Source organism: Neomonachus schauinslandi, chromosome 4 (genome assembly GCF_002201575.2).
Source record: "Neomonachus schauinslandi chromosome 4, ASM220157v2, whole genome shotgun sequence".
NCBI classification, from domain to species: domain Eukaryota; kingdom Metazoa; phylum Chordata; class Mammalia; order Carnivora; family Phocidae; genus Neomonachus; species Neomonachus schauinslandi.
In genome coordinates, this window is record NC_058406.1 from 120,106,650 (window position 1) to 120,178,738 (window position 72,089).

At 39.7% G+C, this 72,089-nt stretch overlaps 2 protein-coding genes across 3 annotated transcripts; both read right to left on the reverse strand.

Annotated features, from left to right (window-relative positions):
- Nucleotides 1-7,282: 7,282 nt before the first annotated feature.
- On the reverse strand, nucleotides 7,283-28,645 carry GGH (gamma-glutamyl hydrolase). The gene is made up of 9 exons (XM_021688192.1): nucleotides 28,449-28,645; nucleotides 25,166-25,280; nucleotides 20,952-21,002; nucleotides 17,487-17,571; nucleotides 14,830-14,971; nucleotides 12,685-12,791; nucleotides 12,513-12,603; nucleotides 9,421-9,558; nucleotides 7,283-7,694 (listed from the first exon to the last, which is right to left on the reverse strand). The coding sequence occupies exons 1-9, from the start codon at nucleotides 28,555-28,557 to the stop codon at nucleotides 7,573-7,575; spliced, it is 960 nt and encodes a 319-aa protein (XP_021543867.1). The 5' UTR covers nucleotides 28,558-28,645; the 3' UTR covers nucleotides 7,283-7,572.
- Nucleotides 28,646-44,842: 16,197 nt separating this feature from the next.
- TTPA (alpha tocopherol transfer protein) lies at nucleotides 44,843-63,149 on the reverse strand. Of its 2 annotated transcripts, none has more exons than XM_021688180.1 (5): nucleotides 62,829-63,149; nucleotides 56,215-56,368; nucleotides 50,909-51,102; nucleotides 49,211-49,321; nucleotides 44,843-46,994 (listed from the first exon to the last, which is right to left on the reverse strand). In XM_021688180.1, exons 1-5 carry the CDS (start codon nucleotides 63,030-63,032, stop codon nucleotides 46,821-46,823), a joined length of 837 nt encoding a protein of 278 aa, XP_021543855.1. In that variant the 5' UTR covers nucleotides 63,033-63,149; the 3' UTR covers nucleotides 44,843-46,820. The 2 variants fall into 2 exon arrangements, with proteins under 2 accessions (XP_021543855.1, XP_021543856.1); XM_021688181.1 differs by lacking the exon at nucleotides 44,843-46,994 and adding an exon at nucleotides 48,755-48,911.
- Nucleotides 63,150-72,089: the final 8,940 nt, after the last annotated feature.

A 72,089-nucleotide genomic window follows, 5' to 3' on the forward strand; every position in this document is an offset into this window, starting at 1 on the left:
TGCTCAGGACACTGCTCCCCACCCTCAATATCCCAGGGCCAGCCATTACATACCTAGCGTTAACCCCTACACCCTGAGTCTGCTGAAATTATGCAAACTAGCCAGTGCTAAACTGGCTTAGCCTTCTTACCCTGCCTTGCACTTTGTTCCTTCCCACAAAAGCTGCAATAAAGTTTCTTGCCCCTAGTTCCCTTGCTCTCTCTGCCTGTGACCAACGTGGGTCCTTCCCTGTGTGACCCTGCATGGCATGACATCCCCCTTCCTCTTAGAAACTGCAAGTAATAAAACTATCTTTTCAATGGCAACTGTCTTCTGATCTGTTGACCTCATTGTACCTGAACAAAAAATGAAATCTACATTTTAAAACAGTAGCTGATGGGCCGATTGTCAGCCTTGAAGCTAACAAATTTTAATGGTTATATTTCAATGTTTTGAAAAGTGTCTAATTGGCCCGACACTTGGACAAAGACAAGTTCACAAATGCAGAATTGGATGAATCCCCTCCTAGTACACCCAGTGCCTCATGGGCTGGCTCTGGAAGGATCTGTGTCTTGGACAGGGCACATAGGTACTAACCCATTACCTGGCCAGACCAGAGGACTGCCAGCCACACATGGAATCATAAGTTAAATACAATGGTTATTTTAAGTCACTACAATGGGGAAGGAGGAGTCATTATACAATAAAAGCTAACTGAGGCACTCCCTGGCATCCCTGAGGTTAGCACTCCCTCAACCCGGAGGTGGTGAGTTCCACCCAGACCTGCACCCCTTTCTTGCCCCAGAGAACTGGGTAAGCATCATGGAGACCACAGTTGTGTGCAAACAGGGCCACTGTCAGCTGGGAGTGCATCTGAAGGTGCGCTTGGGCAGCCTCAGGGAAGCAGGGGTGTCCAGCCCTAGGAAGTTGCTGCATCATCAGGCCACTGCAGTGCACCTCGGACTAGGAAGCCTAGTCCTTCGACTTTCTTTCTCTAGGCACACAAGGAAGGACTAAATTACAGTCATCGCGGCATTGCTGTTTAAAGCTTCACTGGGGGCGCCTGGGTGGCTCAGTGGGTTAGGCATCTGACTCTTGATTTCTGCCCAGATCCTGATCCCTGTCGGGCTCCGTGCTCAGCTCAGCAGAGAGTCTGTTTGAGATTCCCTCCCTCTCCCTCTGCCCCTCCCTTGGCTTGTGCATGTGCTCTCTCTCTCCCAAGTAAATAAATACATCTAAAAATAAATAAATAAATAAATAAAGCTTCATTGGCGATCATAGCCTATACACAGGACCAAAATGAGGCCTCTTACCACTTCCCCCCGAATTTAACTTACCCAGTGGATGCTGGCCAGGGCAGTCTTCACTGTGCATGGGGACATTCTGGTTGGGTTCATTGACCACAGGCAGATGACACGCACACAGCTGAGGCCAAGGCTTGGGCTAGAGCCTGAGCTTATACATCACTCAGTGAACCACAAAACCAGGCAGCCCACCACAACGACCCACAAACATAAGGGCACTGGGCAAGGAAAGAAAAACACCCCGAATATCAAACCCTCTCTCTGGGGGAGAGACCAGAGCAAAGGCAGAAGAGATGAAGTAGGAAATGCAGAGTAGCTGGTGTCCCAGAGTAATTCCCACACGGGAGGCCACTAGGGTAGTCTGCAACCTGGGCATTGGGAAAAAAGTGGTTACAGTATCAGCCAGTGCTGGCTTTACAGTAAATATCTTCCACGCCCAACTTGGGCAAATACTGTCAGCTTTCACAGATGGGGTATCTCACAGTCGGTAAAATAAGTTTTGGCACCCGATCTTGCCGATGAGGCATGCCCCAACCGCAACACCATCCAGTAAGTGACAATCTCCCCCTGGAGTTGGGACACTTCTCCAGGACTCTCCTGGCTGGAGGAGCCAGCTCACACTTCAGGCTCTCTTCACTACAGTCCCTGACTCCATGTTCCATTTTCCAGTTACTGCATTGCTCTTAGCCTCTTTGCTTGGTGCTCTCTGACTCCCCCTGTGTACACTGGCTTGCATCTGCCTCCCTGCCCCACTTCGGACCACGTTAAACAGGATTCCTGCCCTGTCTGAACCCTTGACCCACCCACGCTGGCCAATCCTAGCCAGCAGGGCTAGGTCCCTGCTGGGTCATCCAGTCCTCCCAAAGGGCAACGACCCAGCCAACTAGGATGGCCACATACATAGCAATACAGAAACATGTTTTTGACCCAGTTAACAAAAGCAGGACACAAATTGTATTTGCAAATACATGACAATACACTAAGGGGAAAGAACAGAATTTGTAATTCAATTTTTTTCTATTATCATTGTTACATTATCACTGTTCTAAACTCTATTCTTAGTTCAGACTTTGTTTTATGTGGCTTTTACCTCAACATTGGGGCCAATCATTATTGTTAATTATACCAAAAGATTTGCATATATTATTTATTAGCTCCTTTGTCTCTGGATCAAGACTAGTAAAGAGGAACCAAGTCATTTAGATCCTTCCGACTAGAGAATATTCATTTTCACTTCAATTTATTTTATAAAATTGAAAGAGAAAGGACAGTGTTAACTATTGGCAAAGTAAAATTGCCATTCTAACTGCACAAGTTGAAAACTTTATTGTCTTATTTAACTTTATAAAAAATGGATGAAATTGAGCTTTTTTTAGATTATCAAAGAAAAAGGAAAGCATCCACTCTGGGCTGAAAAACCTGAAGGACAATTTTACGGGATATGAAGTGCTCAGAATATGAGCAGAAATTTTCATGCTAAGGGAGTGTATGATTTGCCCCAGATTACAGGAATGACAGATGGGACCGGGCCCTTGGCCTCTGATGCCGGCACTCTTGCCACTCTCATCCCGCTGTGAAACTGGCTGGAAGACATGACAGATAAGCCAGAGAAGAAGAAATTGTGACTTTTAATTTGCCAACAGTTCAGTATAGTCCAGGGATAATGTCGCTGACCTAAAACAAATACTGTTTAAGTCTCATTAATGGAAATATGGTGTCTGCCCATTGCCCACCATGATAATCAAAGTACTCTCCCATTCTGAGAATCTCTAATTCTCTCAAACTTTTGAGCTTCTCCCTGAAAAGTTTCCAGAATGAATTAACCTGAATGCTGAACTACAGCAAAAGATGTTAAAGTGGTATTGTAAGTTTCTAAAGACAATCTATGTGATGAAACAGACTGCCTCTAAGTTAGGCTTATGAGAAATTATAATAAATGTCAGAGAATTGGAAGCCTAAAAATATGCTAAATTCATGCAAAAAGGAACAAGTTCCATAGAAAAACTAATGATCAGGGACTTTTCCTTAAATCCAAAAGGGAAATTAAGACAGGATTTAGAGTACATTATGTTGAGAAACTTTCATCTATAGGGAAAAAATCCAACATCAATGTTTGTTTAAAGTGCTTCTCCTACATGTACCTTGCTTATAGTAGATGTTCAAGGAATCCTTCAGTGTAGGTATCCCCAGAAGCATCTCTGTTATACAAAGCTCTGGTTCTTTACCCACCAGGGGGAAAAAAAAAACAAACCAAAACAAAAAACAAAAAACTCTAGCCTAGAAGTTGCTCAGCTAAGGTAGAAGGGGAATAGGGCTTGGGAATTTTGTATACAGACCACAAATTTATGTAAACTACCTGGCCCTTAAAAGATACTCAAAATTGTTTCCTTTTTATCATGTCTTTCAGGGCCTTCTTATAGATCAGAAAATAAAATATCTAGTATTAGGTATAAATCTATGTTTACCCAACCATTAGTTTTTTTAACTGAGATATAATTGACATATACAACATAATGATTCAATAAGTCATTAGTATTTAAATAAATATAAAAACTGTGCTATGAAACGTTCTTTTGGTTTCTGGCAACTTCCTAAAATCTATTCTAAACGGCTGAATGTAAACACAAGTGGTTCAACCTTAGCGTAGCTGGTTCTCTTCTGACATCTAGTGTTTCTGATTCGTTACTGCAAAATACCTCTGTTCATTTTAAACTATTAGAATGAAAATGCTACACGGAATAAAAGCTTTATTCATTTTAGAAGAAAATTTGTTAAGTGGGATAAAATTACAAACACATAATAACAAAGCTTCTGTTTTAAGGAGCAAAGACTCTTTTCTCTTAGCTCTTCCCACAGGAGGAAATTGCTATATTTTCTTGCTAGCCTGACAGGTAGGACAGACTCAGCCTGGTCTGAGGGCTGTTCATTCCTGCAGAGAAGGCAGGGGAAATGAGAGAGGGGCACCATGTGCCACATACTGGGCTCACATACTTTAGTGGGAGTTATCACTATGCTCTGAGAAGCTACAGGACCATCCTAACCTCAGAAACTCAGCCTGACAAGGTACAAGGATTTGCGTTCTCTGCAGTGTGGAAACAAAGACAGCCAACATCCCTTCAGAGACCATCTTGTGTCAGGCCACAAGTTACAGAAACTTCTGAGCACTCAAAAATACCTACCTGAATAGAAATGAGTGCTGGCCTGTTCCTTTGAGTCCAACATTCCCATTCCAGTTGAGATGTCTCACGTGCGTAAGAGGATGGAAAATGCTGGAGGTAATGACTTTGGTAGTTGTTCCTCCAAAACTGTTAGACGCTGACGTCTGCTGTAGGCTGGAGAAGGATCCTCATTAGCTGTCTCTTAGGCACAGAAAGCAAGCCACATGTACCCACTCCTTCCTCTTTTGTTCTTTCTTCCTCTTTCTTCTCCCCATCCGCACGTTCCCTCACTCACACTTTCTTTCAGCCTCTGCCCCTCTCCTGCTGACACAGAAGTCTTGATACTCAGTGTGGCCCACGGACCAGTGGCATCAGCATCACCTGGGAGCCGGTCAGAAGTGCAGATCCTCAGCCCCAACCGCAGACCTGCTGAATCAGAATCTGCATTTTAACAAGATATCCCGGTGAGCCCCATGCACATAGGCTTGAAAAGCACTGCTCTAAACCAGAAGCAGCAACAAAGAAGGTGCGGCTGACACACCAGCTCTCACAATAGGGCTAGATGACTAGAGCCATGAACTGGCTCAATGCAAGGGTCCTGGGACTGTGAAGGGGGGTCTTCTATGGGCATGGTGTGGAGTGTAGCATCTGTACTTCAGATCCTAATGCTTCTTTGGTGTGCGTTTCTTTGTGCAGCAGTTGTCACTAGGCCCCTTGGGAGCTAGGCAGTGTCACCCTTAGACACAGGCAAGCCGAGCCCCCTACTCCAGACCTTGCCCGGCGGGACTCCCACTTTGAAGTACCTTCCTCAAAGCTGTCCAAGCCCCTTTCTAGTGCCTGGGACTGACTGGTCGGGGTGAGGTGCTGTCTGGGCTGGGTCCCCGCACACCTGGACCTGGTCTCGTGTGGGTCCTGGTCACAGGAAGCTATACCCCAACTTTTCATAAGTGCCTCCACAGTGGTGATGAGCCAGGCATGGCAGAGCCATGGGGTTAGGGCCCTTCCTCCCATTTTTCCCCTTCAAGGTCCTGACACTACTCCATTCGTGGGTCAACAAGATGCCCTGAGCAACTTTTGGAATCATGCCTATGCGATTGTCCCAGGTCCTGTGGCCAGACTCCAGTTCCAGGAGGGTCACCTTGCATGCACAGTATTTCTTTCACAGGATTGCATGAGATTGGGCGGCCAGAATGGCATTGACATACTGCTTTTAAGTGACTCTCATGATGGGCACAGGACAAGTTCGGGGATGTGGGTTCCTGGAGATCCACTGCTGCACCCTTGGGCTGCATGTGTGGGCCTGTGTATTGGCCCTTATGCATCCAGCTTCCAACTACAGCGTCACCTCTGGTTTATAGAACGCAAAGGTGGTGGGGTGGCAACACCCATCTTTTAGCCTTCACACCTCCAGTCACTGGCACCCAAGGTGGTCACTCCACTCTTTCCAGGGGCTGCACATGATGGCCAGGCAGCCCTCCAGGGGCAGCTGCCATCTCCTCCTACGGCTTCCCCATTGCTCAGTAACATCAATAGCCACTTCTAATCCATCCTCTCTGGCCTCCGTTGATGTAGCAACAGCAAGCTGCCCTGGGTCAGCCTGAAGTCAAGTTAGACAAGAAAGGGACATTTGTCGCCTGGATGGGACTACTCTTCTCACTTGCCCTCGGGCCTCTTGGCCAAGGCTTCTGGCAGATGGTGCCATAGAAAAGGGAGTACTGTCAACTATGAAAGTGATTCCATTCTTGGAATAAAGTGAGCCTAGCATAAAGACTTCAAAAAAATACATGGTTGGAAAAATGGAAAACTTAAGTAAAAAAGAAATGATGGCTTACATTGTCTCCTATTTGTGGTCATCATCAATGAAGTACAGTGAGAAACTTGGGAGCAATTAGAAGCTGGTCTTCATGGCAGAAGAATGGATGCTATGGCTTCGTGAGTCATGATAAAGTCAGGATTAAGTGTTATTAGGGAACTTCCTAGACAAGGAGATTCATATTTCAATACAAATGGGTTGGGAAAAGCCCTGGCAGTGTATCACATCGCTACGTTTTCCTAGAGGTGAGAGACACGAACTTAGCTAGCAATGGCACATTGGACAAGACTTCACAGAATCTTTTTGCTCGTGGATAGAAACTAAATCTGCCACACTTCTCTTAAAGTCCTATGAGCTGACTAAACGTGTTAATACCTTTCAATTTCTGTGTTCTGTTTGGACATATTGCTCAAAGCTTATGGTTTACTTCAGTATCTTCAGGTTATTGTTCTCATCTCTCTCTACATAAAATCATTCCTCATCTCCTACAACACCTTGCCCAATCACTCTGTTTCCCGTGTTTCTACTTCTCCAGCAGCAGCTCTGAGGGACTCAGGAGAACAGAGGCATAAACACTGTTAACAATAGCTCAAACCATCCTCTCTTCTGCTTCGTTTCCTCAAAGAATTCCTAAATTTCAGAGTTGGTGAAGAGTACATGGGATGGTGAAGGAAGCAGACTGAGAAATGTATTAAAATGTATGCAAATAAATGTATGGCAGCTTTCAAATTATTTTCCAAGGAAAGAAAGTTTACTCCCCAATGGTCACAAGAACTTACTGAGGGCTTACTGTGTTAGACATTGTGAGATAGAAAGTTCAAGACCCAGGCTCTGCATACAGCAGGTGTGCAGATCAACTGTGGAGCTGAAAAGGCAGAAGGAAATATGTGTGTATACACACACACTCTCTCTCTCTCACACACACACACACACACACACATACCCCAATACTTCCAAGACTCAAAGGACTCACAGTGAACTAGAGGTAGGATTTAAAAAGGGTCTTCAGCAAGGATGGGGTAGATGGCTAGTGGGAGGTATTTACTTCCACAATCAATCAATGAGAAAAAAATATTTGTATTTTCAATCCATTCTTCAGGTAAAAGCTTTTCCATGAAATACACTGCAATTATTTACTTGTCTCACTGATTATCAAATGTGATATAAATAATCAAATACACTAAACAAAGAATCAGAGCCAGTAACACCATAGAAAAGGAATCTCTGTGGCTTTCCATTATTGCCATGAGTAGTGAGTTATTGCAACAGTTTAATCATGGAATGATTCAAAATTTCTCTGTTAACACATTGCAGGCTCTCAATCAAACATATAACTTTGCTGAAATGAAGAAATATTTCCAGTATAAACTGGATGGAACTGATAAATCAGTGCTTCATTCTCTTCAACATCAGATTCAAAATGATGACTGTTTTTCTGAGCTGCAAGAAAAAGACAGTGTTCATTTTTAAAAAGATAGGATAAAATTTCCAAAGGGCTACTTTATAACATTTCTTCCTATTATCAGCAGTATTAAGCGGGGAAAATAGCACCAGAAAAGGAGAAATGCCTTATAAGATTTCCCCCAAATAAAGTAGCACTTGATTTATCGCCTACTGAAAAAGCGTCTACATCTGCCCTGCAGCAGATCCGGTGGGGGGCTCACTCTCCCGCTGATCTTAACACTCACTAAGGGCCTACTGTGTGCAAGACTTGCTGGGGCCCGGGGATGGAAATATAACCAGGGCAAGGACCTAGCACTCAAGAAGCCTCGTCTAGTAACTAGCAGAAGTGGACATTGCGTGGTGTTTCCACAGTCTGTCTTCACCGAGATGCTCCCAGAGTAGAGAGAACGAAGAGACTGGCAAAGCCGAGGCCAGTGGAAAAGTGAGAGGTAAGGCAGCAATGTGACACACAAGGAGGCACAAAGAAGTTGGCTGAAGCAGGAGTGGGAAGCGGGGAAGGTTCAGACTTTATCCTCAAGTCGAAATAAATACAGGCTTTGTGGCATTTTTTAGAAAGCAGGATATTGGGAAATAAAGATAAAAGAAATAGCTCTGCCATGTGCTAATACCGCAACAAACTCGACCTATTGCTGTTCTCATTTATTCCCATACACATGACATGGAAAGTTTCCTTGGGATTAATACGGCACACGGGAGAATCTTGTTTTCAGTTTGGGGTTTTTGTCATGAAATGACCCATTCAACTGAACGTAACCAGAGTGAACTCAGGAGGAAGTACTTTCCTAAGGAGTGTGAGCAGGAGGGTTGAAAAAAATTTCAGGCAAGCTGGGAGAGAGGGGGCAAACACAATGTGTGAAGTTCACGCCTCGCCAGAGTGATGCCCTGCCCCTTGCAGTTGGGTCTGTAGCTCTGTCTCATACCTGTATCGCTCAACTAAAACTTAAGCATCTAGGGGCGCTGGGTGGCTCAGTCGGTTGAGCAGCCGACTCTTGATTTTGGCTCGGATCATGGTCTCGGGATCCTGGGATCGAGCCCCGCATTGGGCTCCATGCTCAGTGGGGAGTCTGCTTGAGGATTCTCTCTCTCTCTCCCTCCCTCTGCCTCTGCTCCTCCCCCCCCATTCTCTCTCTCTCACATGAATAAATAAATATTAAAAAAAAAAAAAAACCTAAGCATCTACAACCAAATTCTCAGTTTTACCCACAAACATAACAGCATGAAAATGTCTTTGCGTTTATATGAAAGAGCAGGAAAAGCTTATTAACTGTCTCCAGTGTGCTAACGCCTGCAGACAGGCAGCCTTAAAATCAGAGGCTGGTGAGTATATATTCAATTTATATTGCTTTCTTAGAAAGATAACATCTAATTCTCAGAGAATGTTAAAACTAAAGCATTATTCCTAAAAAGAAGTGTAATGAAGCAAATTTTTTTAAAAAGTATTCAAGATAGAAAGAAAAAAAAGAACTCAATCTTTACACTGTTGTTCAAGAATTCATAGCACTTTAGAGTGTCCAATACTGTTAACTGAAATAATTGTCCTGGTTTTATTTGAATGCCTAGTATCTCAATTTCAGGTCTTTCACGTGATTTTTTTTGTTAAACTTACAGAACATCTATAGAGCAAAAGAGTAAACAAACTTCAGATGAGGGCAATTTCCTCCAAAACAACACTAGACAATAAAATTATATACCCACACATTACCTTCAGCAACAAAGAACTGGGCTAAATAAAATGCAGCCCTCACAGCACTGGGTGCATGGGAAATGCCTTCTAAATTCCCCCACTCATAAGGTGCTTTCTCTGGATGCCACTGGACACCATATACTGGATACTTGTACCCTGCATGAAGAACACAAACGAGTAAGTATTAAGAATGGTCTAAGGGGCACTTGGGTGGCTCAGTCGGTTAAGCGTCCGACTCTTGATTTTGGCTCGGGTCGTGATTTGGGGGTCATGGAATTGGGCCCTGTGTCGGGTCTGCTTGTCCCTCTCCCTCTGCTCCTCTCCCCATCGCATGCACGTTCTCTCTCTCTCTCTCAAATAAAATCTTAAAAAAAAAAAGCGGTCTAAGATGTTACTTACAATGGAGTTATGTTTTATACCCTATGTAAAACATTATTTTATAATTCACAATGGCAGAGTCAAATTGTGCTCATTCTCCCAGAGACAAAATAAAGAATTTCAGTTCACAGTGTGAATATTCACAATCCATTTCACTGACTTTCAACCTTTTACAGTCCGTAATATGATCTGCTTTAGAAGGTAATCAGAGGAGAGTAAAATAGTTGAGCCTCTAAATATACCCCAGTTCAACAGAAGGGAGCCCGTGTGATTAGGGCACAAGTTTCTTCCACGATGGGTCTGTTCCCCCCCCACCTCATCCTGCGTCTTCATCCCCTCCCATAATGATGTATTCATAGGAGAATGAACTATGCCACACGTTTTTGGTGTCCTTTTATGTAAGCCAGTTTGTCTCGGCCTAAACTATGTCCCTCTGTCTGTGGAATGGCTCCTAACCTCATGACTGGTGTTTCAGAAGGGTCATCAGAGGCTACCTGGAAAGTGGCTTTGTGGACAGTTAGGAGGCTACCGAGGAGTCCAGGCGGAAGGTAGTTAATGTAGAAGTAGAACAGGGCTAAGCTGGAGGGAGGGGAGGTGACATTTGCAAGCATCTGAGGAGCAGAAAGTGGCACACATTTTTTAGATGTGGAGAAGGAGGGCAAGAAGTCAAGGACAACATCTAAGTTTCTAACTTAGGATGCTTTGGTGAATGTCAATGCTCTCCTTGGAAGCAAAACAAAGAGGAGGGAAACAGAGTTAAAAAGAAGATAATCGGCTCACTTCCGACTGGGCTGACCAACCTTTCCCAGAATTCCCCAGATATTGTTTATAAACCCCTCGACCTTTGACCTCCCCCAAGAGCAAGCCAATCTTTGAATAACATAAACAACATCCTGCTTATTCCAGTTTATTCCACCCTAGTACCCTGGCCTCTCACTGACTCAAAGACTGTCTACTGTTTCTACTCAAAGACTACTCAAAGACTGTTTCTGTAAGTTCTCATTTGTAGTACTTTGCTTCCTTGCACAGTAGTAATTTTTCGGCCAGGAATTGGTCATTTTCCTTAAAGCCTCATAATAGAAATCCCTTAAAGTCTGGGATAAATGTAGTTTTCTCCAGAGAGAATTACTGATACTTGCTTCTGCCATAAACGTTGGGACACTCTCAGTCTGAGATGACTTTAAACAAAATTTTTGACCAGTTAGTTTAATGCAGGCCACAATTGACCCGCATGTCATTATGAATGCTCAGGGCTTATTTACCACCACCCCCACTCCCTAGGGTCAAGGTTCAAGATGGCAATTCTCACAGTTCTGCGGGCAGGCTTTGTTGAGGGTCCTGCTGCATGGGGTACCTTCATTGTAGGGGGTTCGTGAGCTTCCTCTCAAGTTCTCCTGATTCAATAATAATGCTGGTTTAAATACTCCACTTAATAATATAATACCATAGAATCCAGTATTTCCACTGCTGGGTGTTTACACAAAGAAAACGGAAACACTAATTTAAAAAGATAGATGCACCCCTAAGCTTACTGCATCATTTACAACAGCTGAGATATGGAAGCAACCTAAGTGTCCAGCTATACATGGATGGATAAAGAAGATGTGGCATAAACATATAATGGAATATTACACAGCCATAAAAAAGAATGAAATCTTGCCATTTGAGGCAGCATGGATGGAGCAAGAGGGTATTATGCTAAGTGAAATAAGCCAGAAAGAGAGAGACAAATACCAGGTGGTCTCATTTATATGTAGAATCTCAAAAACAATACAAACAAAAAACAGAAACAGACTCATAAATACAGAGAACAAACTGGTGGTTGCCAGTGGGAAAGGGGGTGGGGGATGGGCAAAATAAGTGAAGGGGATTAAAAGTTACAACTTCCAGTTATAAAATAAGTAAGTCACAGGGATGAAAAGTACAGCACAGGGAATACAGTCAATAAAATTGTAAGAACTTTGTATGGTGATAGGTAAGTACACTTATTGTGGTGAGCACTGCATAAGATAGAGAATTGTCAAATCCCTATGTTGTACACCTACAACAAAAAGGACACCACTTAACTCCCAGAGGTTTTGGCCTGAGTATCCTGTCACTTCATCAATGTACAGGTATCCGTCCGCTTTTCAAATGTCCACCTTACGCCACTTCACTGTTATGAAAGACTTACATTAGTACAGTAGGCTTTTCTTCATAAAAGCGAAAATCCTCTTCAGCTTTCTTTCAGTGAGCGGAAACAGGGACTCATGCAGGTCTTTCATAAAACCAAAGTGGCTTAACGAGAACTTTTGGAAAGTGGAAGGATACTCTTTGCTTTGTGCCACTGTGGCTTAGGAGTTTCATAGGGAGGCTCTACTTTTGGATAGTGGGGTAAACTAGTGTTTAGGAAGATGTTTTTCTGAACATGAGTCATGTTTTTTGTTGTTGTTTGGAGGACGATCTGCCATGGTACACTGCTAGAAACAGAAGTCATTTTTTCCATTTACTTCTTCCTCTACTCTCCCCTTATTCTTTACTTTCCTTCTCCATCATCCCACCCACCAGATGACCCAGGTAAATCACAACTGATTTGGAACATGGACAAAAGCATATCTCCTGTCCCCAAAAATGCCCTAGCTTCTATCTTCACACCCCAGAGTAAAGGATTTTACTCATAAGAGAAGTATAAAATCAAAATTAATATATATAAACATAAGTGAAATAAAGTGTATGTGTGCCATGATATATACCTTCCATGGTTGAAATAAACTCAATCTTGCCATCTGTATTTGTAGTTAATACTCTGAAAAACTTCTTTAACTTTTCATTCATCGTAAAATTCTAGAGTGTAAAAATAAAACAAAATAATTACTTCTGTAGTTAATTTAAATGCATTAATTTCATTGTTAATTAATGCAATACCATCATGGAGAGGCTCCACTTATGGAAATTTGCAGTCAGAGGTTCCGTTGATAATGACTTCAACAAGTCAACAGGAAAATTCTGGAACATTCTGCTCTGCGATGCATCTGAAATAATTTAGGCACAAGAGAAATAATTTAAACACAGAAAAAATAAAATTCACTGAAGTCACTGATCTGTGGCCAAAAAAGGCCATTATTAAGACACAATCAAGATGACTAAATGATAAGCAAAACATATCATTTCCACATACGTATTCTAGTCAAACACAAAATGAATTTAACACAGAAATTCAAATATGTTCCATATTTAAGTACTTTTCTTCTAGAATTTTAACATGAATCACTAAAATCTTTCTGATATGATAATTATCAGGCTAGCCACAGAGCAAGCAGAAAATCTTAACTTCAGTTCTCTTGAAAACAGGTACAATTTACCACATGAATATATTTTTGTTTTCTCAGGAAATGATCCAGAACATTCAACATATTTTCAAAGGTATCTGGAATTTAAAAGATTTAAAAATACCAACAATGTAGGAAAGAACATTAAACAGTCCAAGAAATCTCTACTCAGTAAATAGATCAAAAAGAGCAATTTACCTTGATGCCAGCTCTCCCTAAATGAAGCCTCTCATTCAGCATGCTAATGGCTTCCACGAGAATCCCTGCACCTCAGATAATAAAAATCCACTCAAGTACCTTACTTCAGTGGATTCTATACCTTTTTCACATAAGCTTGGTTTTTCACCACATACATCCAAAATAGTCGGACCTAATACATGTACTTCCCACAGAGTTCTTGCAATGATTAAGTAAGATAATGCAAGAGAGAGCTTTGAAAAGTATAGAGCATTCTATAAGTTCTATGTATAACAACTACTGCTTTCCATCCAAAATCCTTATGAGAACAGGAACAGCTGACAGCACTCAACTCAGGATTCAGAGATCAGGTAACCTACAAGAATCATTACCTATTTACACAGAGTGCTATAACAAAGAATCTTCCTGGTCTTCCGCCCTGAGTTCCTGATAACGGAGCTTCTAAAACTCAGAAATCCCTGAGAAATGGGAGTGTCTTCGTAATGCTAATGAGGTGACTCACAGTGGGACCCTAGATAGCTTCAGGATATGGCTGATCATCAGAAACATCAACCACATGATTAGAGTAGGTTAGGACTTTGAGCCAGCCTGATTCCAGGGATGAAAAAGGGACTGGAGATTGAGTTCAGGCACACAGCCAATGATTTAATCAACCTTGCTTTTGCAATGAAACCCCAATAAAAAATTCCAGACAACAAAGCTCATGGGAGTTTTCCAGTTGGTGAACATATTGACATGCCAGTAGGGTGATATGTTCTGATTCAACAGGGAGAGGACATGGAAGCTCTGCATTCCCTCTGGGACCTCAACCTATGTGTAGCCTTTACAATAAAATTGTTAGTGCAAACACAGCACTCTCCTGAGTTCTGTGAGTCATTCTGGTGAATTACTGAACCTCAGGAAGGGTCATGGGCATCCTCAAGATTGTGGACAGTTGGTCAGAAGTGTGGGTGGCCTGGGGATGTGACTTGTGGCTGGTATCTGAAATAAGGGCAGACTAATTGGGGAGATACCTTATAACTATGGAGTCTGCGCTAACTCCAAGTGGTGAGTACCAGAATCGAATTGCGTACACCACAGCTAGGGTTAAAACAGAGTACACACAGCCAAGGGAAAAGTGCTGTACTATCATAATTCATAGCTACCATTTATGAGAGTTGTATTTCAAGCACTTGGCACAGTAGCTGGAAAGCAGTATCTTATTTAATCCTCACAACCTTAAGAGGAAAACCCTTTAAAATCAGGAAATTAAAGTCATGGGAGGTTAAACCATTCCCCAAGGCAACAGGGATGAAGCTAGGACTCAAACCCGGGTCCGATTTTAGAGGTGTTAATCATGCATGGTCCTGTGTTACTACAGGTAATGAATTATCAAAACTCAAAGCTCCTAAGCCATCTTCACAGCTCAGTACATCATTCACATCGTCAGCTTGTATGAATAATCTGAAAATTAGTAAACATGAGCGCTTCTGACTTGGATATTTGCCACTTACTCATCCTGCCCAGGTAATATTTTTAAAAGGGTCAAAAAGAGAATTCCCACCTTTAGTGAAGTTCAGCAGCATTGCAATTCCATTAGTACGAGTGAGAGTTAATAAGGACTTTCCACCACTAATCAGATATGAAAGTTCTTCGAATCCAAGGCAAGTGCCCCACACAGGAAAATAGTCTCCATCATCAAAACTCTTTGCAGAGTGAAAGAGAAAACTAAGCTTATTCAAACTTTTCAAAACAAAAATTATACATTTGATTTGTCATTACAAGACAGGCATCTGAGTCATGCATGCGTTTCTAAAGAATTTTCCAGGATCCATAAGGAGGCTATCACTTAATCTTTCCTCAGATCTACATAATCATTCAGTTTTAGTCAATCAAATTATTCAATCTCTGCTGTGCTGGGAAAAAGACTGACTACCAAGCGATACCAGTAACAATTAGGGACTGCAAATATCAAAGATAATGCTACATAGATGTCTATTGATACATCTTCTACGGATCTTGTTGCTTTGGATGATTGTCTGCTTTGAACACACTCGGAAGTCCGTCCTTCATTATCTTGGAATTTATAGTAATAGCTGCATTATAGCACCTTCAGCTAATTAAATTTAAATCAGGGGAAACCCATGATCTGGAAGAAAAGGAACAGTCAGTAAGGAAAAGGCTAAGCAAAAGTAAAATAAATTTGTATAGAGTAAAAGCTGTCAACTGAAAAAGTACAAATGTATTGAGCTTCTTCAAAGTCACAACAACTAGCATGAATGGGGAAAAAGTCTTCTAGTGAATGAATTTTCTGGTTAAGTAAAGATTAAATCCCTATGTACTGGTAGTTACAAAACTTGAGTTTTGCAACTCTTCTAAAAGCAGTGATTTTCCTGTATAGATTGTAAAATATAACATGTCACTCATTTTAAATGAGGAAATTGTTAGGGCTTTCTTTTTCTTTCTGTTCCTTACTGAGAAAAATACAGAATTACATTAATTCCTATACTTTCTATCCTAAGGGAGGATTTTTAACACTTTCTATGCCGGTCTGGGAAATTTTATTTTTAGAAGTTAGAACTGCATACATTAAGTTGGAGGGCCATCCTGCATTTACTTATAATAAACACAAAGGAGAGTTTAACTGCTCAGTTTCCGTATGTACCAAATTTCATTTCTCGCTTGCTGGGACCACATCTTTTACTTTCTGTGAATCCTCCACAAAGCCTCGCAGAGCAAAGGACACAGAGTAGGACTGAAAAGATCTAACAGACTTCACTTCTCAAGGCTTCTTCAGCGAGAGCTTTGTGGTCCCCAGTGGTTGTAGCTAAATAAGTTCAAGGTTGCTGAGCTTTTTTCCTTTGTTTTGAAATCTTTAAGTAGCTAATTACGTCTCAAAAGGTAGACTTTTGGGTCTCAGGAGTTGGGTGGTTCCTTTTTTTTTTTCAATTGAGCAAGCTGGTTACATGAGTCCCTGTATGCAAAAGGAAAAATGACTACTTTATAATGTTCATATATATTTGCCAAATGCATTTTAAATCACTCACATTATAAAATTTCCACTTTTTTCACTTTTTCAAGAAAAAAAAAAATCCATTGAGCATGTACTCAGTACATGGTACCATATTATATGAAATGAGGAACACCTCAAAGGGTGTTAAAACCATGAAATCTGCTGAGACATGAATAACTAACCTCAAGATATTCTGTCTTCTGACATAGAAGCTCCTGAAGGTCATGGACCCTGTCATCTTACCGAGTAGGAGCTAAATAAATGTCTGAACTCTTCTACAACAAAATATTCTAAAAGTTAAGAGGGAGCAGGATGCCATTCCTGTTGAAGTTGGGAAAGAAACCTCTACAGAAGGAGAGTAGCACCTTAGCCTGAAAAGATGGACCAAGTTGTGAATTAGAGATGGAATGGAAAGAAACAGACTAAGCCGATTTAAAAGTAGGAGGATACAGAATATATGCTAGAAATACCACACTGGCTTCAATTATATGCAGAAGGAAAAGCTAGAAAATGGGGCTGTGGACACACAGTCTGTGTTTTGATCCAAAGACTATGAAAGGCTACAGATGATTTAAAAGCCTACCCATTAAAAGTTTTTAAACAAGTATCTCATATGCTAAAAGCAGTTCTTTAGGGAAATATTTAAGGGCAGGGGGAGATACAAGGGCCAGCAAGATTATAGTTCAGGAGTGAAATAGTAAGGATCTGAGGTGGGGTGCAAAGTCAGGCTCAACGTGAGACATTACAAAGGACTCAAGAGGCTCTGCCTGGTAACTGAATGTGGAGTCTAGGGTAACTGTGAAGAAAGGTCAAAGTCCATCCTATTTGACCTTTCCACCCTATTTGACCTTGACCTTTGTCCAAAAGTCAGCACAAAGAGCAGCTTTCAAGAGGAGATGAGAATTAATAACATATGAACAATGCCTGGTACATTAAAAAAATAGCTCACTAAGCCAGCGTGAGGACCTGGTTCGTATCGATAAGCACTAAGGGAGAGGGCCAGGCTGCGGGGCTCGGGCTCCCTTGGAAGCCCACAAGAAACAGGTGAGCGCTGCCATGCGCTGCTAAAGAGCAGGAAGCTCAAAAGTTAAAGCAGGATGAGGCTAGGGTAATTGTGCGGGAAGTATTACCACATGCTTAGGAAAGAATTATCCTCATGGAAAACTACAAAAACCCACCTGGAATAATAGGCAATAATTGACACCTACCTGTTTGGCCAGATCATAAAATTTTTTGGCTGCCAGAGCATAACCTGACTTCTTGAGATCAGCACTTCCTCCAGGGAAAAGGATTCTGAAACAACGTCAAATAGGGTGCCTTTCAACCCCACAGCCCACAGAAAATAAACACTCTTTTTATTTTAAAACAACTTTTTCCTTATCATGCAAACAACAAGATCATTAAAGAAAGTTAGAAAACTGTGGCAAAAATATATAACATATTTACACTCCTACACATTCGTAAACTACCACAGTTAACAATACTTCTAGAAGCACATATTCTTCTAAAACTTCTTCAATAAACAAGTTTATTTTTGAGATAGAGTGTGAATAAATTTTTTTTTTTAAAGATTTTATTTATTTATTCATTAGAGACAGACAGAGAGAGAGAGGCAGAGGGAGAAGCAGGCTCCCAAGGAGCAGGGAGCCCGATGCAGGACTCGATCCCAGGACCCTGAGATCATGACCTGAGCCGAAGGCAGATGCTCAACGACTGAGCCACCCAGGCGCCCGAGTGTGAATAAATTAAGGATAAATAAGTGGGGGAAGGAAGGAGAGTACACAAAGTTAGAAATCAAGTCAAGATAAAATTCCAGGTACAGCTAGGTTTAAATCAAGGGATCAGTGATGTCAAAAATCAACTGGAGGCCCATAATCATGAGTCAGTTTTGGCTCACAGAGAATTATTTTTAATCATAAAGAACAAAGTGCTCATAAAAACATATGTAGGCTAGAATTAAATATCCATGAGAATTTAATTTTTTATTATCACCCTGAAATTTCTTCCAAAATATGCACACTACTAAAAAATTTTGAAAGAACAAAATTACAATTCTGGAAAAAGTCTGGGGAAAAAGAGGGGAAGTCATGTTTGATTTTATTTTACTCTACCCATAAAGGAGAGATACAGAAAAATATTTACTATGTTTTTATATCAACTTTTAAATTAGCTTTAATTTTAAAATTTATAACAAGTCTTGAAATAACCAAAGATATTCAAAAAAGATTACAAAAGCTGGATTAAATGTGTTAAAATTTTGAAAATACTTAAATATGAATTCGAGATATATGAAAGCTCACTTCGAGAGAGAGAGAGAGAGCGAGAGAGCACACATGCGAGGGGGGGGGGGGGGGGGGGGGGGGGCAGTGGGAGAGGGAGATAGAAAATCCCAAGCAGGCTGCACGCTCAGCGCAGAGCCTGATGCAGGGCTCAATCTCACGACCCTGAGATCATGAACTGAGCCAAAACCAAGAGTTGGATGCTTAACCAACTGAGCCACCCAGGCTCCCTGAAAGTTCACTTTTGAGACTATTGTTCATTCAACAAATATATTCTGCATCTTGGTATTAGCTTGGAGAGACAAGGATGAGGAATTTTTCCTAGTCTAGTAGAAAACCTACAAACTATAAGGTAGAACCATACAGAAAACCCTATAATTAAAAGTGGCTTAATGAAGATTCATTAGCAGATCTCCCTTTTCATTCACTCAGTGTCTAAAAAGCTGCCTCTGATCAAATCTGGTGTGTTTAATGCCAGAGTCCTTTCATAAAGTAAAATCTGACTGTCTCTCCCAGACTGGGAAAGTACTTTAAAACAAGACTTTGCCTTTTCATCTCTGTGTTCCCCCACAAAGCAGTATGGGGTCTACTGTGTAATAGGGGCTCAATAAAGGTGATTCTGAAGTTGCATGACAGTTAGCTCATTTTCTGGTATATATTTTTTTGTATATTTTTGAGGTTGTACCATGTATTCTGACCTGGACTTAACTTATCTTTTCTATGCCAAAGTATACCGCACATAATGGGCACTGTAAATGTTTTACTCATAGCTTTTTTTTTTTTTTAAGTAGTAATAAACAGTTTTATAAGTGGAAAAAAAAGAAACTCTTTTTATAAAAGCTTTATCATAAAATAGACTCCCTCCACCCAACTCCCAATCGAAAACAACTACTTTTAGGGGTACCTGGGTGGCTCAGTCGGTTGAGCGTCAGACTCTTGATTTTGGCTCAGGTCATGATCTCAAGGTTGTGGGATTGAGCCCCATGTAGGGCTCCGTACTCACCATGGAGTCTGTTTCTCCATCTCCTTCCCCCTCTGTTCTTTCCCTGCTGGCAAGTGTTATAATAAATAAATAAAAAATCTTTAAAAACCACCACCTTTAAAATCTGTGTGTTCACCTGACAGATTACACTGTGCTAATCTCCTCACCCCTACCTTAAAAAAAAAAAAAAACAAAAGCAAATGGGAGTATACTATAAATACCATTATGTGCCTTGCTTTGTTTTACATAACAATATCACATTGTTCACATAACAATAGTGATCCAAACCAGCATCTAATGATATCCTCATTTTTAAAATCTGTGCATAATACTCTATTATATGCATGTAGTCTATTTTTTTTACCCAATTCCCAACTGATAGACTACTGGGCAGCTTCTAAACTGGGGGTATTTCAGACAATTCTACAATGCGTAAGTTTGGGCCTAAGTTTTCACATAACAGGGAAAACATATTTACAAAATAAAATTCCTGGGCGCCTGGGTGGCTCAGCTGGTTAAGCGACTGCCTTCGGCTCAGGTCATGATCCTGGAGTCCCGGGATCGAGTCCCGCATCGGGCTACCTGCTCAGCAGGGAGTCTGCTTCTCCCTCTCCCGCTTTCCCCTCTTGTGCTCTCTCTCTCTCTCACTCTCTCTCTCAAATAAATAAATAAAATCTTTAAAAAAAAAAAAATTCCTTCTGACAGATTACCTGGGTCAGAAGGTATATGCATTTTTAATTTCATTTCAATTTCAACAGATATTGCAAAACTACCCTGCAAAAAACTGTATAACACACACCCATAAAGTATGAGAATGCTTGTTACCTCACACCCTCACCATAGAGTAGTAATAAATTTTCTGATCTTTGTCAACTTGATAGTTAAAAAAGTTTATAATTGCTATAATTACCTAACCTTTAATTATGAGTAATGTCGAACATTTTTCATGTGATTAAAAGTCTTATTCTGTTGAGCTAGCCAATCATCTTTTGTGGTGAAGCCAGATGACAGAAAATTTTTTTCCAAGTTCTATGCAAATTATCTTCTGAAAGATAACCAGTTGTTAACCTCAGACTTAGGACTTCTAAATCCCCTGAGCAAGCAGTATGCCATGTCATTCAAAGTGGAGTCAAAACGTTTAAGACAATCATTAAAAGAACAAAGATTATGTCACACGTTAAAAAAAAAAAACCTAAATGTATCTACTGTGCAACATTTATTTCTTAAGCTGCCTTCCCTCTGCAGGATTTCTTCATCTCTCAACAAAACAATTCCTATAAAAGAACTCAGAAAACTAACATTATACCACTATAAGACAGTTACACAGAAACATGTATGTTTATAAGTATGTTTTTGCGAAAGCAGACTATATCCACCTCATTCCCCGTATCAAATCAATGCTACCAACTTACCCATTAATAGATTGGAAAAGCTTTTCATACTCTTCATCTGTAAGATCAGGCCTGAAAACAATAAGAAGTTACAAAACATCTATTTCCAAAACCTAAGGAAAAAAAGTAAGGCTGTAAATGAAGTCCCCACGTTAATTTAAAAAAAAAACAAACAAATGAAAAGTAATTCTTAAATACCAGACAATAGCTCTCTCCCTTCCTAGATGTATTTTTTCAAACTACATGAAAATCACATACTGTAATTATATCCTTGTTTTGCTAATCAGACAAGTAAACATGTTTTCCTGTGTTCTCATATAATTTAATATTGTGAAGTACGTGTTAATATGGCAAACATTAAAGACCATGATATTTGGGCACCAGTCATTTCTCTGCTAGCTGAGAACTATCAAAAACAGGTAAGGATATTTGGTAGCTTTATATAAGATGAAATAAAGAGATTTATTAATATGCTTCCCTTAACTACAGGCAGTTTGGGCAGATAAAAACAATACATATAAATGCCAAGTCTCCGCTTCATCCCCCCCCCGCCACTAACTGCAAAGATCGAGAGACCACTGTGTATTCAAAAGTCAGAAGAGTTCAGATCTAGGGATAGGCTACATGCACCTCACTGTAGACCAGGCAATTATTCTGAAGCTAAGTTGCCCAGGTAATCTGAAGCGCCTTTCATCGAACACCACTTAAGGGCTCCTAACATCACCATGCTACTGATGATTTTATCCCCTTCTCCAGAAAAAAGTAATGGGACTAATCTGTGAAAATTTAGTTAAGTCACAGTAAAATGGGTTTGTTCTTCCAAAAGTCGAAGAAGATGCAAGAACGAGAGAAAATAGCATCATGGTTATGAAATTTCTGCAAAAACTTTCCTACATTAAGCAGTCTTCTGGTTCTATAAGAGAATAACAAGGCATGATGCCCTCTCAATCAGCCATAAAAGAAGTAGATTTACAATCAAATGTCAACCACAGTCCATTTCTGCTCCAGGGAATGTTTTAGGGGGAGTTAGAACACCTCTCCCATAATTAAATACACTTATGATGCCCAGAACTTGGCTGTGCTTTGTTGTGCTAGGTTCTTCTCTAAGTCCAAATGACCTCTGCAAGTCCGGGTCTATTTAGAAGTTCATATGGGGTGCCTGGGTGGCTCAGTCGGTTAAGCATCTGACTCTTGATTCCAGCTCAGGTCATGATCTCAAGGTTGTGAGATCAAGTCCTCCTGCTGGGCTTCACACTCAGCAGGGAATCTGCTGGAGATTCTCTCCCTCTTCCTCTCCCCCTCCCCATGCTTGCTCGCTCTCTCTCTCTCTCAAATAAATAAATAAATCTTAAAAAAAAAAAAAAAAAGAGGGGCACCTGGGTGGCTCAGTCGGTTAAGCGACTGCCTTCAGCTCAGGTCATGATCCCAGGGTCCTGGAATCGAGCCCCGCATCGGGCTCCCTGCTCAGTGGGGAGTCTGCTTCTCCCTCTGCCTGCCATTCCCCCAGCTTGTGCTCTCTCTCACTCACTCTCTCTCTCTCTCAGATAAATAAATACATCTTTTAAAAAATAAATAAATAAAATTTTTAAAAAAGAAGAAATTCATAATACTTCCCCTCCCAGCAGAGAGCTATAAAGCAGTGGGTGATATTGCAGTGGTGCTTACCATTATCTTAGATGGAGGATGAATGGACAAGTGGCCCTGACTTGGGAAGTGACAGGGAGATTCAAATGTAAGTCCACATTCCCACTATTCTGCCAGTCTCACCTCCCCAGACTGGGTCAATAAAAAGGGAACCAAACAGTCAGGACCCAGAATCTTCCCCATGGATATTTAAACCAGGACAATCATCACCAGAATGGATTTAGATCACTCAGCTACATTTCAGGGACTTCTCTACCAGCTAGCCATGTAGGCTGGTTTCAGTCATTTCATTAATTCTAAATAAATGGCTCCCATGTTGTCCATGACTGAACTTTTAGACCCTGCTAATCATTCTTAAAGGGCTTAATTGTTGGGGGGTGGGGGGGATGAAGTGTCATGAACTCCAATGCCCCAGAGACCGGACAGGGAAGACAGGCCAGATCACATTCTCTGAATACAGATATTATTTGCATGTTGTCAGACTTTCTAGAAACCAAAGACCTTCTCAATAGGGTATGAAATAGTTTACTCTCTCTTTAACTAAAAGAAAACAGGTTAGGCCTGGTGATGATGGCGGATGACACAGTTTCAGCAGCATGAAAAGGAGTAACAGGCATTGTTGCCAATGGTGGGCACTTGCTTCATTTAAAGTCAGCCCCAGATGATTGTCCTGAACAACAACAACAACAAAAAGGCCAGAAATTCAGACTTTTATGAAGTCTTCTGATTTGTAAATGTTTAAAACTGTTTTAAAATGCTGTGTGAACAAAACACATTTTTAAACCAAGAACAGCCCGTGTCACATGCTACCTCTCAGGAGGAGGATGCCCCGTGGGTTCCACTAGCCCACAGTGGGGATTTATGATAATCTCAGGGCACCAGGCAGGAGAGGACAGGAGACCAAAAACAAACTTCCTTACCTATTCCAGAATTTTGCCTAGGTCTCCCATCCTCCTCCTTTTCCCTTCTAAACCATGGAAGTTGGCTCCCAGCATCCAAAATTCAGAAATAAATTCAACATTATCAGTGGGGTCACTTTACTCCATTCTGTTTTAGGTCATCCTTTAGAGGTTACTCTGGGAATTTAGCTGCCATGTATTACATTGTTTTTGTAGGATTATATGATTCTAATTCCAAACAATATACCTTAAAATGAACTTTGGGAACCCAAGCTAGAAATTAACCTCCATGCTGAGGTTAATTTTCAGTCACATTTTCAGTGACTCCGTCATAAATATAAGCATTCTGCTGCTAGTCATTAGATTTCAAAACTTTCTCAGTTTCAAAACTTCCCCAGTTTCAAAACTTCCCAAGTTTCAAAACTTGCCCAGTTTCAAAACTTGTCATTCTTGACTTTTCCTCCCTATGTCCTTTCATTCTATTAGTCATTAAATCTTGCTGATACTTTTAGAGAACATTTACCCATCGATCCTACAAGTAAGCCAAGCTCTCATCACTTCACACCTAGCCTACCTCAAGTCTCTGAACTGGTCTACCTGCCTGTGTCTCTCCCATGTCCCAGCCAGGCTATCAGCACTAATGTCCTAAAAGAACGCTTGCAGAAAAAGCTCCCATGATCAAAACTTTGAAACGCTGTTCTGAAAACTTGAAAACCTCCTCAGCTCTAAAACTCTGGTGTTATCTGAGTTCCAAATAAGGTTTCATTTGAAAAATTAGATTTGCTACAAAAAAAATGAAAGACGAATGTCAAAAGCGAATGGGGTAGAGATAGTTAAATGTAAAAGATTAAGCAAGAAGGTGATCCTTACGAAGCTAAACATAAAGCCATTTTGTGGTATAATTCTCTCAGTTGTAATGTTTGCATTTTGATTATCACTGTTTTATTTGAACAGTACCTTTCTTCGTTATACCTTTTTAATGTGGAATTAATTACATAAAGCACACAATTGTGTTTTGTGTGTGAAATCACTTATGATGGAATAGATAGGAGAGCTGGAAGATTCTAAAATATGCTAATTTGGGGTGAAAAGATATTATAAATACTTATAAGGTTTTGTTTGTTAAAAAATTCAATTCTTTCCCAATCAAAATATGACATGTCATTTTAGTCTTAATAGGCCATTACATCACAAAAAGTAATGTAGCTCCTTTAAGACTGCAATTCTTGTAATTTATATTGAAGCAACACTGCTGTGTTAGTCATTTACAAATTTTTAAAGTAGAGTGTGAAGGTATTTTAAAAGTCATCTTCTAAAAATTTCTTTCATTCCGTAAGTGTTCCCTTATCCTAATATTATGGAATAAAGCTGGTTAATTTATCGATTCTTTTACTCCATTATTTTCCAAATGTGTGATGAATACCACCTTTTCTGGGGTATAGGAAACTACCAATTCATTCTTTACCTAATATGTTTGACAGACCTCTAATAGCATTGTAAATACAGACAGCTTCATACTTTAAACAATTTAATGACTCTAAGCATTAGATTTGGCAAAAAAATCAGGAGCAATGTTACCACATTTAAATGATGCAATCATAGCAAAGGAAACATTAATTTTTGAGATAAAAAAATTATTTGAGAAAAAACAGGAGTTTTTATTTATACAGTGTAAAAAATATTGGATCATACCTTACTGGTACAACTCTTGCACCTGCAGACTCCAGATATTTTACATAGGATGCAGCAATATAGTATTTTCCCAGGCTTCTCATGTCCTTATTACGGCACTCTTGCATTAATACTCCTGAATTACAAAGGAAGGAAGGAAGGAAGGAAGGAAGGAAGGAAGAAAGGAAGGAAGGAAGGAAGGAAGGAAGGGAAGAAAAAAGAAAGAAAAATAGTTTTAATTTCAAGCAATTTCCTTTTTTTCTTACTCAGAAACTGAAACAAATCACAGTAAAAATACCACTACTTTGGGGCGCCTGGGTGGCTCAGTCGGTTAAGTGTCTGCGTTCGGCTCAGGTCATGATCCCAGGGTCCTGGGTTCGAGTCCCGCATTGGGCTCCTTGCTCAATGGTGAGCCTGCTTCTCCCTCTGCCTGCAGCGCCCCCTGCTTGTGCTCTCTCTCTGACAAATAAATAAAATCTTAAAAATTAAAAAAAAAAATACCACTACTTTACTTGTTTCACTCACAGAATTAAATACAAAGCTTCTTATGTAAGTACTTCCACAGACTTTGGGAAAAAACAGTGGAGGTTGCTCTGAGTTTTAAGCAGCCTCCTCTCTCTCACCTCATCAAGGAGACCAAATAAGCCCCAAAGCAGGTTTACAATAGCACCAGCCTCCTTCACACAACCTAGAATCAATCTCACATCCTTAAGCTAGAAGGAGGCCTCTCCTCTCCCACACACTCAAAGACACATTGTTACCTTGACAATAAAGCAAAAGAGTGGAAAATATCTTCTATCTACATCTCTCCAACATCAGCAACATAATCTAAGCAACCAACATCCTGCCTCCTCCCCTTCAGACTATTACAATAGCTTCTTAAAAGGTCTATATCCTTTCTTAAACAATCCTCAACAACTCCAACCAGTTCTCCACATGGAAAGAAATCTGATCATATCACCATGCATTCATTCATTCACTTCTTCATTCAGTATGTTCCTGAATCATAATATATATAAGGCACTGAACTAGGTGCTGGAGACACATGAGCGAACAAAACAAAAATCCCTCCTTTATGGGCTTTAATCCTAGTATGTGGGAGGGAGAGAAGAGAGGACGAATAATTAACAAGATAAAAAGTTAAAATATAAAGTCTGATGGCTGGTGGTAAACGCTAAAGAAAAAAAGTAAAGCAGAGTAAGAAGGCCTGTTTTGGAGAGGGGGAGGAGTTGGTCCCATCCATCCAGGGGAAGAAAGTCTCTTAAATATGATGGCCAGGCAAGTCCTCCCTGAGAAGGTAGAACATGACATTTGAGAGCCAGGACTTCAGAGAGATGAGGAAGTAAACCATATGCAAGTATCTGGAAGAAGAGGGATCCAGGGGTGGAGGAACAGCAAGTGCAAAGGCCCTCAGTCACGTGTGTGCCTATCACATCTCAAGGAGTCCATATGACTAGAGCTCATGTGAGCAACGGGAGAAAACAATAGGAAATGCGATCAGAGATAACAAATCCACAGGGGGCATCTCCTTGTTTAAGTACCTCAATGGGTTCCTAAACTTTTGTAAACTCTACAAGACCCTGTGTGCTCTGCCCCTCCTACCTCTCAGGCTACCTCTTATCACTGAAACCTCAGCCCCAGCACAGTCTGGCACCCAATATACATCCAAACATGTCTGTCTGGAGAATACACCTGTGCCAGTTTCATTCGCTGCTTCACCATTTGGAACACTTCATTGTCTCCGTAGGCCACCTGACAGGAAGAACTGTCTATACTTCTCTATTTCCAGCTTGTCACAAAAATTGGCATTGTCAGGCACTCAGTTAACACATGCCAAATGCCAAAATTTGTTAAGTCAGTCGGTCTTCACCGAGGAAAATGAAATGTGGTAGGGAAAGAATGAGGGAGTGTCACAGGAAATGGGGAATGGAGTGGTACAAGGCAGGCAAGGGGAGGGGCCACAAAAAAGGGTTTGGGACATGTGAACATAAGTACCAGAAAGGAGAAAAGTATATTAGAATAGGTACGTTCCACCAACTTCCCCCCCACCCTGCCCCTTTACCCACCTACTCACTTTTTCCATCTGTGGACGGGAAAAGCTCAACCTGTAAGTCCCTCAAAATGGGACCAAAATTCCACCCATACTTTAAGGCCACCTCACAACTTTTGTGGTTTCCTTGTCTGTGAATCCTCTGCACATCCTAATTCAATGCCTTGAACATACTAGGTGCTTAGTTAACTATTTCTGTCTTAAGTGATGTGACTGAAAGCACACTCCTTTTTCTGTAATTGACCCCAGACGACCACTGTTTCCAGGAAAGGGAAAAGAATCCCCCCACCTCTTTTTCCCCTTTTCCCTCCTCTCTATACTCACAATTCCCAACACACTACCTAGAATTTTATTTTGAGTTAATTCTCCTTGGAGAACCTAACCACCATTTTAAATAGCTATGAAATAAGGCATTCCAACTTCCAAATATTGATACAGAACCCATTTGAACACCAGGCACTAGCAATATATATGAAAAAAAATACTCATTTACTTACTATTTAGTTACAGAATATGATGTTCCCCTTCCCAGAAGGTAAAAGAGTTTGAATGGCATAATACTACCTCTAAAATAAAGCCAATCTTAATCGTTTGACATAAATTGCTTCTGGCAAATTTTAATTCTAGGCTGATTGATTTCTCCTGGGTAGCCTTCCCCCCTTCCCTGTCTCGAATGTCTATTCTGGCAATGCAAACTGATTTTACTCTTTAAAACACAAATTTGTTGGAAACGAAAAATTACATGCTTCGCTTTAACACCAGTAGAACTGACATTAGGGTTATACTAGCCACTGCGGCCCTCCGGTGCAGTATCCAAAGTATACCATAATTTCTTGATTATCTGGTCAATTCGATTTTTATAGGGATAATGCAAAGATAAGGCATATCTTAAAATATGCCCTCACTCCCTGAAATTTTAATAAACATAACGTATGTACAGAGTCTGGTGAGTTAGTAGAAATTCCTAGCCATGTACAAAAAAAAACAATCCGCAGGATTCGTTCCGGCGCACCCTCCTCCCTTTCAACTTCAAGAGCCGAATGAATTTGAGGAAACCACCAGGCATTAGCTCCGTTTCGGCACTATCGAAACGGTGTCTTGGCTCGGCTCTTACTCGCTACAAATGAAGGCACACATCGTAACCCTGGACTCGGGTACCTCCAAGGCGGGACGCAGCAGCTGGAACCCAGCAGCGGGAAGCGCCCAGGACGGACACCTGGCCGCAGGCCCGCGGCTCCCACCCAGCCTTCTTACCGATGATGGGCTTCTTGGAAGTGGAGGCGCGAGAAGCGCACAGACCGGGGCTCGTCGCCCCGCACAGGACCAAGCCCAGCACACACAGCAGGCGCTCCAGTCTCGCCATCGTGCTCGCCGCCTCCCGCTGCCTTTCAAAGGCACAGCTGGCAAGTCACCGAGGCCGGCTGCAGCGGCGGCGGAGGCGGAGGCGGCGGCGTGGGCGGTCTCCCGGCCGCACGGGGGCTACAGGCGAGGGCGGTGCCCCACCGCGGGGGCCTATGGGAAATGCAGTTCCGGCGCGCGCGGCGGTCGCAGGGCGGGAGCGGCCGGTTCTGGGGACGCGGGCGGTTCTGGGGACGCAGTCGCCCCTCTTGCCTCATCGCTCGGGCCTCACTCTGCCCACCCGCGAGCCCGCGACCGCTGCTTCTGCCCGGTGGCCCGTGAGGAGAAGACTGGAAACTTCTGGGTGGGCCTGGGGTGGGCGGAATCTTCCCTTTCAACTGTGCCATGGAGGTGACCTTCAGTCACCCGTAACGGAGCACAGGCTCTCGGAGGGGAACCCCTGGGTCCCGGCCTGACCGAATCTTGTAACCAGGCAGCAAGCGGGGCCCCTGAGAGATTCGAGAAGTTGCCTGAGAACTTTGCGCCAACTGTAGCTCCCGCCTGAAAGGCCGGACCGTGTCATTAAGAATGCTGACAGCCAAGTTGGGCATTCCAACGTTCCGTGGAAGGATAGACAGTGACTTCAGAGGTAATTTCTACATCCTGCTATTTGTTTTCAGGGTCGAGGCAGCTGGAGGAAACGAAGGGAAGAGGGAAGGACGATGGATGTGCACGCGTTCCCGGGTGCGCGGCCTCGTCTCCGAAGTGGGTCAAGGAGGGGCCAACTCCTGGCATCCCCTGCAGAGGGGCACGTCCCCTTTACTGTTAGCCTCAACCACAGACTTGCCTGTCCTACACACAGGGGCAGAAATGATACTTTGGTTCCTGGGCGTTAGAACTATTTTGAGGGTTCTGCTTAAAAATTTTAGAAAAGCTTTAGAATCACTAGGCATATTTTGGTGGGAAGGTAGATAAAAGACAGAAACCTTTTTCCTTCTGTGTGGAAACCTAGCTGTATAGCTAGGGCTTGTACTAGGTGGAAGTGCCCACCTACAAGGGCCAAATTAAATTAAGAATAAAATTCTTTGACAAATATCAGAAGTCTGTTCAATCAGTGCTAATTAGTGAGGATGCAAAGGTGAATTGGACCATTGTTTTTTAGAAGTTTATAATTTAGGAAGGAGAAAAGACAGGAAGAGAACATGACTTATGGAGAGAGCAAGAATAGAGTTTTGGTATTCAAGAAGAGTGACTGCAATAAGTAGTCTGGTTTGACAAGAAAATAATGCTACTGTGGAAGGGCGTGGTGAGAGAGAAGCCCAAAGGATGTGATTAAAGATACTAGGAAAGGCCTTAAGTACTCAGCTGGTTCTGAGCATAATTGAACAGAGGAAGAGCCTTGGTAAATATGAATTTGTGGTGTTGGAGCAGGTACCTATCTGCAGACAAAAAATCATTACCTGGCATTTTACACAAAAATAAACTCCGTTTAGGGACGCCTGGGTGGCTCAGTCGGTTAAGCGTCTGCCTTCGGCTCAGGTCATGATCCCAGGGTCCTGGGATCGAGTCCCGCATCGGGCTCCCTGCTCCACGGGGAGCCTGCTTCTCCCTCTGCCTCTGTCTCTCATGAATAAATAAATAAAATCTTTAAAAAAATAAAAAAATAAAAAAATAAAAAAATAAACTCCGTTTAAATAAAGATGTAAATGTGAAAAACAAAATATACTCCAATAAGAAAATATAGTAGTACATGTTCATGACACTGGGGGTCAGAAGGATTTTATAAAACATTGTATAAAAAGATACAGATGTTAATGGAGAAAAATAATAGATTTGACAGTGCTATAGCTTTGAAACATCTGTATAACTTTAAGAAAATTAAAGATAAGGCACAAACTTGGAAAATATGTTTACAAAATATAGAATTTAAAAGTTTATTTCTAAAATATACAAAGGACTCAATAAAGGACAACATCCGAAAAGAAAACTAGGGAAAGAATATGAAAAGACAAACCAAACCTTCAATAGCCATCAGGGCAATGTAAATTAAGATAATACGTCACATCCATCAGATTGACAAAAATGTAAACCTTGAAAATAATAAAGTGTGTAGAAAATGAGAATTCTTTAACACTGCTAGTAGAATTGTAAATTATTACAACCATTATTGAAAGCACTTAGAGAATATCTGGTAAAGGTGAAGATGCACATATTCTGGGGGCACCTGGGTGGCTCAGTCGGTTAAGCGGCTGCCTTCAGCTCGGTTCATGATCTTGGGGTCCTAGAATTGAGCCCCGAGCCCTGTGTCTGGCTCCCTACTCACCTGAGGGCCTGCTTCTCCCTCTCCCTCTGCCGCTTTCTCTCCCCTACCCCCCGCCCTGCTCCTGCTCTCTCTCTCAAATAAATAAATAAAATCTTTTAAAAAATGCACATAGGGCGCCTGGCTGGCTCAGTTGGTTAGGTGACTGCCTTCGGCTCAGGTCATGATCCTGGAGTCCCGGGATCGAGTCCCGCATCGGGCTCCCTGCTCGGCAGGGAGTCTGCTTCTCCCTCTGACCCTCCCCACTCTCATGTGCTCTCTCTCATTCCCTCTTTCTCAAATAAATAAAAAATCTTTAAAAAAAAAATAAATAAATAAATAAAATAAAATAAAAAATGCACATATTCTATAAGCCAGCACTTTTCAGACATACTACATATATACCCTAGAGAAATGCTTGGATGTGTGAATAAAGAAATAGACATAAGTATGTTCTTTGTTAACATTTTTTTGATAATAGTGAAATATTAAATGCAATGTAAATGACATATAAGAGAATGGGTAATAAATTGAAGAATTAGTAGACTATTAGAAAGCATGAAAATGAATGAATTGGAGCTGCTTATGAACAAAGATAAATTTGTATTAATAAGAGATAACAGGGTCTAGAGGATAATGTCAACCACCTGAACCAAAAACTCTCCACACATTTTCAAAAAAAACATTATGTACAAGCAGTGCAAATATAATTACGTGTGATTCAAGCCTTTAGCAATATCAGGAGACAGAGGATACCACAAACATTCAGTTATCAGAAAATTGATAGTACCAAATTTTAAAAAGCATCCTCCACTGCTGCAAGACATCTAGACGCTGAGAGTGGGAGAGGCAGGGCTTCAGAGAATCTTTGAAAAAGAAAAAAGGGAGTGGATGATTAAACAAAGCATAGGCAAAATCAAACCTTGAAAGAAAATGTCAAACGTTAAGTGCCAACATACCGAACATAGCCTGGGTCTTGGTAAGTTATAGCAAGAAGGAACTTGAAAGTAAGAGACCAGAAGTGGAAGCTTCAGAAAGCATTACTTTTGAAGAAGAATCAGCTACACTGACAAGTGGGTAGTGTCCCTTAAAGACATGGCAATGGAGGGAAAGAAAGAAGGGGAAAAATTAAGGATTCCACAGAAACAGAAGAAATAAGTCATGCCAGCCACCCTACCTCACCCCTACATACATAAAACTGCCACCACAAAAACATTATCTCTTAAAGGAATTATACTTTACTATACTGACACAATAAAATACTTTTCAAGTAGAAAATTGTCCACAAAAGGCTTATTAAAAAAAAAAAATCAGACCAACACAATGCAAAACTATTCTGAGGTGAAACAAAAAAGATAAGTTGTAACATTTCACCTAAAGAAAATTTTCCCTCAAAACAACAAAGCTGTAAGACCAAGCTCCAAACTAAAGTATTCTCAAACAAGCATTAGATAAATGTGTATACGTGTATGTAGCAAGTCTAGTTCACAACCTGAGAAAAGAAGTGGACAAAAACAGGAAGGAATGCCTCAAGAGTTGATCTAATCCGGAAAAATTTGAAGGAAAAGACAAAACCATCTCACAAGTGAAGAATAAATTACCACTGTCTGTCTAAGGCAGAAAAGATTCAAGTAGAATTTTAATAAACATCGGTGAAGAAAAGGAGGAAACAACCAACGGAATGAAAAAGTAAAACAGTTCTGAGAAAAAGTGCTTAAAATGGAAGGCAAAGAAGATTCGACATATGTATTATTGGAGTCCTGGAAGAAGAAGAAAACAAAGCAATGGAACAAAAGCAGTATTTATCACTATAATCCAAGAGACTTTCTGTAAGTAAGAGAAAAATGGTAAAATCAACCTGAAATGACCAACTCTGAGACTTATCCTAGTAAAACCATTGGACATTAAGGAAAAAGGAGAAATTATGAAGGCCACTAAGCAAAGTAACCAGTTTACTTATGTGGGTAAAAATATTAGGATGACCTCACACTTTTCAAGAGCAACATAAAAGTCAAGGCAATAATGGAGCATCATTTTAAGAAAACTTAACAAATTCTTAGATTTCTGTATGCAGCTGAAGTATGAGGACTATAGAAACACATAACTGTTCTCACACACCTTTCCTGGAAAACAATCTAGAAGATGAATTTCATCTAAAGAGAAGATGACTTGGAAAATGTATCAAAATAACTGATGGTGAGCATTTAATATATTTCATTATAGTACTAATACTAAAATAAGAGTAGGGACATGGGTCAAAGAGTAGAATATAAACATCTATTCTGCCCAGTAGGAAGAATGCAAGTTAAAAAATGAGAGGAAAGGAGAGAGAGGAAGGGAAAACTAAAATAAAATCACCTTGTATAGGTATTTGTGGGAGTCAAAACGTGCAATTTAAAACTCACCAACCGAACAGAAAAAGTTAAGAATAAGAACAAAGGGCATGATAAAAGTTGTATAATTAATTATACCTATGCACGTAGATATAAGGCAATGGATCTTAGCTGGAAAAGAGAAAGCAGTGGAGTTTTTTGTGGTTACATAGGCTGGCAAAAAAAAAAAAAATTGGAAAATATAAAGTACATGGTTAGATTTTCCCTTGGGACATGTGCTGAATTCTGGGATGGTACCAGAAACTGAGGAAGGCTGAATAGGAAGGGCAAAATGAAACATTCACTTGTCTTGCAGAGCTTTAGAAACAAAGTTCCATTAGAGGGAGGAAGCCTTCAGCAAACCCACAATAGATGCTTCAGGGCATTTACCATATTTTTAACCTGCAAAAGATGGGTACTAAGTTTAAAATCTGCCAAAGGTAGAATTTTCAAGGCTGAGAAAAAAAAGATTATGCAGAGTATCAATCAAAAGCCCAAGAGGACCAGGGCACTTGGGTGGCTCAGTTGGTTGAGGATTCACTCTTGATTTTGGCTCAGATCCTGATCTCAAGGTCCTGAGACAGAGCCCCGCATTGGGCTCCATGCTGAGTGTGGAGCCTGCTTAGGATTCTCTCTCTCCCTCTCCCTCTACCCCTCCCTCCACTCTCATGCGCTCACTCTCTCTCTCAAAAATTAATTAATAAGCCCAAGAGGAACAATCGTGAAGAATGGGGATGAACCAGAGATAGACTGAATCTTACTAAATTAGCAACCCAGTATAAGACCTGATTGGATTGACTAGCCTTTCACTCTGTCTGACAAAAGGAAGAAAGAATCATTGCTAATGGAAGATACTATCTGGAGCCTCTACAGTTAAATGCAATGTCCAACATACAATAAAATATTTTTTTAAATGTGAAGAAGCAGAAATAAGTAATAGTAATATAAAAAGAAAAGTAAAATCAAAGACCCATAGATGATCCTGATATTGCAATTAGAAGACAAGGCTTTTATTTTAAATAAAATGATTAATTTTAAATAAAATGGAGAAAAATATGGGCAAAATGGATGAGAAGTTTTCAGCAGAGAATTGGAATCTATAAAAAAGAATTTTAAATTCTCTTTATTTTGCCTAAAGAATGTCTCCTTGTTTTATTTTGTTTTAAGGATTTTATTTATTTATTTGACATAAAGAGAGCTCACAAGCAGGGAGAGTCGGAGAGGGAGAAGCAGGCTCCCCTCTGAGCAGGGAGCCCAACACAGGGCTCGATCCCAGGACCCCAGGATCACGACCTGAGCCGAAGGCAGACACCTAACCAACTGAGGCACCCAGGTGCCCCTCCTTGTTTTGTATAACAATTTTAACCGCAAGACATAACATCCTCAGAGGGTCCTGTTTTATTAGTATGTGTGTTCCTAAGACTGTAAGCACTGTAAGTTATCTAACAAAAACAGCTAAACAAAAGCCTTAGTAACTTTAATACAGAATAATGCAAAGCAAAAATCAAAAGTGGGCACCTAGAGTAAAACACATTGAATTTTTCTTCAAAATCAGGGAGATAGCAAAACAGAAATCACCACTGGAATGTCAAAGAATAAAACAGACCTAACACACAAACAAAACACAAGCAAAACTGACACCTGTCCTTCCCACTGTACTGGCATGTATGTATTTATTTTTTCCCCCCACTGTATTTGTATTTAGATGTGGTAAGTAAAATCTCCAAAATGACCTTTTTCCTTAAGGACCATTTGAAACGATAAAGTTTATTATTAGTAACATGTTTTTCTTAAATATTTATAATAGCATTATCCCATCTAACTGGGCCTAGGATATATTTTTTTCCACCTTCAAAAGGGACAAACATTTGTTCACTTCTAAGTATAGATGTATTAGGTAACTGGATGTTCTACCCTAATTTTACATCAACTATTTACAAAATATAATTCACATCTGAGTTTCTCAAGCCAGTTTTCACTTAATAGTGAGAGCAGGTTCTTGCCACTGGCCGCTTTTACATTCTTTATTGCCTCTAGAGAAAATCACCACCAACAATATTTGACTACACATATTTGTGGGCCACTTGTTAGAAGTACCACTGTCACTAAAGCAGAGTCCTAGGTGCTGCTCATCTAAATGCTATAACATATAGGTCTCCAGTCATCAACTTCCTGCAGATCACTCATGACTTAATCTATCAGCAGAAGGGTGTCTGGCTGCTCCCTGGAATTTGCCTAGCCTTTTCTAAACTACCCTGTTTTAACACTTCCCCTCCTCTGCTCTGGTCTTCATACACCTTGACATCCAGAAGTGTAGTGGTAGTATGGAAAGAAATACTCCAGCATTCATCCTTGGATAGGACTGGGAAGTAGCAAAAAGCAGTCTCATTACAACTGCACTGGTCTCTTTAGTCCAAAGAGTGTTTGAAGAGATCTCAGATGGCTCATCTCTTCAAAGGGGAGAGCAATCCCCTTAGTGAAGCCCCACTAAGGAACTCAACAGGCCACTAGAGGAGGAAGAGGAGGAGGGGATACCTGGATAAAGTTAGGAGTATTATCAGTGTGACATACATCCAGAAGTTGAATCAAGTCACTCCTTAGGCATATATTTACTTTTAGTGAAACCAGGAAGTTCAGTAGAACAGGATATACATCTCTGGGGGCAGGCAATGGCTCATTAATCACAAAAGGAAGGGCTTTTCTCTAGTGTCTTCCTAGGTAGGGCTCTACTTACTGAAAACAGGACCCAAAGACTTAGAACCACCAACCAGAGGAACAACTATAGCCTTCTTCAGCTAAATCTTGTTCTAGCTAGGTCTTGGTTTACAGGAGGGTAGAGAGAAGCTCATAGGAACAAACCTCAAGAGTTTTCTTTTATGATCCTACTGGGAAGGAGAAATAAACCATCCTAGAGCTTAGTAAGATGAGAGCATCAGAGTGACCAGGATTTGGCTACAGAGTCTCTACTCTCTCTCTTTCTTATGGATGTGTATAGGAATGTTTGAAACCAAGTGTTTGTTAACTAAGGTAAAGAAGAGGCATTTCTTTGCAAGTCCTTCGACTCATTATGACATCCTCTAGATGGCAGGAAATTAACGTAGCTTGCCCAGAACCCAGTGGGAATACATGTATGAGAACAAACGGTTTAAAACTGGTTGAAAAAGGAAAAACTGAATTAATTTTAACTAAAAAATATATGTTTAATACAAAATTTTTTAAAAGGTTTAAAATGAGCTAACCCCCCCCCACACATTTTTGTTTAAAGATTTTATTTATTTGATAGAGAATAAGAGAGAGAGCATGAGAGGGGGGAGGGCCAGAGGGAGAAGCAGACTCCCTGCTGAGCAGGGAGCCCAACGTGGGACTCAATCCTGATTTCCAGGATCATGACCTGAGCCAAAGGTAGTCGCTCAACCAACTGAGCCACCCAGGCGCCCCATATATTTTTTTTAAAACATGAGACAAGGGGTGTATGGCTGGCTCAGTTGGTAGAATATGCAACTCTAGATTTTGGGGTGTGTTTGAGCCCCATATTTGGTGTAGAGATTATGTAAAAATAAAGTCTTTTTTAAAAAGCAAAAAAAAAAAAAAGTGTAAGACTAGAATTAAAACTTCAAAAATGAGGTAAAGAGTTGTCACCAATCCATCCCACCCTATTTCCATACTTTCTAAGATAGGTGGATTCTGGAAGAGATCTTTTGTTTTGCTAAGGGAGAGGGATGGTTATGGATTTAGAGAAACCCCAAAGGAGCCCAAAAAATGGGACATAATGAGGGATGAGGGAGAAAAAGAGGAGATAAGGAAGAGGGAGGAGAAGGGAGGGGAGGGGAGGGGAGAGAGGAGAGAGGCAACAAACAAAAGAGAAAGACTGTTCAAAGGTACATTGTGGTTTTTCTGTGTGATCTGTAATTTTGCCCTTTTTACCATTTCTATGTGGAATCTTTACTAGAAGTCTACCTTATTTATTAATGTTTTATCATCTGTATTGTATGTCTGTGCCAGATGTGAATTTTATCTCAACACAGCAACTGGATGAAGGCTGAGTCAGCTAAAGGAGGCCCAGTTACATTTCTGTATCTATATAAAGCATTCATGTACCAAAGGGCTTAGTGAAGCTGAGGTAAAATGGTAGCTCACAACCTTCCCCAGAAATCCACCATTGATTCCAAACAGACCACTTCCTAACTATCAGAGAATATCTGGGTGGCTTCCATCAGAGACAAAAACTGGACAAGCAAAGAGGTTTATTTTATTCTGACTATTGCAATTTGGAGTATACCTCAGATCTGAATATTAGAGTGTCTCAGTGGTGGCTTTGCCTTAGATTTTTGTGGAAAGGAGTGAACACATGGCATTTTGGAGGTTTACAGTGGGGGTTGTTTTACAAGCAGAAATCTCAGATACCTGAACAGGAAATATTTTCCTCTGTAGTTAACAAGTTTCAGGAGGACCAAGAGTTCTGATCTTAGCTAATTAATCATGACAAATAGTTTTAATCTTAGCTAATCAATAATGAGACAAAGAGTGGGAAGCTGGAGGGTCTGTGTCTGGCTTTGTCAGCAGGTTTGGGCAAAAGAGAAAGGTCTGTGTTTGTTGGCTTTGTCAAATATAGTTTGTCTCAAAACAATCTTAGAGATTAATTTGTGTGGAATTTTGGTCAAAGTTCGGTAAAATAGTCCACAAAGTCAGTATTTCTTGTTGACACTGTTCTTGGAGAAACAGCCAAACCACCTGTTGTGCTCTGACAGTGGTCTAGAACTGAGAAGGGTTCTGGAGAAAAGCATTTAATCGAGGGGATACATACAAGAATAAGCAGAAAAAATATTAGAGATTTTGTTAAGGAATAAAAACAAGACTTGAGACCAGTCTAGTGGATTCCAGAAAATTAGTGTGGTAAAGTCCTTTGACAGTGGGGTCAGGACTGTGATGGCAATGTGGTACATTTCTCCATTAGCAACTTGAATGTTCTTTTTTTTTTTTTTTTAAGATTTTATTTATTTATTTGACAGAGAGAAACACAGCGAGAGAGGGAACACAAGAAGGGGGAGTGTGAGAGGGAGAAGCAGGCTTCCTGCCAAGCAGGGAGCCCTATGCAGGGCTCGATCCCAGGACCCTGGGATCCTGACCTGAGCCTAAGGCAGATGCTTAATGACCGAGCTACCCAGGTGCCCCTAGCAACTTGAAATTGTTCTTATTTATGATGTAGAGGTCAGAGAAATTTTGGGGAATACATATGCAGCAGTCACTTCCAAACAGCACATGTCTCCCCTCTGGGTGCCAAGATCAGACTGAGTGCCAGTCAGTTGTGGAGCACTGTGTGTTGAGTCTTTTGAAATTCTTGGCCAAGAAATTCAATGTTCTTTATCACATTGTTTGCAGTGATGGTTATCTCCTGTAGTAGGGCATGCAAGATATGAGAATATTTCTTTTTAAGATTTTATTTATTTGTTTGAGAAAGAGAGAGAGAGTGAATGAACAGGGGGATGGGCAGAGGGAGAGGGAGAAGCAGACTCCCCACTGAGCAGGGAGCCCAAGGCACCTGAGCCAGAGGCAGATGTTTAACCAACGGAGCCACACAGGCACCCAAGATGTGAGAGTTTTGACTCAATTCTTGAGTAGCCCATAGTGGAGATGGTCCAGGCAAAAAGATGGCTCAGATGTGGTCAGATGCAGCATCCAAGTCCTCAAGATCTCCTACCAAGCTCTTGGCTTCCCTTTCAAGGGTGTCGTCAGGTCCAGCAGAGAAAGGAAGACTATGATAACATTTTGATGTCAGCCTTCACATTTTAAGGAAACACAGTTACTGGTAGACTGTCCAGATCAATGATAGTCATTGAAGAGGACAAAGAGGAATTTAAATACTTTAAGGAAGTAGTTGGGCTACATATCTGGTAAGGACTCACAAGACTGGCTAGGTAATATGAGTCTGCCCAACGCTAGGAGATATCAATAGGTCTGATCCCAAAGATGAAATAGGTGTCTTTTGGAATAACCAAAGAAAATGGGCAATTTTTTGTCATAGCGTCATCTTTTCTACCATATAGAAGCTGAGAAAAGGGTATGGTTATACGGAGGCTATCCTGATTAGGACTGTTCCATACATAAAACTTTAGTGCCTCCAGATGGCAGCACCCATGCTGGAGTTGTTTGATATAAGGTTGCATTTTCTTTGGGAAAATGATGAATAGTTACAAGTACTGTCATTAGAGTTGGCAGAGTAAAAGGTATATAGTTGACCCTTGAGCAACACAGGGGTATGGGGCATCAACCCTCCACATGGTTGAAAATCCTCATGTAATTCTGACTCCCCAAAAACTTAGTTATTAATAGCCTACTGTTGACCAGAAGCTTTACCAATAACATAAACAGTTGATTAATACATATTTTGTGTGTTATATGTATTATAGACTGTGTACTTATCACAAATGAAGCTAGAGAAAAGGAAATGTTATTACAAAAATCATATGGTAGAGAAAATACATTTATAGTATTATACTATAAAAAATCTGCATAGAAGTGGACCCATGCAGTTCAAGCCCATGTTGTTCAAGGTCAACTATGTAGACAGAAACTGGAACCTAGAAAATTCTTGTCTGTGAAATTGCCAGAGAAATAAACATGACTCTTCTAAAAGTGGTCCAGATTGATTTTGGTTATTTGTTTAACTGATTTAAATAAAGGAAAAGAGCATGTGTGGGGAAAACAGCTAAGCCGTGGTTTTAAGGATGGGAAGAAGAATTTGAGGAAAAATGAAGGAAAGAGTGAACAAAGGCAACAATTTTAAGAAAGATGTTAAGGTTGAGTAATCTCAGTTTAGCAAAAGCCATCCAAAGGTTTGGGGTTCCTGAATATAGTTAAAATAAGGAATCTTATTCAGTAGGAAGGGCAAAAAAGAAAGACATGATTCAAGAAAGTTTTGATACTAGTCAGTAATAGAAAAATAGAAGGAGGATAACAAGAAGAATACAAAGGAAAAATATGGAGGGGATTGAATATAACACCTGTGGATGATCTTGTTCTGGTGTGTTGGTTGGAAGCTGACCACTTTATGGTATCATACAGTTGTTCTTGAGAACGCAGTCTACTTCATGTCATTAGAGGGGAGGAAAATTTCTTTTTTTCCTTCTTCTCTTCCAGGTTCCCTGACAAAAGATAGATTAACAAGAGAAAATTCATGCAGTGTACATTGTGTGAGAGAAACCTCAATGAAGAGTAACTCAAAGGGTTGGTTAGAACTTGGGCTTATATAGAATCTTCGCAAAGGAAGAGGACTTCAGGTTTCTAGGGGTGGTAAATTGTGGGAAGGCAAATAAAATATATAGAAAATTAGTGGAAGATAAGGGCTAATAAAGTTTACTATGTAGATTCCTCAGGACTGGTAAGGATCTATAGTTGTCTCCAGTGATTAACTTTTGTCTTTCCTGGTAGAAGAAGGGGACATTTATTTTAGGTAAATAGGGGGAAGATGGAGAACTTTTCTTGTATCTGCTTCTTCTCAGTTGCCTTCAGCTCAAAATAATCATTATGTCCAAGTGGCATATTTTGGGTGTGGCATATTCGGTCACCTACATCATCATCTGCTGCTTCAGGCCTTTCCAAAGACCTTCAATTTAAGGTTTCCTGTTGAGGTGGATTTCTATTTGAAGTAAGGCTTTTATTTATTTATTTTTTAGTTGTGAAATGTGAATCAAAGGTTGTATTCTTTGTTTTGGAGCAGTTTTGGTGGTAAGGAAGACAGTGTGTTTTGGTTGAGGGCCCCCCTCCCCAAAGTGTATCTACCCCTTTCATGTATAAAAAAGGGAAAGGGTATGAGTAATTAGGGACTCTAACAGTGGGAGAAGAAGATGGAGAGGATTTGACATTTTGAGTTGCAGGCATGGAACCCAATTAAGGAGGTCAGGGACATCTCTTTAGACATGACGTATAAGGGAAAGGCAATGGCAGAAAAGTTAGGGAGTCAATTCTGGCGATAGCCAACTAATTGTAGAAATCCTTGGAGTTGTCTTTTGGTGTTAAGGAGAGGGAAATTGATAATGGTGTTAATTTTTTTTTTAGGAATAAAGTCTTTACTTCAGGGAGGATATCATGTGCTAGCACTTGAGGGCTGTTAATTGTTTTATGTTTAGAGATGTTATGTCCCTTTTGGGCAAGAGCTTGCAGTAAATACTGGGCATTGACAACCATCATTAAGCAGAGGTCATCTATATACTGAATTCGGGTAATGAGGCTCAGATACCCTCAGAGGATGGACTGAAGTTCCTCAAAAGAGGTTCGCCTGAGTCATGAGTGGATGAGACTGAGCAGTGGGGGAAAGAAGATGGGGTAGAGTGTGGGGCTGTGCCTGACCATTCCTCATCCCAGATCTTCATATCACCCCAAGTGCACGGTACTCTAAGAAAGAGGAGTATAGTGCACGGTAAAATTCTGCTGTGGGTAACCTGTCAGAAGAGTTCTTGTGGACTGGAGAGGGAGCTCCTGATGAGAGCCAAATTGCCACAGGGGTTTATTTATTCAACTGTGGTTAATGAGTCTCTACAGCAACTCCATAGGGGTCAGCCTGTACTATGTATGTGTGTAGATGTGAATTAAAAGAAGTGAAGTTTAAAATCAACTAAAAAATTAAAGCCAATTACTTAAAATACTTAAAACAGAGAAATGGATTGAAGTCTGAGACAGAAATAAAACCCAATAGGGTAGGACCTTATCACTGTAACACAGCTAACATTTAGGATGAGAGAGAAAAAAAGTAGAGAGAGGAGGTTAAGTCTGAGGGTTTGTAAGGAGGCTGCTGAGGGTAGCTCAACTTCCCAGTAGACAATATTCCATTTAGCACAAGGCAGACCTTCATCCCACTTGTGACTGTTCCCCTGGTGGCTGTCACCCAGCCTTGCAATGAGAACTAGGCCTCAGTAAGGTCTGCATCCTGTGAGTATTGACCCTGTGCTAGACGCTGGTTAGATACTGATTATACAAAGGTGAAAAAGACTGTCTGCATTTAAGAGCACTTTTCAGCAGGGAGGCAGGCAGGTAAACAGCTATAAATTCAGTGTCATAAGGATTGTTTGAGACCTCCACACAGAGGATCCACAAGTAAGAGCAAAGAATTCTCTGGAGGTTTAGAGTTTTCCCAGATGTGACAAGTGAGCAGCACTCTGCAGATGAGCAGACAGACAAAGCAGGAAAGGGCATGGAGCTGAGAAAACAGTAAGAGCAAAGGTTCAGAGGACACAATACACACATTTTCCCTTCCTCCCTCCCCTCACTCCCTCCCTTGCTACTGATTCTGAGATGTCTGGTGTGGAAGGGGTGATAGTTTTCAAAGTGGTGAAAAGGTTGAGTGCCTAGAATATAGGTGGAGTTCAGAGTCCTGCAATGTGAGGATAGAAGAACAGGTTGGGCCTGGTTGTAAAGGGCCTTGGATGCCAATTAGCAGTTTACCACACATGCAGTGCTGCTCTGTCAAAGTTCAAGGGATAAAATCTTGTAGAAAGGGAACTCTGGCAGCCGTGGAAGGGGTATGTAAGGGCAAGAATAATGCGACACTGGTAGTCTAATGTGGAGGTAGTCTAATAGCAGGTCTGATGAGAGATGATTAATCTTAGAAATGGGTTGGGGTCAGACATTTCCAAGTAGAATTGGTAGAATCTGGTGGCCTGTGGAACTGGGTCTGAAAGGAGCATGTGGTGTTGTGGAGGGTGTGGACTTTATAGCCAGGCCAGCCAAGTTCAGTGTGATGCTCGCATTCACTAGCTGTGTGACTCTGAGCCAGGGACAGACACGTTCAAAGTTCAGTTCTCGTCTGTAAAAATGGGCACAATGCCACTTACCTTTTTTTCAGCAGAGATTGAATGACACAACGTATGTGAATCTAAAGTTTTGTCTGGCACAAAGTAAGTAATCCATACATTTGAGTGCCCTTCAGCAGGTGTTCAAAGCCTCCCACATATGTTTCATGTGCATCTTTCTAGGGGAAGTCTTACTCTCCTGTACCCATTCCCTCCCTCCAAAAATAATAGGGCTCTTCACTATTTCTCAGACATGGCCTATTCATTCTCGTCTCTGTCTTTACTCATGCTATTTCTTTTCTTGGAATATCCTTCTTCTCCTCAGTTCTCATTTTTCTCCAGGGCAGTCAATTCACCTTAAAGGCTCTGCTTCAAATTGTACCTCGTCTAAGAACACATCCTCAATTACCCCACGTGGAAATTATCTTTCCTTCCAAAGCATTCTATTGGAACCATTCTAATGACCCTTACACTATACTGCAATTTACCCGGCTATTTTAGGTATATATATTCTCTCTTCTAGGTAGCATCTAGTTAATTTTTCTATTCACTGTAGTATTTAATTCAGTGTATGGTGTTATCAAAAGTAGACATTTGGGGTGCCTGGGTGGCTCAGTTGGTTAAGCATCTACATTCGGCTCAGGTCATGATCCCAGGGTCCTGGGATTGAGTCCACATAGGCTTCTTGCTCAGCAGGGAGCGAGCTTCACCCTCTGCCTGCCACTCCCCTTGCTTGTGCGCTCTCTCTCTGACAAATAAACAAATAAAATCTTTAAAAAAAGAAGTAGACATTTTATGGATTAATATGATTGACTTGGGTAGAAAAGAGAGCAGTCAAGCAAGTACTAGCTATGGGGGCAGAGGAGGACGACATGTGTCCTTGCTAGCAAGAAAATCAGAGGAGATGTACTGCTGCCAATCCTAATTTTATTACCCCCATTTCTAGTTCCACCTATGTAAATCACAGTTCCTCCACAGCATCTAAGTGTGGCAAAATTCAACATATAAGGCCAGTAAAGAGTGTTTCAGACAACACCATCCTACTAGTTTACTGAGTTTTTGGTTGGTTTGTAGGTTTCACCTGTTTTGTGAGCTACAGGCTTAATTTAGATGAGTGGCAAAGACAGTATATGCTCTAGTTCTTCCATGTTATTTCTGTAAGAAAAATATATAGTATAAATATTATATATATTTAAATATACAAGTATATGTTTTATAAAAATATATAATATTTATACTATATAAAAATATATTAAAAATATGGGCGCCTGGGTGGCTCATTTGGTTAAGCAACTGCCTTCGGCTCAGGTCATGATCCTGGAGTCCCTGGATCGAGTCCCGCATCGGGCTCCCTGCTCAGCAAGGAGCTTGCTTCTCCCTCTGACCCTCCCCCTTCTCATGTGCTCTCTCTCTCTCATTCTCTCTGTCTCAAATAAATAAATAAAATCTTTAAAAAATATATATATATATATTAAAAATATATAATATAAATATAAAATCACAATCTAGCCTAACAGCAGATCATTTCAAAATTAAATTATCTGATTAAGTAGCACACTCTTTTTTCGCTTAGAAGTTTTAGCTTATTAAATCTGCATGGCTTAATTTCATGATATTAGTTTGTGGTCCCTTTAAGCACAGCAAAAGACACTAGAGGAAGATAGTGTTGAACTCAGCAGCCTGGAAAAGCAGCCTGTAATGAAAACTTACAGAGGAAAAACTAGCATTTGTGTAATGGACAACCAGATGTGGTTAGTTTTTTCTTAAACTTATCTGTAAAGAAAAGCAATTTTTGAGAACAATCGCCTAATATTTGTATTGTATTTAAAAATGAAAAAGAAACAGCTATTGTTTATGTGAAAGATCTTTATTTTCTTTTGAACAATATTAAAACAAATAAATTATTGTGCAGTTCACTAACATACTGAGCACATGTTAGTGTTAACCTTATAAATAAAAGGCACTTCTGGTGCAATTACAGTAAAGTAATAGAGACAATTAGATAGTTATTTATCTTACCACCTTGTAAAATTGCCTGCTCATTTCACATTGTTCTTTTAATGTTCTTCAGTGATATTTAAAAAAAATGTCAAAGTCCCATCATGAAATGTACTTCTGTTGATTGACGTATTTTAATTCTATTTACTGCTAATGACATCACCAGTAAATCACATTTAAGAGACATCTTTAAATATTACCCTTTATTCGTGTGCTTCACAGTGTCATAAGAAAGTGTTTTAAGTACCCAAAAGTAAATTAAGTAGAACTCTGATATAAACCTCCTTTACAGAGGAATAAAAGTTGGGTAAACCAGAGCTTTTTGTTCTTGTTATTGTTTATGCTTTTTCAATGAGTTTATTCTGCTGTTATTTCTAATTATACAATTTTGTGAATTATATGATTTTGTAAGGAAGACTTTATAATTTTTTTTTAGAAAACAGGCATGATCTAATTTTTTAATAAAAATTATAATGTAAAGTTAGCTTCCCAATGCCAAGTCAAAATTAAGTATGTTCTCTAAAGAACATTCACAAGTGCTCTCAATTTTTTCATAGACATATGTACAGAGAATCACAAGTATCAGCTCACCTGATTAGAATAATTTTCTTATAAAGAAAAACACCCTTCATATATCCTTTCACAAAGATACTATTGTATGATTAATGTTGAAACCCAAGTAAGCTGAACAAATGTTTAACAAATTTTGCACCCTGTGTTTTTTTATTTTCAAGCTTAAAATAAAATAAAAAAAATCATGAAACACTATAAAATTGTCATAAATTGAAAGCTATACTGACATTGTGTCAATAAATGAAATATTCTTTGACATAAACTATAATACAAACAGCACACTTTACTGGTTTTTTAAAGTAAATGTGAATTAGAATTTGGCTAGAATATTCTGATATATAGTAAAAGTAAAATTATTTCATACATAATGTGAAAAGTTCCAGGTGTAACTGACAGTGATTTTTAAAATGTAAACATTTTCTTTCTTTTGTGTAGTTGTGTTATTGTTCAATTAAAAATAGAGTCCATGTATGACAATTAAATATTATTCCATTTCTAATTCTCTATGTAGTCATGATAAGAATAACCAAAAACTGAAGTCAAAATTACATTCTAGATTTATTTGAAAATGCAGAAATAATATTAAGAAACCATCAGCTATACCTGAAATATTTCCTAAATTATTTTTGATTATCAATTGTATCAACATGAGTAATTTCATAAAGAGGTCTAGATGCTACATACAATAGTTTATGGTGTACAGACTCCTCAATCAAAAGTTCCTATTGTGTAAATATACTGAAATAGAACTTTCCTGAGATGAACTATCTTGCTGGTCCACAGAATAACTCTGTAAAACTGTATTCAGATTTTAATCTGAATTATAATCTAATCTGACATCCACCCAAGGTGGGAGTTAATAATTTTCATCATCAGTTGATTTGTGCTAATTCTTCTTTTCAGTGGACCATTTATACATTTATTACTAAACCAATGTAGTCAGATAACTTGTGGAAAATGAAACTTTTCAGAAACAGCTACTTTAGGAGATACTTTCAAGTATAAAAATCAGGAATCCTTTCTATGCTTTTAAGGTATACTAACATTTAACTACTTGAAAGATACAGAAAATGCATTTAAAAAGTCAAGAAGTTTCCCAAATATCCATGTTGCTCATGTCAGAAGAGTTTTACATTTTAAAAGATCAATCAGAAAAATGTTAATTAGCTTAAAGGATTTTTTTTCTTTCATTCATATAACCAGGTAGGATCTCACTCATGTATTTATAATTAGGAAGTCATTGACATTAAGTAACTTCTTCTCATTGACTGATCTGTGAAATGCTGCTGAGGTAATTTTCAGACTTCATTATGAAATTTGTCCACTCCTGACAAATGTCCTCCATGGAGAATTCTGTACCACCATATTCCAGAGGAAGAATGTGTGGGAAATGCTGAAGTAAGCTTTGTTTGTAATTGTTCCCGTGCATGTGAATCTGAAATAGCCAAAATGTTTCAGAAGATATGCCCTCAGTCTCTCAGTAGATTAGATATATTTCTAATGTAAAATCAACACCATAGAACAAGGCATTTTAATGACTTTCAAGAGAGGAGAGCATGTATAGATACTGTGCCCTTTATTTCTCTGCTTATGTAAGAATTATACTTAAATTTCTATTGTGCTGCTTATGAGTCTAACCACCTTACTGTTTTTTATATGTATTTGTATTTGTATAACTATATAAGATTTATAGAAAGATATTCTGTCCTCTTTCAAAAATAGATTTTTAAAACTCTAAATAAAATTATTTTATATGGTCTATTCCCTAATGTACAGGTGATTCTTAGCAAAATATCTAACATCCTGAGACTGTTCTAGAGATGATAAAAATATACTTCCTGGTATTAGTTCATATGAATTAGAAGCATATATCTGCACACACCGTTATGTATATGGGGAGTAATTTATGTGGTACAGTTGATGGATACTCTTGGCTAGGACAGAATTGAGACAATTATGATGGTTGAGAACCTTAAATTTTCAAATATTTTAAACTATAAAAAGTGATCATATAATGCCATGAAGTTAAAATAAAGACTTAGAGCCTTCAATTAAAAGCACATCTTGCTAAAAATAAATAAGTACCCTTTTTCCATCTGCTAGTTCATCTATACATTCAATGATCATTTAAAAACAGCTACTGTATGCTAGGATAGGAGAATTGAAAAATGAATGAAACAAGTTTCCTGGAGTTGGGAACCTCAGAGTCCCAATTCTTGATTTCTTCTGAAATGTTTAAAATACCATCAGCTAATTGAAAAAAATTCCACTATTTCCTCAGAAGGGGGCAAATAAAAACACTCACAAGGTATTGCCAAAATGTTGAAAGGGAGGAGAATGGCTTGATTGGGTCCCCATCTCCCTGACTTTGGCAAGTCTGTTTCATGTCAATTACCTTTCACTGAAATGCTTCACCTACCTTCTCAATTTTTTTATTTTTCTTTCTTTTTTGCTCATATTCTCCTATTCATTAGGTTCAGTTCATTGTTTTTGTTTTTATTTGTCCAGAATATAACCCAAAATAGAAATACTTATTTTTAGATCTTTCAGAGTTAAACAAAACGTGTCAGATATTATCAAGCTACACTGAGGAGAGACAAAAGTGAGCCCTGCAAAATTGACTTTTTTAAAAATGCTAGAATGAAAAGTGGCCATCTTCATAGGTGTAGTTCTTCTTGAAGACAGATAGAAATTCCTACTGGATAATCTCTACAAATTATCCTTTATAGATTAATGTAGAAGAGTGGTTGCCATTCTTGGGAATTCAAATTTTATTTTTAATACTTGAAAAAAACCTAAGAGATATTAGATATTCACCTGAGATAAGGCTCCACAAGATAGGTAAAAACAAAAACAAAGAAACCCATCAAATCTCTTTGCTTTAATTAACATGACATTAAGTCACATACCTTGGGTATTGTGGTTTTCAGTTATGCATGTCTAATTTAAATACATTTATTTTTTATTTGCACAGATAATACATTCATATGGCTAGAAATCAAAACAAGATAAAAGGTATACAATGAGATGCCTTGGTCCCTACTCAAACCTCATCCACCCCATCCACACCTCTACTCTATTACATATAGTTAGGTTGCTTTCTTGTATCCTTTTAATGTAAATACAACTAGAGATTCTGATTTCTCCCCTTTTTATACAAAAGGTAGTATACTATAAAAACTATTCTTCATTTTTTTATTTCACTTTACATCATGAAAGTCTTACTGTATTCCATTGTGTTGATACAGCTGTTTATTTAACCAGTTCCCTAATGATGAACACTTGGTGGTTTCCAATCTTTTGCTACAATGAATCCTTTTGTATCTGTAATTTTGTTTATGTGCTGGTATATCTGTGGGATAAAATCCCAAAAGTGCAAAGGCTGTGATTTTGATAACTATTATCACACTGCCCTCTATAGGGAATATACCATTTTGCGCTCCCACTTCAATGAATGAGAGGCTGTTCCCCCCAAGCCTAACTTGATTTTCCAAATTAAAAAGGAATTTTAATTTATAAAAATGCTTTGTTAGACAAATACTTAAAACATTGGGCTAATTGTGGGGAGGGGAGTTAAGAATGCAATCCTTAAATAAAAAGGATTGGAACATTTGGTACAGAAGAATAGTGACTTGAATATGTTTTACTTACCCGTTCCTTAATTTTTTCAGTCAGGAATGGTTTAATCATGGAAAAGACAGCATGGAAAATTATTGGCTCATTTATCAAATGGATACCACGAACTTTTAATGGAAAGGAATCCTTTTGAAAATAAAGAAAAAAATTATTAATAACAAAGCATAAATCAATATATATTCCTATTGACCAGTCCCTTCTCTGAACACTTGCTTTACTTAGTGCAGTACCTAAAGTGGGATTTTATTTTCAGAATTATTTATTCCATCAACACAATATCCTGCTCTGCAGTTCACAGTCACTAGATTAAGGAAAGATGTCTGAAAAAGGTTTCACCTTACAGCTTAGGCAAAGTATTTTAAGAAAGACCTGCATCTTTTGTAAGTAAGACACAGAAAATATCTTTTCCAACCACATATAAATGTTCTTTCAACGAACCAGTGAGTCATTTGGATGTTTATATTTAACCATGTTCCCCTAATTTTTATTTTGAGGAAAAAATTAAAATCTCATAGAAGCTGAAGAAATAGTAAACACACACTTTTAAACTTCTGGCACAGGTATAGGTCTTTCACATCAAAGTAATACAGGTTTATTTAGAAATCTTAAAACATTAAGAATTAAAAAAAAACACTTCATCAATAGTTTTCCTACACAAAATGTGCTCACATACAGATTTCTCCCGCCAAATTTCTTTCATGCAAAATTCTTTTTTTTTTTCCCCTATGCATACCTTTTACAGATGTGTTATCAATTTGGAGCTTTTCCTTCCAGGTTCTTTCTATGAATAATTTTATTTTAAACATAATTGTCAATATGCTGTCTAAATAATTTGCACCCTGTTTTGTTTCATTGACATAATACAATTTTTACACATATCATGAGTTTTAATATTGTTGCGATAATCTATCAAATGGATATACCATAATTTTCCTATTTCTGGAAAAATAAACTGTTTCTAATTCTCATCTATAAAAATTGATGCTATAGTAACTATCTTTATCGGAGGCAATGGTGGTTATAAACACAACTCCTACATTCAGATGACCTGAACTGGAATTCTTGCTTCACTGTTGACAAAATGTGTGTGCTTGGGCATTGCTATGTCACCCCTCTGATATAGTTAATTAATCTGTAAAATGGGAAAAATAATAGCTATAGGCTTGTTTGGTCATTAAGAGACATTGAGACATTTAGCAAAGTACTTGGCACATAATAAGCTACTATTGTTATTATATATGAAGTCTTTACTGTATTTCAGATTATTCATTGGCTAGGTCCCCGAAAGTAGAATTACTGGATCAAAGATGATGGCCATCTTAAAAACCTTTAATTTCTGAAGGGATTGTATCAATTTATACCTACCAAGAATGTAACATTTTATTGTACCATTGCTATAAATATTGTTTTGAGTCAATTTTTTAATTTAGGAAGAAAATATTAATAACAGAAAGAGAAAGTTACCACGCTATTATTTAAATGTATAAATTCTGTAGTTACTAATTTTGAACCTATTTTCAGTTTCTTGCAACATTCTTTCTTTTATGAATTAATAGCACTTTATTTCCTCTTAGCATTATTGAATTCTATGTGTCATTTTAAAATTATTTATTTTCTAATAAATGTATTATCCTCTTGCTTTGTTGAACATATAACTAAATTGAAATCTATTATTTGGAATTAGTATCCCAAAGAGTTAAAATATACACTTACTGTAAGAACAGCAGCAATCTTCTTGGCTACGGATGGGGTGATTTGAAAAGCATGAGAAAACTGCCAGCCTTCTAGATCAAAGATAGCCTTGATACCATTCCGTTGCGTTTCTACCTCCTGTACAATAAGCTCGGATGTGATTAGACTTACGCGAAAAACATCATAAGCTGTGAAAACTTTGGGGTCCCATTGTGCTAAAAAAAATTTTAAAAATAGCATATCTCAGCATAGTGTAAGGATTCAGGAAGATTTACAAAGGGAAACTAATTCTTTTGAGACTTAAAATGTCAGTAGAAATAAAAACATGTACAAAGAGCGTGAATTGAATAATGGATCAATTTGGTAGTCCAAAAACATGTTCCTGCTATTTCCTCTATCCTCAAATCCCTAGGGAAGAACAGATAAGGGCATGGGGGAGAAGAGAATGAATGCAGGCTGGATCTGATTGCCAGATGAAGCTATAGCCCAAAACATTCAGGAGAGGGTTGTGGCTAAAGACGAGAATGTCCCCAGGTATGCTCCCAGCTCGGAGGTGTTGGAAATGGGAAAAGCAAGGGCTTTTGGATGATAAAGGATTATAAAGAGTAACTAAGGTCCCTATAGTAACCGAAGAGGTTGCTAAGGGAAATGGATGAAGAGCAGACTGGCAGGATGATGTATCAGACACCCCTCGGTGGCAACAGCACATAGCGGTCATGTCTGCACAGGCCAGAACAGTAAGTGTGGGCTTTGGAAAAGAGCCAGGGAAGCACTCTGGTAGCTGCCTACACCCAGGGGAAACAACAAAGCATTACTGACATTCCTGTCCTCTCCCCTCCCCCACCATCCCTGGGCAGGCCAGGGCAAGCAGAAATGACAGTAATGGACAGGCAAACAGGTGATCTTAAAAGAAGATACACATTCACTAAGTATTATAACATTTTTAAAAATACACACAAAGAAGAGGGGAACCACACTCAGTAGACAAAGACATTAAAACCTAAGGAAACAGTTAATAAAGCAAGAGACATTAAAAAGAAGCAAGATAGTTTCAGTGAGGGAATAAAAGGGTAATGTAGGCTATTATTATAAGAACAGGTTATTATTTAAAAGAATCAGTTGAGATCTTGGAAATAAAAAGACGATAATTCAAGTAAATCTCAGTTGATGGGTCAAATAGCAGAAAAGACACAGCCAATGAGTGCATAATGGTTTGGAATACCAAGCTGAGGAATTCTCTGAAAAGAGCCAACAATTGATATGTATGCATCAAAAGACTCATGCAGCTAGAGACATGCAGCTAGATCCAGAGTTTTGACATCCAACTAATTAGAGTTCTGGAAGGAAATAATGCAGAGAATAGGGAAGAGGGGAAAGAGGAATAACAGTAGAGAAAAATGTTCCAAAGCTGAAAAAAATGCAAGTCTTCATACTGAAGGTTCCAAGGAGTGCCTAAGGAGACAAATGAGAAAGGGGAAAGAAAAGATTCATGATTAAGTAATGGTAAAGTTTCAAAATACCAAAGTTTCTGGCTTGGGCAACTGGGTAGAATGGTGGTACCATTTACTGAGAGAGGAAACAGTGAAAGAGAAATGTTTTGGGAGGAAAAAATCGTAAGTAGTTTGGGACACGTAAAAATGGTGAATGAGAGACATCCAACTGGAGACAGTTGGAATAGGGAGCTGCTCCTACAGATCCCTGGGGACAGGAGATGGTGGGGTGAAGACAGAAATCTGAGAGTTGTTTGTACTTGCATGACAGCCTGCAACAGGGATTATCTTAGGTCTACATAGAAAGTAGCATAAGAAGAGGAAGTGCCCTAAAGAATTTCAGAATTGAAAAGGTGGTAGAACAGGTGGTGCCAGCAAAGGAGACTCAGAAGGAGCAGCCAGTTTAAGTCAGGAAAACATCAGGAGAATGTAGCATTAGAAAAGCCAAGGGAAGAGGATATCTCAAGAAAGAGGAAGTGGTTTGCTGTGTTGAGAGATCAAGTAAAACAGAACTAAACATGTCCACTAGATTTGGTGAAAAGAAGGTCACTGATGATTTGTTAAGGTCATTTCAGCACAGAGGTGGAAGTGAAACCAGGGCAGGGTGGATTGAGAGGAATTGTGAAAAACTGTGAAAATATGGATGGTGAACATCACTAATTTGAGATGTTTGGCTGAGAATGAGGAGTAGGGAGATGGCTGGGGTGGAGGCTGGAGGATCTTGTGGGATTGAGAAGGAGTTTTTGTTTTGTTTTGGATGGCTGACCCTTAATAGATTTAAATGTTGATAGGGAGTGTCTTCTAGCAAGGAAAAAATCGAAGATAGAAAAGAGACAATCAGAAGTATTCCCAGAAAGGCATAATGGGATTGCCCTTTGCTTTTTAAGAGCCTCAGCTGCCTGGTAAGAATTTGAGTAATCAATTCATGGATAACCCAGCTCAAATATACTATATTACTTCAGACATTGGCAGAAAAGCTAAAATGGTGAAAAATACAAGCAGAATGATTGAAAGTCTGCAGTCAAGAAAATAGTTACTGGCCTAAATTTCCAAGCTCACCAACATAGTTGTCTAGACCTGTGCTGTCCAATGGGGTAGCCATTAGCCATGTGTGGCTATTTAAATTTAAACTAATTAACATTAAATGAAATTAAAAATTCAATTTCTTAGTTGCAAAAGCCACATTTCAAGTGCTCAATAGCCACGTGTGACTAGTGGCTACTGTAGAACAATTTCATCATCATAGAAAATTCTATTGGATAGCGCTGGTCTAGACTCTAAGCTCCTTTAAGGCAAAAGGAAAATATGACTTAACTTCTTCATTCCTTTTCCAGCATCTATTTAATATTTATTGAGTGCTGATTATATATCAGGTAATGTTCTAATTATATTTCATGTGTATTACAGGATTTAATGCTCACAGGAACCCCGTGAGATAGGTTTTTACTATGCCTGTTTGACAGAGAAAATGGGATTACGGGTACATAGCTGCCCACGTAGCTAGAACATAGCAGAGCTGCAGTTCCAACCTGGGCAATGTGCTGTAGAACTTTAACCCTAAGAACTAAGCCATAGTCAAAACTTAATACTCACTGTTAAATTTTATTTTTGCTGCGACAGTATAATAGTTTCAAAAGGCATAAAATTATATTTGGCTGGTAGGCTAATAGTGGCAAAAACTGAGTTTCACCTTGTGTTGCCCTGATGGACTGGAGAAAAAAGGTTCTGTGCATTTTCACTGCACAGATGGTACCTAGGGAAAGGTGGTTATGCTAATGTTCTACCCAAAACCTCTACCACAGATTTCCTTTTTTAGTTTCTCCCATTAATTCAATTACATTTAGGAAATTTATAAATCTTTATCCTATCCTTTCCTTTTACTCCTAAACCTCTTCTGAGTTTTCCCTTTGCACCCTAGAATAAGATCTTATTCTACATAACACACAGGAAATTTGCTGCATGCCCTTCTGTTCTGACCATCACTAACTTACGTGTTTTCTGTTTTTGTTTTTTTTAAGATTTTATTTATTTGACAGAGAGAGAGCGCACAAGCAGGGGGAGCAGCAGGCAGAGGGAGAGGGAGAAGCAGGCTCCCCGCCGAGCAAGGAGCTGGATATGGGGCTTGATCCCAGGACCCTGGGATCATGACCTGAGCTGAAGGCAAATGCTTAACCGACTGAGCCACCCAGGGACCGCCCCAACCAACATGTTTTCTTGATTTTAAAAACAGTATACTTAAATGTTAATGTACCATAAGAAACCCTCTCACTAAGCAATAGAAGACAATTGATGCAGTGTTAAGGTATGTATGTATGTATGTATTTATTTATTCATAAAGCTTTTATTTTTAAATAATCTCTATACCCAACGTGGGGCTCAAACTCACAACCCCAAGATCAAGAGTCGCACGTTCCACTGACTGAGCCATCCAGATTCCCCCAGTGTTAAGGTATTTATGATCAAAGTAGCACATTAGTTTTTTCACTATGAAGATGTCATTTTTACTTCTTAACTTGCCCCAGGTAATTCATGCACAAATTTGAAAAAACTCCAGCCAGGCAGTACAGAGCCAGGACACTTGCAGAAAGAGCCCCCTGAAGGTTTCAGTTTTATGTTCCTGGGACCTTTGAGTAGCATTGCCAGATAAAATATAAGACACCCTGTTAAAGCTGAATTTCAGATAAAAAACAAATAATTTTTTAGTATGTATGGAGCATACTGATACTAAAAAATTATATCCTGTTTATCTGAAATTCAAATTCAAACTGGACATCCCATATTTTCATACACTCTATGGTTACTTGCTACATAAAACATAGATAATATCGTCACTCTGGCAACTCTACCTCTAAAGAACTTGGGGAACTACATTCATCATCCTATAACACTGGTGGGGCAACAAAAGGACAGGGCAGACATGGTGACATCTGTTTTATGGACAGTGACTTCACGACTGACCCAATTGTATCTGACACATAAGCAGGAGCAAACACCCGGAATCATTCTCCTCGGTCTTCTGATACCCTAAAGAATTACATGCAGTACCTTCTTACAAGATCATAAACAGTTGAGTTACAAGCAGGTATCTTATCTATAATCAGGTAGAAAAAGCAAATCTATAAAGAGGCCACGAGAGGATGCTGGGAGCAGTGTGAGTCCTTCTTCATTACATGCCATTTTTAATCACACACAGGTCTGAGGAAGGGGCAGTCACACCACAGGAATACTAGGAAGGTCTAACGGTGAAAAGGGGAAGCTATGACAAGAGGGGTATGTGGAATACAGTGTCTTCAACGCTACTCAGGGATGCCGCTTTCCCACTGGACCTTCCCCCGCCCCAGAGAATGAGTCCCTGGCTCCTCAGCCTCGGGTGTTATCCAACTAGCCATTCACTCACTCCAGAAATATTTAATACATACCTACCATATACTAGGTCCTGGTTTTAGTGTTAGGATACAGTGAACAGAACAGACAAAATCCATGCTCTCATGGAGCTTGTGTTATTACCGTTCAGAATTCTTATTTGGATTTCCTACTAAGCATTTTCTAAACACTTTACCTTGATCTTTTTCACCTTTCCCCCTGTATTTCTCTACTCTGCTTTCTTTCTCTCTTATTTTATACAGCTGACTGTGTGGAAGAACGGAAGCAAGCTTTTCGTTGGTTTCTAATTTTCTCACAGTTGCCAGTTTTATTATATTTGAGGGACATTACAATCTAAATTAAACCTAAGTTAAAGCCTGAAAAGCAAAATTCTTAAATATGGACTCATAAAGCTTTCAGTATGGCAGCCAAGAAAAAGAAAGAAAAAGAAAAGCAGTGCTGTATATGACTTACCGATTCTGTAAATAAGAACTTTGCTGCCAGTGGGATCTCTGGCTCTCAGGACTCCGAGGTAACCAGCCTTCAGAAGTCCCAGAATACTTCTAGGGCACAGATCTGCACTTATTTCTGGACATTCTGCTCTCCACTTATAATAGTTTTTCAGTAACTGAAAAATAAAATAAAAATTGACTACAGATGTCATACATGGTAAGCACCTTGTAAAAACGGAAGCAAAGCCTTGGCATTATGTACGGCCCTTACCATCCATTATGTCAGGATTTTAATCTGGGGTATTTTTTTTTCATTGTAAAAATTTAAGTTCCCGTCATCAAGCATTGCAGGTGATAAGACTTCATCACAAATTCAAAGTTGAGTAATTTTCATTTGTCTCCTATGGTTGGTAGTCTCCAAAGATAGCTACCAGTAATACCTCCCCTCCTGGTAGACACATGCCATTTGTCCCCTTACAGGTGGAATCCAGTTGATTCCTCCCCCCAGAATCTGGGCCAGCCTTACATTTTGCTTTGGCAGAAGTGACACTGTGCCTTACATTTTGCTTTGGCAGAAGTGACACTGTGCTAGTTTAGGAAGGCTGGGACTTTCTACATTTGCTTTTGGGGACCCAGAAACCACATCAGAATAAGATTACTAAATAGTAAGTCTATGTGGAAAGAGGCACTAGACAACTAGAGCCCATCTTGGTCTGGTCTCAGCCAAGTTCCCATCTGATGCAATGTGGATCACAGATGAGTCATCCCCACTCAGCCCTGCCCAACTGAGAATCACAGACGAATAAATAGTTGCGGTTTAAGCCACTAAATTTGGGGGTGACTTGTTACTCAGCAATAGCTAACTGAAACATCTACTGTTAGTCCATTCTGAAATAAGGAAAAATAGAAATCAAATGAATTAGCTGTACAAGTATTTTTGGAGCATCTACATTGTTCTACACACTGGATAGGCACTTGAGTTATAGCCATGAACAGAATAAAATGCCTGCGCTCATTGGGGCTGACCTGCTGGTGACAACTGGATCATACATGCCATGCTTTGTAGTGAAAAGTTAAATTCCCAGGCTGCTTCATCAGAAAAACCTTGACTCTACCACATATCACCTGTGTGATCTTGGGTAGTTATTTAACTCCTTTGTGTCTTGTTTCCTCCATATCTGCTTGCGGGATTAAACGTAAAGCATACATGGACATAATGAGTGGTAGTTACCCCTGCTATTGTTGTAATAGGAAAGTTATTTGGATTTATTGCTCATCTGAGTATCTTAGTGCAGGTTTATGTTAAAGATAACTAGAATTTTTTGGTTTCATTTTCTTTCCTACAAAAAAGAGCTAAATCAAAGATATAAAGGAACATCTCTATACCATTGCTATACTTTCTACTAATAGAAAAACAATAAAAATCAGCTTTGTTAATAGTGGTATGTATTCTGAGCAGAACAGTAAGCCCAGATAGTAGGTCTTGGTAAAGTATGGTCTGAAGGAATCCTGTTTTCTTTTTATTTTAAAAGAACCACCAATAATGGTTACTCTGCATTTACAAGAAATACGGATATTGCCAGTATATTGTGAAGAATACTAAAATCAATGCATTTAAAGTTTATTATGGTTTAATTTTCCTCTTCACGATGTTTAGCATTCTCAATTTTTGTAAAATGACAATATGTTTGGGTTTTGTTGTTTTGTTTTAAAGATTTAATTATTTTGAGAGAGAGAGAGCACAAGAGGGAGGGGCAGAGGGAGAAGGAAGGAGAATCTCAAGCAAACTCCACGCTCAGCGTGGAGCCTGAGGGAAGGCTTGATCTCACGACCGTGAGATCAAGACCTGAGCTGAAACCAAGTGTCGGAGGCTTAACCATCTGCACCACCTGGGCACCCCAACAATAAGTCTGTTTTGAATTTAAAGAGGTGGGAAATGGAAGTTTAGATGAAAGGAAGGGACGAATTTCATATTTGAGAGTCACTGGAATAAACATGACAGGTGTGATCACAAAGTAGTGATGACCTGGAAGAGAAAGAACAAATATAAATTTAAAAGCCAAGTAGAGGGTGAAATTCCAAACCTGGAGCAACGTTAATGGCTGGCAAGGGCTGGAGAAAGAGAAAAGCTGGCTGGACTGGAGGAGCCTTGACACCATGGCGCACAGAAGGGAGGAAAAAGTTATGTATGTCTCCTGCCCCTCTCTCCCCTCTCTCTCTCTCTCTCCCTGATGTTGTCTTTCTAACTTTCTCTATCTCTGTCTTTCTCCCTCTCATTTCTTCATTTAATAAACTTTTCTGAACTCTTTTAAAAAAGAGAATGTTGCCATGGGCTGGATAAAACTGCGAGGTAGGAAAGAAAAAAGTCCCTAAATTAGCCAACAAAGAAATAACTGGTGACCTAAATAGCAATTTCCAAAAGCAGAAAGAACAAAAGGTACATTGTAGATTCTGATATATTCATTCTACTCTTTGAGTTTCTCTTCCTCCTCCTGTCTTAGAGGGCATCAGAATAAGTGTTAAAAGAATGTTACAGTGCTCATTACTTTGATAGCTCCCTCAGATACAAAAATAGTCCTTTTAATTCTGTTTCAAGCAAAACGCTAGAAGCAGCATATTAGCTCCTATATAAAAATAACGATTTTAATTTCCCATGGAATCATAGAAGTTGTAGCTTCATTAAAAGGGATCTTTAGGTAACAGGCAGGGTCCTCAGCTTATTCATCTCTGCAGAATGCTGGGCACCCAGGAGATAGGTACAAGTGTTGAATGAAAGAATAAATTAATGCGTGAATAAACCAGCCGAATTCACATACTTGAAAAGCTGACTTTTTCATAAAAGTGTGCAAATCACTCTCCTGCCTTTGACATTTAACTTTTGCAAATTGAAGTATCTAAACCTGGATATTTGAGCATTACTTTTCCTCTGACAAATAAATTCAAAACTTGGCTGACATAAATAAGTTATGTAAATAACACAAACTGCTACTCAGCAATTCTCAAACAAATATCAGAAGTCCACAACAACAAAAAAAACCTGGCAGCAGGTAAGCATTCATTACTGGAAGGCACCTGTTTTTGCTCCAGTTAGGAATAAATAAATGTAAAAAGTTAGGGTTTATTTTAACTATGCTTTGTAGTAGAGTCAGTTTCTTCTTACATTTTTCATGTGCTTTCAAACAAAATAACAGCTATAGTTGTGCTGCGTTTACAGGGTTTAATGGCATCATTTCAATTCCTTCTCACAACCATCCTGAGAGGTAACTACTGTTATCCCATGTTATGGATAAGAATAGTAAAGCTCAGAGAAGTTACACATTTGTTTAAGGGCAGTAACTATCAGGAGCAGAGTCACTGAAACTGACATGTGATATGACAAATTCTATAAAAGAAGCTACAGGAAGAGTCAATGGATTTTTGAAAGCTTCAAAGACTTTGGGGAAACCGTAAAAATACTTAAAGGATAAAAAAACTTGCCACATAGAGCAAAAACATAGGGAACTGAACTAGTCACTTATAAAAGACAGGCATTCACAAGAACATGTAGGACACATAGAGGTTAACAGTTGGCCGTTTTATGTTCATTGTTTTGAACAGAAGGGGCAAGTGCAGTATACTTGTGAGCATAGGCTCTGCAGAGTTCAACCCAAGTTCAAATCCCTCCTCTACCACTTAATACCTGACTTTGGAGTAGAAACTGCATCTCAGTTTCTTCTAAAATGAGAAAATAATGGGATGATCCACACAAACACTATTTACCCAAATACTTGGTACTCTATAAACTTTTAGAATCATAAAAACCTCATTAATTCACTGTATCTTCAAATACAAAAACTAGAATAATGAGAAATTTCATTGTAACTGAGGGGCTTATCAAGCTTTCTTCATATACTAAAACTATAGGGCTTTTATATTATAAATAAGGGGGTTTGAGTTAAATTAACTGCCTTTATGGAGGAAATTGAAAAAAAAAAATAGTTCACACTCTAAGCCTTTCCCTTTCCTTTCTAGTTGGCAGAAAAGTAAGGCAAAGAGTTCACAAACAGAAACTTGATCCCTATCCAGTGGATTTAGACAGTCTTGCTAACCAATTCCTCAAGGACATGGTGAAATGAAAACAATTCAGGAAAATAAAGAATACAGAAAACAATATATATAACAGCTGCTGGAGGTAACTTTTATTCCTTCTTGTGTGTAGACATTACTTTTGAAAAGCAGCTAAAATGAAATCAGTAAATCACACACTTTTTTATTATTAGTGATCTCTACACATTTATATGTTTAATGTTTCATTTAAACTGCACTCCTCATGGGACCTAAGATTGTCTTTATATTTAGTAGTTGCTGAGTAAATATTAGTTTATTACCCATGATGTTGGGATACCTGAGTAGCCATCTGACGAAACAAAAATAAAGTCAGATTCTTATTTCATTCCTAACATCAAAATAAATCCCAGTAGGTTAGCAACTCCAACATTAAAAAGAGACATCATAAATTACTAGAGAAAATTTTGGAGAGGAGAAGAGCTTATAAAACCCAGAAACAATCAAAGAACAATCTAATCGATACATGTGATTACATAAAAATGTTTAAAGTCCGCACAGAAAAGAAAAATAGTACAAGCAATGTCCAAAGACAACAAACTAGGGCAAAGGCTTATTTTCTTTAATACATAAAGATATTTTATGAATAAAAAATGTATATGTATATTTTATGTGAACAAAATGGAAGAAAATCAACAAACTGTAAAAACAGCTAACTAGAAAATAATCTAAAAATTTTAAATATATGAAAGATGATTAACCTCACTTTTAATTAAACAAATGCATATTATAATGAGAACCAATTGCTCACCAAGCAGGTTGACACAGATCATAATGTTTGATAGTACAGTGTTGGTGATAATATGGAGAAAAAGGCGCCATTTTGTAATATAAAAGTGATAAAATTAGTGCAAACGCTTTGAAGGACAGTTACATTCATCAACCCTGAAAATGCATACCTCACTTCATCCAGGAACTTTACAGGTTGAACTTGTAAGGATATATTCCTATGTTTGCACAAAGACAAATGTATAAAGAGATACTACTCCTATTTTTGCACAAAGACAAATATATAAAGAGATATCCAGTTGGTGATAGAAGAAATCCCATTTGTCTTGTTTACTGCATTTTGTGTACAGCCAGGCAAATTGTAAGAGTTCAAAAAATAATCACTGAATGAAGGAAAGAACAGCATGTGTGGGCATTGCCATTGGCTGAGGATAACTCCTCTATCTAATAACAGGGGACTGGTTAATAAATTTAGATATAATAAATCCATACAATGGAATAGTACACAGCCCCCAAAAAGAATAAGATTTATGAACACATACTGAACTAGGCTGATCTCTATGATAAATTAGGTAAAAACAAAAAACAAAAACAAAAACCAAACAAACAAGGCCAAATGTAAAACACATACATATGCTTGTGTGAGCACAGACTATACCTAGAAAGATAAACAGGTAACAGTAACTGATTCTGGGTAGAGGACCAGCAAAATGAAGGTTTGGGGTGGGGAACTTTTTTCCTTTATAAAGTTACTTTTAGAAACTTACTTTGCACTCTTTACTGTTCATAAAAAAATCACCCATGCTCTTTACTTTTTCAATTAAAAATTAGTTATCAACAACAACAACAAAACTCATACTGGGTCATGTTATGATTCTGCACTGGTATACTTTCCCTGTCTCCCACTCCCAATATGACACCGAGGAAGCCACTTGGCGGAAGGGCTAGATCAGGTTCAATTGCTGAGTGCTTACTATATTGTCAGGCTCTGTGCTGGGTACGTGTTGTTCTGCTAAACTGGTTAATGTTCAATCCTCAGAATCAGTGAGGTAGGCTTTCTCACCCTTATTTAACAGAAGAGGATGCTGAGCCCAAAGTGACATAACTCAAGGTTACATCCCTCTTTTTTGGTTCCTGTTTTCCTATCACCCCTTCTTCAACCATCTGTAACATACCTGGAAACACAAAAGAACCACCTCATCCCGCACCTTTCCACTCAAAATATATTGGACCGCTTTACTGTCCTGACATTTAAGTATTATTATTAATAATGGCACTATTTTGCTAGAATTTGGCTTCAGACCTTCAGTTTTACTGGCAACTTCATTTTTCCCACCACAGGTGTTGTGATCTGCTAAATTGTGATAAATCTAGGTTTCCTACTTCGAAGCTGTTACTCTGTTTTATATCGCTGGCTTCGGGCCAGGGACAGGAAAGACATCCCTATTCTCCCCCCCCACCCAAACAAACAAACAAACAAACAAAAACAAAAACAAAAACTTGATAGGTTTCGGAGACTCATCTAGAGCACAGTTCCAGTGTTTGGGGTCAAACGGGCCATCACCCCAGAGCGCTCCAGCTTTTTCTAGGTTTCCTCTTTCCGTGACTCAGAGAAACTGGAAGGACCGGCGCGGGAGTTCTCAGAACACCTGCAGCCACCGCGCCCGCCGCCCTGTGCGTTAGAAGGGCGCGTAGCCAGCCACCAAGGCTCGGCAGGCAACTCGGGATTTCCCAGAGGTCTGGCCATGCCGCTGGTCCCCCGCCCTGCCCGCGCAGGGGAACGCAGCGGGGAAGCGTGCTCACCCGCCAGGCCAGGTCGAGGTCGAAGTCCCGGGCGCGCAGGAACCGCAGCAGGAAGGAGTCGGTGAGTGGCAGAGGCGTCGGCGGAGCGCCCGCCGCCCGGGCTCGGCGCCGCAGCTCGGCCAGGCCGGGCTGCAGCAGCGGGGAGTGGTCGGGCAGCGCGCTGAGCTGCAGCCCCGCCGCAGGCCCCGGCCGCATCTCTGCCATGCCCGCCCCGCGCTGTCCCCCGCCAACTTCATCGGGGCGGCGGGGAAAAGCGCGGGCTCCGCGCCACCCTCCGGCCCCTCCTCCGGTGGCGGCTGCCCAGCGCACACCCACCCTCCCGCCCCGCCGGGCCGCGACGGGCCTCTCGCCCCCGCGAGTGGGTGGGCCAGCGCTTGGAACCACGTGGTGTCCCCACGGTGCAACTCCTTCTGGAAATCCGGGGTGGTAACCCGAGCCTTTCTTTCTTCAGTGAGGGAAGTCGTGGTGTTCACCGTCAAAGGGAAGACATCAGAAAGTTTGCCTACACTGATAGCGATGAGTTGGGACGTTTTTCACGCACACACACACACACACACACACACACACACAATCTGCTAGAACAAATGTTTCCGTCTTTTTCTCCCTTTCCTGCCGCCTTTCCTCTCTCTCTTCCTTCCTCCCTCCTTCTCTCCTTGCTTTTCCTTCCTTCTCACCTCCCTCCCTCCCTCCCTCCCTTCCTTCCTTCTTCTCCTTTCTTTTTCATCTTGGACCTGGAAGGAGCCTTAGGACAACCATTTAATGGCACTGTGGCCGACTCATTACTAAAGCTTCCTCCTTACTCTTATTAAAGCTCCAAGCTGACTTCCCACCCCAAACTGTATTATCACAGTGGTTTCTAAAATACACATGCCAGGGGCGCCTGGGTGGCTCAGTTGGTTAAGCGACTGCCTTCGGCTCAGGTCATGATCCTGGAGTCCTGGGATCGAGTCCCGCGTCGGGCTCCCTGCTCGGCAGGGAGTCTGCTTCTCCCTCTGACCCTCCTCCCTCTCATGCTCTCTGTCTCTCATTCTCTCTGTCTCAAATAAATAAATAAAATCTTTAAAAAAAAAATACACATGCCATAATGCCACATTAAAAACTCAATACTCTGAGCCCCTTGCACCAAATCCAGGCAGTCTTCTCGGTTCTTGGCATTTTATCCTGTTAGTGACACATACAAATGAATGTCTAGCAAGTGCCAAAAAAAAGTTGTAAACACCATATACTTCCTCCATTACCCTGCACCACCGTGTCTAGTCTTTCAATGGACAGTCTAAAGATGGATGACCTAGTCTAAGTCTTCCCAGGTAATGATGAATCAGGGAAATGATGTGGAAACCAGAACGGGTGCTAAATTAGGCTTTTCTTGATCTGTACCAATTGCAGCTATCCTAGAATTGACCTGAGTCTCCCAGGGGAATCCATGAGACTAATTCTTACTGAATATATACCATGTGCCAGGTAAATGCTAGAATTGCACAAACAAATAAAGCCAAATCTTTGCCTTTAAGAGAGAGTGGTGAGGGGTGCCTGGGTGGCTCAGTCAGTTAAGCTTCTGCCTTGGGCTCAGGTCATGATCCCAGGGTCCTGGGATTGAGCCCCACATTGGGCTCTCTACTCGGCAGGGAGCCTGCTTCTCCCTTTCCCACTCCCCCTGCTTGTGTTCCCTCTCTCGCTGTCTCTCTCTCTCTGTCGAATAAATAAATTTAAAAAATCTTAAAAAAAAAAAGAGAGAGTGGTGAGAAGGACTGGCATTTCCTTCATTAAAAGAATAGTTACTGAATTGCTACTGTTTCCAGACTTTGTTCAAGGTGCAGAGGGTAACCTGTGAACAAAGCAGAAACACCTGTCTTCAGGGACTTTTCATTCTTGTGGAGGGAGACAGGCAATAAACAAGATTAAAAAAAAGTGATAAAATATGGCATGAGAGATGGTGATCATTGCTATGGGGAAACAAAGCGATGAAGGGGGATAGCACCTCAATGGAATGTTTGAATGAACACCCGGAAGAGGTGAGGAAGGGGTAGATCATGCAAGGCTTTACCCAGAGCTCTGGATAATACAAATACAAGGGAAGCCAGTCTTCTCTAGTAGTCTAAAGTGTTTAAAAGTGAATTAAGAGCGTATATACAGCATGTTCTTCTCCAAAATTGTTTCAACACATTTTTCTACTTATTCTTAGAAATCAGCATCTGTTTTTTTGAGAGTGGGCAGAAAGTTCAGCAAGAGATCATGGACATAGCTGTAGTATCCTTTTTTGGAGGTGTGCCATGTGTGGGCATGACGTCCAAATGTGTTATTTCTGCATCTGTGAAACTCTTATAAGACAAACACAAAAGAACAGTGACCGATTGATTGCCATTAAACTTGGTGAAAATGGAACCAACATAGAGCCTAGATGACCAGGAGAAATGGCTCCTAAATATTCAAGAGGTGACAATTGGTAGCAGTGGATATCTGTAACAAAATGTGGAGAAATTCCAGTGTCTGCAGTTAGTTTCGTTGAAGAAAAGATGGCAAAGTTAAAGGAAAGAGAAAGAAAAGAAATTGGAGCAGTGGTGTAGACATAGAAGGTGAGACTCCTGCCCTAAAACTTGATTATTTGTTGTTAAATAATGCAGACCGTGCTTGTGTCTTTCAACAATGTATCTTGGGTCTGTATTAAAATTTTGGATTTCTTAAACAGATTTTCGGGAGATGTGACTCAGTTTTTGTTTTGAAGTGTTTTCAAACTTGCTATGCTCATATTTCACTTTAGTGAGCTCTCATGTTTACTGAAAATCCATCTAGACCTCTGGTACAAAGATTCCAAGAGGGTTTTTTGGAATTAATGGTATGAGAAACAAAATTATGGAGGAAAAGTTTGTTAACATTTGTACAACTAGCTTACAATTTACTCTGAAAATATTTTACAATTAATTATTCATTAACACACAATCATTCATAAGTATACCAATTCATTTATTTTACTTTCAGCTTCACAAGAAAGACATAAATACTACACTGCTAAGAGATAACTTTCTTTTTTTTTTTTTAAAGATTTTATTTATTTTTTAGAGAGCGAGCGAGAGAGAAACAGCATGAGAGGGGAGAGGGTCAGAGGGAGAAGCAGGCTCCCCGCCGAGCCGGGAGCCCGATGTGGGACTCGATCCCAGGACCCTGGGATCATGACCTGAGCCGAAGGCAGACGCTTAACCATCTGAGCCACCCAGGCGCCCCATCTAAGAGATAACTTTCAAGAAGGGGTAAAATTATGACTCCAGCAGACATAAAAGTGAACATGTGTTAGAACTTTTATTTAACTTGTGAGCAGGGAACCAGGGAGATGTTATAACAGGTTCAAAGGAGACATCAAAACAGCATACATTCATACAGAATAAAAAATGTTGAAATGAATGTGCAAATAGGGGCAAGACTAACTGCTTTCACAGTGCGGGAGGGAGGCCATTTGAAACTCTAACAGGTAGGACAGAATTTACATTTTCTTAGACAAGAGTTACTTGTCCTGCTATCAGTTACATACAATTTATAAAGTTGTGACATAGCTCAGATAAAATCAGAATCCAATAATCCAGAGGGTGTCATCTAGAGTCCACACAGTGCATAGTTTTCCACTGAAGCACAAATTTTTCCTACATTGCTTGGGAAACCTTATTTTAAAATTTTCAATGTACTATTTATCATGGAAAATTTCGCAGACTGAGACAATAACAGTCAGTATTAATGTACGGCCTGTTTCAGCAATCAGTGCCATTTTGACAATCTTGTCTATCTCTCCCACTTTTTTAATAAGCTGAATTTTTTTTTTTAAGATTTTATTTATTTGAGAGAGCATGAATGGGGGGAGGGGCAGAGGGAGAGGAAGAAACAGACTCCTTGCTGAACATGGGGCTCGATCCCAGGACACTGGGATCATGACCAGAGCCAAAGGCCAACATTTAACTGACTGAGCCACCCACACGCCCCTAAACTGAAATATTTTAAAGAATACTTTTATAGATCATATTTTGCTGGTAAATAATGTGCATGTTTTCTTTCTTTCTTCCTACATTACTACAATACCATTTTTCACATCAAAAAATTTAGCCAGAGTTCCACAATTAGCATCTTATACCGGTGCAGAATATTTTCCATTTCCACCTTAGATGTGCAGCCTCCACTCTTCTCTCCCATTTGTGTGGCATGAGGCTGACTGATTGATTTCCCCAATATGCTCCTTGCCCTCTGGCTCCCAGTTCAGCTTGGCTGGGGGCACTGACCAGAGATGGGGAGAGTTTGAGGTCAAAGTCTTATTCTCCCTTCCCATGGTGTTGCAGCAAATTGGCTGCACCCATTTATCGAAGGGCGCCCTTTCCTCCCCCTATAGCTGCTCTCTCCGAGTTTCCATAACTACCCACTCCTTGTCCATTCAGGTCCGTACTGGTTTGCTCGGGCTGCTGTAACAAAGTACCACAACCCGCTGGATGAAATATGAGAAATTTGTTCTCACAGTTCTGGAGGTAGAAATCCAGAATCCCAGCATAGGCAAGATTGGTTGCTTTTTGAGAGTCTCTGAGGGAGAATCTGTTTCATGCTTCTTTCTAGTGTGAGGTCCTTGCGACAGTCTCTGGTATTCCTGCTTTGTAGCTGCATCGCTCCCATGTCTGCCTCCAGAATTACGTGGCCATCTCCCTGACCTCTCTGTTTGCCCCTCAGTCCTTTCTTCTCAGAAGGACACCAGTCATACTGGGTTAGATTCTACCCTAAGCAAGTATGATCTCATCTTAACTTGATTGTATCTACAAAGACTCTATTTCCAAATAAGTTCATATTCTGAGATTCCAGAAGGACAGGGATTTGGGGCAGACACCATTCAACCCGGTACAGAATCTAAGGGTGGTAATGACTTTGTGTTTCCCATCCCCTCACTGTTGTAAACAGTCCCTTTATTAAACTTTCCTAAATTGTCGAATATGAGTATGCCATCTGTTTCTGGCCAGAACCCTGTCTGCCTAACCAGTCTTGCACATTAAGATGATCAAGATCTCTGGGCTACATTATTTAAGAGAGGAGGGGAGTTTGCACGACAGTGGAAGATCGCAATCTCTTGCTGAGTAAAGGGCAAACTGGGTCTGATTATCTTCACTGATAAAAATTGGAGAGTCTGTTTTTAATGTCAATAGCACAATGTTTATTTGTTCCAGTTAAGATACCACATCCAGAAAATTGAGTTTGCAATAACCCGCAGTCATCTTCTAATACTCATTTGGCTTTTGCTAACTGAAGGAGTAAGTTAAATAGCCCCAACCTCTGCAGGTACCTAGAGATGTGGGACTGCTTTTGTTTGACCCTCTTGAGGATAGTAGAACAAAAACAGTTGCGGGGGGGGGGGGTATCAAGGTGGTCAGTTTCAAGGGCCTCTATTTGCTTTTCTAGTATAATAGCACTTACTCCATGGGTTGTAAATGATATGGGGATTCCGTTAGATACTAAATATCTTTAACTGCATTATATATTCTGTGAAGTAAGGAAATGACCATAGGATCAGTCTTCTATCTCATCAGATGCACTGTTAAATGGACTTGGGTGAAGACTTCATCTATCACCTGATTTCCATAAGCCCCATTCTGACTGGAGACCATGGTGATGGTATTTGGGGGCTCTGGGGGATTACCTTCATAATGTCTGGTGACCCTCAAATGCACTAGGTATTTCCCTTATCCCTTGCTCTGTGACTCTGATAAATGGCTGCAGGTACCTCTGGGCTGGACTTGGGGGAAAGATTCATGGTATACACCTTCTGCAGAATAGGAAATGTCATAAAGGACCTAGCTTCTCCCTCAATCAAGCATCCCCATATCCGTGAACTAGGCGCTTATTTAGATGTGTAAACTGGTACTTATTTCTTCATTTCTGAACCATGCATGCCATTCTTTAGCTGTGCATTAAGAATCATGTGGATTAGTAAAGTAAAAATTGTTCCCCTTGTTAGGAATATTATCCCACTTATTGCTGTCAATAATTTATTTGAAAATGACATGTGTTAAAGCCTATAGAAAAGTTTGTTTATTTAAACAAAGACTTACATACACCTACTATGTGCCAGCAATATTCTAAGCTCTTTACAAAAGTTAACTCATTTGGGAAAGAGTATACCATGGGAAAAAGACTGTCTCTTCAACAAATGGTGTTCGGAAAACTAGACAGCTCCATGTAAAAGTAATGTTTAGAATTATCGAATCACTATATTATACACCTGAAACTAATATAACATTGTATGTTAATTATACTGGAATTAAAATGAAAAAAAAAAAACCAAATGTTAACTCACTTATTTTCACCTCAATCCTACAAGATAGATTCTGTTATTCCCATGTTATTTTGAGGAAACTGAGTAACAAAGAAGTTAAGTAACTTGCCTAACATCACACAGCTGGTAATTAGTCCAGTTAAGATTATTTATAATTAAGACTTAGCCACCATGCTATGTTGCACCAAATGTGCAATTATTTTTCATATGAATTTAAATTGTGGGAAGCAGATTATTTTAATATAGAATTGACTGGGTCAATGTAGTCTCATTATGAGTAAAGATAAAACCATTGAGTAAATATTGTTACTAATACCTACCATTTCCCCAGATACTGTGCTAGATATTTTACACACATTATTTCCAATTTCACAACAGTGCCACAATGTGGGTAATATTATCCCTCTTTAGAAAGGAGAAAACTGGTCCTCAAGAGGTTATTGCTATGAAACCTGATGCCACTCAGCTCTTCAGTGCTGAGCAAGATGACTAAATCCATTTCTTGACATTACATATTTGCCTACCTGAGCAGTTGGCATATTAGGAACACTGTGATCATTTAGACCACTCCTAATGGGACATTGGTAATTGACTTAATTAAATTGAAAATCCAACAGCCAAGGATGAATTCTAGAGTATCTCTACTTACTCAAGTGCATATCTTTTGTTCATCTGGGCTCAGAGAACTAAATCACACAATGGTTCTCATATTCAACGATAGCAGATGATACAGTATTTCCTGTGGTAAAGCTGAGAAGCCCTGGGCATTGGAGGTGCATAAGAGTTGGAATCTGATTCTGCTTCTCACCAGATATGTGCTGCTAAGGAAGTGCTGAGCTGCAAGCCGTAGCTTTCCTCCTCGCTGAACGGGGATCATTTTTACCACAGGGACTCAAATCAAATGAGATAATGTATGTGAAAGTATAGTATAAGGAAATAAAAATTTAGGATAAGAAATAAGCATCCTTCTGTTTATTGTCTGTTTATTATTTGTTTAATTTATTAATTTATATTATATTTATTAATTTATATAATAATAAATTTATTATTTTATTATATATTTAATATCTGTTTATTTCATATATATTCATAGTATATATTTTACTAACTCTACCCTTAACCCTAAGAGAACCCTGATCCTAGTCCAAACCCTAACCCTAACCTTCACCCTAACGTGCCAAAACGCTTACACACATTCTTTGTTTTGTGGCTCTGGCATTGAGCTCTAATTTAGCTGACTACTAATCTAAATCAGCTAATTTTGTGTCTGCTGCTTTGCTTTCTACGTCCCAGATGAATGATCTCAGGATCACATGAGTGATCTATTCAGTATCTATTCTTACTACTGTCCTTTCTGACTTTAAACAGTGACACCTAACTCTATCCCAAATCCCTGAACCTTGGTTCGTTGCTGAAGTATGCATTTTCCCACATTTTACATCTCTGAAACTGGGATGTATCTAAATGGCCTCCTACAATTGCTGTTGGTCTGGCCACAGGTGGGGTACAGTAGATGTTGCTTGCCTACATCAAAAGGGCCAGGATGAAGACTGGCAGACGGAGTGTGAGTGACCTGGAAGCAAATCCAGAGACGAAAAGAGTGGTGCAAACTTTTTTTGTGGTAAAATATATATAAGGAAATATTTATCAGTTTAATCATTCATTAAGTTTACAATAAAGGGGTACTAAATACATTCACAAGTTATTCACCACTCTCTATACCTAAGCCTTTTTTCATTATCCTCAACCAAAACTCTGTACCCATTAACCTCCCTCCCACCCCTGGTAACCTCTCTTCTACTTTCTGTGTCTATCAACTTACCTATTCTAGTACTTCATATAAGTGGAGTCACATAATATTTGTCCCTCTGTGTCTGATTAATTTTACTTAACATAATTTTTCTTTTTAAAATATTTTACTTATTTATTTGAAGTAGAGAGAGAGCACGCGTGCACAAGAAAGAGAGCGTGAGTAGGGGAGCAGAGGGAGAGGGAGAAGCGGGATCCCCACTGAGCAAAGAGCCTGACATGGGGCTCAATCCCAGGACTCTAGGATCATGATCTGAGCTGAAGGCACACGCTTAACCAACTGAGCCACCCAGGCTTTCCAACATAATGTTTTCAAGATCCATTCATATTGTAGCATATATTAAAATTGCATTACTTTTGGGTGCCTGGGTGGCTCAGATGGTTGAGCGTCTGCCTTCGGCTCAGGTCATGATCCCAGGGTCCTGGGATCGAGTCCTGCATTGGGCTCTCTGCTCCTTGGGAGCCTGCTTCTCCCTCTGCCTCTCTCTCTCTCTCTGTCTCTCATGAATAAATAAATAAAAATCTTTAAAATAAAATAAAATAAAATAAAATTGCATTACTTTTTATGGATGAATAGTATTCCACTGTTTGTATATATTACACTTTCTTTATCCATTCTCCTGTCCATGAGATCTTGGGTTGCTTCTCTTTTTTGGCTATTGTAGCCTGTGAGTACAGGTGTACAAGTGTCTGAGTCCCTGCTTTTAGGTCCTCTGGATATATAGCTCGGTGTGGACTTTCTGAGTCATATACAGGTCTCTGTTTAGCTTTTTGAGGAACTGCCAAACTGTTTTCCACAGAGGCTGCAATTGGTGTAATACTGGGGCTCTTGGCTGGCTCAGTTGGTAGAGCACTCAGCTCTAGATCTCAGGGTCATGAAGTGAAGACCCATGATGGGTGTGGAGCCTACTCAAAAAAAATTGTAAAAAAAAAAAAAAACTGGAGTAATCTTTTATCCCCTGTCAACCAAAAGATTGAGAGTAGAGACCAAAAGGTCATGGGCAAGAGATGGGGGCATTGGTGAATCAGATGTAATTATCAACATTTCCACTGTCAAAATAAAGTAGTTCTATTTAATTGTAAACCTGGCTTAGAGTCCAGAACCAATGGGGACTTAGTTCTTTCATGGATTCTTTTAACAAATGCTGCATTTTGACGCTACA

Bases quoted from the DNA above. Each gene is read 5' to 3' on its own strand.
- GGH (XM_021688192.1), bottom strand. From the start codon at position 28,557: ATGGCGAGACTGGAGCGCCTGCTGTGTGTGCTGGGCTTGGTCCTGTGC. The intron at 21,003-25,165 runs GTATGATCCAAT...TATTGTTTTCAG, and splicing joins GCAAGAGTTGTACCAGTAAG to GCCTGATCTTACAGATGAAG. The intron at 17,572-20,951 runs GTAAGTTGGTAG...ACGTTGTTTCAG, and splicing joins CTTTTCCAATCTATTAATGG to AATCCTTTTCCCTGGAGGAA.
- TTPA (XM_021688180.1), bottom strand. From the start codon at position 63,032: ATGGCAGAGATGCGGCCGGGGCCTGCGGCGGGGCTGCAGCTCAGCGCG. The intron at 56,369-62,828 runs GTGAGCACGCTT...TTTATTTTTCAG, and splicing joins ACCTCGACCTGGCCTGGCGG to TTACTGAAAAACTATTATAA. The intron at 46,995-49,210 runs GTAAGTAAAACA...TGGCTATTTCAG, and splicing joins CTGAAAAAATTAAGGAACGG to ATTCACATGCACGGGAACAA.